General features: G+C 41.3%; 1 protein-coding gene across 1 annotated transcript; it reads left to right on the forward strand.

The window, feature by feature from the left end:
- Positions 1-15342: 15342 nt before the first annotated feature.
- Positions 15343-33024, forward strand: Znf286a (zinc finger protein 286A). The gene is made up of 6 exons (XM_070026988.1): positions 15343-15417; positions 15895-16040; positions 16592-16680; positions 21293-21407; positions 23239-23331; positions 29751-33024. Exons 1-6 carry the CDS (start codon positions 15359-15361, stop codon positions 30974-30976), a joined length of 1728 nt encoding a protein of 575 aa, XP_069883089.1. The 5' UTR covers positions 15343-15358; the 3' UTR covers positions 30977-33024.
- The last annotated feature ends 19004 nt before the right edge of the window (positions 33025-52028 follow it).

Here is a 52028-nt window from a genome sequence, read left to right on the forward strand (position 1 = left end):
ACCCACTCTGATTCAAAATGTTACTGCTTACTCTTTTTTTTTTTTTTTTTTTTTTTTGGGTCCAGTCGTGGGGCCTGAACTCTGGGCCTGGGCGCTGTCCCTCAGCTCTTCAGCTCAAGGCTAGCGCTCTACCACTTGAGCCACAGTGCCACTTCTGGCTTTTTTCTCTTTGCTTATGTGGTTTTGAGGAATCGAACTCAGGGCCTCTGGCATGCAAGGCATGCACTCTACCACTGAGCCACCTTCCCAGCCCTGCTTACTCTTTTTTTTATGCCTAAATATTGGATCTTGAACTCAGGGCCTAGGGGCAGTCCTTTAGCATTCTGGCTCAAGGCTGGTTCTCTATCACTCGAGCCACAGCTCCACTTCTAGATTTTTGGTGGTTAATTAGACTTAGGAGTCTCACAACCTTTTTTACTCAGGCTGGCTTGGAACCACAATCCTCAAAACTCAGCTTCTTGAATGTGTATGAGCCAGAGGTACCCAGTTCAATGGCTTACTCTTGATAAGTACAGCATTCATAAAATGTATGGCACTCACCAAAGGTGAAACCAGTATAGCCAATGGATTTGGGACTTTGAACCTCCCAAACTATGAGTGAAATAAATCTTTTCTCTTTTAAGTTAAGGCCCCTCAGGTATTTAATTGTATCAATACAAAGCTGATTAGTACACATGGCAACTAACTAGAAACCTAGCAATTTCTTTTTTACTCCTTCATTTCCCACAGCTACTCAGCAAATTTCTGTTAACTTTACATCCTTAAAAACATTCAGAACCGGGCACCAGTGGCTCATGCCTGTAATCCTTGCAACTCAGGAGGTGAGATCTGAAGATTTGCGGTTTGAGGCCAGCCAAAGGGCAGAAAAGTCCAGGAGACTCTTATCTCCAATAAACAACTCAGAAAAAGCTGGAAGTGGTGCTAGAAGTGGCTCAAGTGGTAGAGTGCTATCCTTGAGCACAGAGAGGATGAGAGACAGCACCCAGGCCCTGAGTTCAAGCCCCAGGACTGGCAGAAAATAAAAACATTCAAATTCTTTTACTGTCTTCAGATATTATATGATCTATAAACCTAGCTTTTAGGAAAGTTGAGCCTACGGGAACTTGAATATTTTCTCCATGCGAAGGATTTGGGGAAGAACTCCTTACTTCTATTTGAAAATATTCAATCAGCCTTGTCATGAACACATGATTCTTGGTACTTCTCCCTCACATATTTGCCTCCATTGGTCTACGATTTGTTCCAACTGGGACATAACAGCAACTTTAGAAACTGGAAATTCTCTTTAAGAGAAAGAAGTAGAATGTAACTGTAAATTCAAGAGAAAGGATCACACTATTCTCAGCCCTAACTCTGTTACAGAAGACAAGATAACCAATTGTCAAAAGCAACTGAGTCCTTAGATAAGAAATTTTAAGGGCTGGGAAGGTGGCTCAGTGGTAGAGTGTTTGCCTTACATGCACAAGGCCCTGGGTTCGATTCTTCAGTACCACACAAGCCGAAAAGGCTGGAAGTGGCACTGTGGCTCAAGTGGTAGAGTGCTCGCCTTGAGCTGAAGAGCTGAGGGACAGCGCCCAGGCCCAGAGTTCAAGCCCCACAACTGACAGTGTGTGGGTTCAAACCCCAGTACAAGCAAAAAATAAAAACATCATTACTTTAAAAAATACATAAAGAAGGGGCTGAGAAGGTGGCTCAGTGGTTGAGTGCTTGCCTTGCATGCCTGAGGCCCTGGGTTCGATTCCTCAGCACCACATAAGCAAAAAGAAAAATGCTGGAAGTGGCGCTGTGGCTCAAGTGGTAGAGTGCTAGCCTTGAGCTGAAGAGCTGAGGGACAGCGCCCAGGCCCAGAGTTCAGGCCCCATGACTGGACCAAAAAAAAAAAAAACATAAAGAAAAAAAATAAAGAAAAAAATACATTAAAAAAAAAGAAATTTTAAGAATGTTATCTGAATTCTGGGAGAAAAAAATAACCAAGACTTCATTTGTTATTTTACCCTGATAGGAGCAAAAAAAACCTTAAGGAAAAAAAAAGGTATCCATAAAGCCAATCTGAGGTGAAAGGAATCAAGCTTACTTGAGACCAGGTTCCTGCAGTTCTTTACCTTGACATTCCTGTACAAGAATCTGAGAAGAGTCCAGTTCTCACCTCCATTCTTCCTCAGTGAAGTTCACAGCTTTATCCTTGAATGATACAAAGGCCTGAAACACCTGCATGGAGTTCTGAAGAAAAGACTGAAAAAAGGAATAATTAAAATAACATTATGTAATGAACATGAAATAGATCCAACCATGCTCATAGTTTCAAAGGTGAGACTTTACAGACAATCTTAAAATATATACATACTTTTGACATAATTTATTTGAGTAATTTGAAAGGTACTTTATATTAATTGCTCACTGGGCCTATGACTCTAGGGAGTAGGATAGAAAAAACAACAATGCTAATTTGTGTAGGACACTACTTCTAGATTTAATTTAATGAAAAGAAAGAAAAAGAAAGAAAGAAAGAAAGAAAGAAAGAAAGAAAGAAAGAAAGAGAAAGAGGTAAGTCAGGCACCAGTGGCTCACATCTATGATCCTAGCTACTCAAGAGGCTGAGATCGAAGCCAGACAGAGCAGGAAAATCTGTGAAACTCTTATCTCCAATTTACCATCAAAAAGTCAGAAGTGCCACCATATCTCAAGTGGTAGAGCTCTAGCCTTCGAGCAAAGAACTCAGGTGCAATGCCCAGGCCAACTTCAAGTCTGAGGAACTGTATGCTCAAGCACACATGCACATGTATATACATACATACACATGCATATACACACACATACACACAGTGAGGACTGGGAAGGTGGCTCAGTGGTAGAGTGCTTGCCTTGCATGCCTGAGGCCCTATGTTCGATTCCTCAGCACCACATAAGCAAAAAGAAAAAAAGCCAGAAGTGGCGCTGTGGCGCAAGTGGTAAAGCACTAGCCTTGAGCTGAAGAGCTGAGGGATAGCGCCCAGGCCCAGAGTTCAGGCCCCACAACCGGACCCCAAAAAAAACAAAAAACAAAAAAACACAAAAAAACACATACACAGAGTGAGAACAGTGTCTTTTCTTTTTTTTTTTGGGTCCGGTCGTGGGGCCTGAACTCTGGGCCTGAGCGCTGTCCCTCAGCTCTTCAGCTCAAGGCTAGCGCTCTACCACTTGAGCCACAGAGCCACTTCCGGCTTTTTTCTTTTTGCTTATGTGGTGCTGAGGAATCGAACCCAGGGCCTCAGGCATGCAAGGCAAACGCTCTACCACTGAGCCAACTTCCCAGCCCAGAACAGTGTCTTTTCTATTAAAGTCGTTTGCTTCCTTTCTGTTAATCTTGAGAGAATTGTTTTTCTGAAAATTTCCCATTTTGGCCACTGTTAATTACATTTCAATTACTTAAATCCTTTTCCTGAGCACTTTCAAACTGTTAGAAGCTCCTTGACTTTTAATTACTTACTATTAATTAAACCACATCCTTTTGTAGATTATGAACCTGAGCTCAGTGTGAGTAGAGGGGCAGAGCTTGCTGGGTAAGGGATAAAAAGGGAGCAGCCTGCCTGCTCTGTGTGCTTGCTTGCCAGATTTTTGGCTTATGGTACAACCTTCTGCAGACGTAATCTTTGCTTTGTCAAGTTGCTTTTGAGTTGGTGTCCTTATTCCTACATGATACCCCAACATCTTAAGCTATTTCTAACCACACACACACACATACACACACACATACACACACACACACACACACATCAGATTAAGGATGCTTTTTTTCACAACTAAAGCTGCAGTTCACTTGATATTAGTATTATCTTCATTAAACTAAGATACATGGTAATACAGGAAGAAATTAAGAAATAAACCAAGCTTTAAAACTTTATCTATCTAGGAAAGACAGAATGATAATTACTACCTAAAAGAGACTACCTTGAGTTTATGTGGAATGATATATTCATTATTTTAACATACTTTCCTTTTCCTGGTATCAAAGAAAGCATCATCTTTCCTTAATTCAAAGTCATTTGTATCACTCACTTTTTAGATAGTTGTAAAAATGAATTGCCATTTAACAGAGCAGTTTATGAATACAATGAATCTTGACCAATGTCACCCCTTTCATCATTCTTCCCCATCCCTTCCAACTCTATCCCTTTCTTCAATGTTCTTAATTTGTAGGATATGCATTGTAGGATTTGCATTAAATTTTATGACCACATTCTCCCATGTCATTCACTTTCTAGAAATCTTGCTTCTCAAGAATCTACTCATCCTTCAGGACTCACAGCAAAGTTCACTGCTGTCATAAGCCTAGGAGCTACTAAAAAGGACCTATAAAAGCTGTTTGAATAAATAAAGCCTCTCCAGATCTCAGCCAGATATTCTTGCCACTCTCATATAGTACTTTCTTGTTAAGTAGGCTCTCAAGAATATCTGCTAACCTATACCATGGACACTTATTGTCTTTTCTTCCCAAGGGATTCTAAGTAGAAAAAGCAAGAAGTGCCTCACGCATCTTTAACTACCCACACAACATATCTTCAATGAACAAAAAGAAGCTTGATTCTTACCCAACTACATTCTGTGAGTCACCCTCCACAATCTTTGAATTTTTACTAAAAAGACCTCATCTTTCCCATACTCTCTCTACACTGGTAATTGATGAGAGAGGCTGCCAAGTCTTCTGACCATCTTTGAGGCTTCTACACTGAGGAACGGTTATATACAATTTTGCTAGCAGTCTGTTTCACCCACTTGATCCTACTTTTTCAAACTATGGTGGTTAATGGGCTGACAAGCTTTACACTAAGAGACCGAAATTTGCTTCAGGAATTAACATGAGATTTCAGGGAAAACGAAAATTTCTATCTTACCTGAGACTGTCTGTGATGTCTGGTGAAGAGCAGTCATAGTTTTCTCAAGATACCTTTTAAGGGATAGGGCAGGATCCTGTAAAAACCAGCGGGGCTGAACCCCAACCCCAGGCCGGCCAGCTGGAAGGGGGGGGCGGTAATCAAGGCTGAGGCCACTGGAGGGGGTGGGGCAGTAAGCATCTGAGGTCACCATCCCATGGGGCCAGCTGTCAAGGGCTTTTAAGCTGTCAAGAAGTGCTTGAACAGTGGGCAACTTGGGTGATGGGTATGAATGTTGGTTGAAATCATCCCACTGGGGTGGGGGAGGGGCAAAGCCTATATATAGGCTGTGTATCCTGATCAGTGTGGGGTGAAGAGAGACAGCAGGAGGAGAAAGACCGGAAGAGGCACCTCCTGGGCAGAGCAGGGCAGGCCCGTGGAGAGCTCGCCTGTGGAGAGGTGCCTACCAGTACAGAGAGGGCAGGCCTATGGGAAGCAGAGAGGCCTGCAGAGAAGAGGGAAGAAAGGAAAAGGAATAACCTTCTCCTTTGGAGGTTTGGAGCTTCGGAGCTTTGGAGGTCTGGGGTTAGAGGTTTGCAGACCAACTAATAAAGGTCAGGGCTGGGGCTGGGAAGGTGGCTCAGCGGTAGAGTGCTTGCCTTGCATGCATGAGGCCCTAGGTTCAATTCCTCAGCACCACATAAGCAGAAAAAGCTGGAACTGGCTCTGTGGCTCAAGTGGTAGAGCTGAACAGCTGAGGGACAGTGCCCAGGCCCCGAGTTCAGGCCCCATGAATGCCAAAAAAAATAATAAAATAAAACAAAGGTTAGGGCTGCCCATTGGAGGCTTGGAGGTTGAGGCTGCTCTTGGTTCAGGGTAGCTAGCCCAGGACAAAGTAGTCTCAGGCATAAATAGTGTAAATAAAATTCTTTTGTTATCTTTAACCATGCCTCAGTGGACTGTCTTGCTCTCAGGTCATAAGAATCCCAAGATAGCAGAGCTAGAATAAAAAAAAGTTATAAAGAAACCCAGTTAATCTTTATACATCGCAGATACATTGAATTGCAGACATTTGCCTTAGCCATCAAGGGGCCCGGATAATCAGCAGGGCCCAATAATCAGCGTGGCCCCGTAGCCCAGTCCGCTGGAGGGGGTGGGCACCAAGAGGCAAGCCTCACTGCTCCACAGACAGGGCCACCGAAGGGGGCAGGGCATGGAGAGGCTGACATCACCACCACACGGGATGTGCCTCCGGAGGAGCAGGGCATGCCACCCGAAAGGGGGCGGGGGTGTGCTGCTGGAGGGGGTAGGGAGTGGAGCCCCACATATGGCACATGGAAAGCTGCCTATTGGAAGTGATTAGGCAGTGGGCAGCTTGGGGTAGGAGCATGAATGGCAGATGGAGTGAGGGAAGGGTGCAGCCTGTATAGGCTGTGTGTTTGTGGCCCAGAGAAGTGGAGAGAGACAGCAGAAGGGGAAGGCCTACCAGAGCAGAGCACGGAAGGCCTGTGGAGGGCAGAGCAAGCCTCCTCGAGAGGCCATTGGGGACTTTCCTCTAGAGAGGCCTGTGGAGAGGCGCCTCCCAGAGCCGAGCAGTGCAGGTCTGTGGAGAGTGGAGAGGCCTGCAGAGGAGGAGGAAGGAATGAAGAGGTGTAATGTAAATAAATTTGTTCGTTGTCGTTAACCATGCCTCGATGGGTTGTCTCGCTCTTTAGAGGTCATAATGATAGAAAAATAAGCCATGAAACTTCAAAGATAATCTCAAAGGCTGGAACAGAATGACCATTAACTGGATTTGGGATCTGAAAATGAGCTACTTCTGATTAAAAACAAAAAACCAAAACATCACCAAAGTTATGGCTGGAGAGAAGCCCTAGTCTAATTTATGACCTCCGGAGAGCGAGACAACCCAACGAGACACTCTGTGTCAGTGAAAGGTGGACAAAAGAAATTTATTTCTATTTACACAGAAAGGGGGTCCTGAGACTACCTTGTCCTAGGCCAGATACCCAGAACCAAGAGCAGCCTCAACCCCCAAACCTCCAAGCCTCCAACAGGCAGCCCCGACCCTCATTAGCTGGTCTGAAAAACCGCCAAATTAGTTGGTCTGCAAACCTCCAACCTCAGACCTCCAAAGCTCCAAAGGTGCGAGCCTCCGAAGGGGAAGGCTTTTCCCCTTCTTGCCTTCCTCCTTCCCTGCAGGCCCCTCCACAGGCCGGCCCTGCTCCGGCAGGCTTTCCCCTCCACTCCTCCTCCTCTCCTTCCTCCGCACTGTTCTCCTCAGGACTCTGGGTCTTTCTCTTCCTCTCCTCAGGACTCCTGGGCTCTTGTGGACTCCTCTCTCCTCCCTCCGGACTGTTTTGCCCTAACCTCCCCCTAACTGCTTCTCTCCTCAGGACCCCGGGTCTTTCCCTTACTCCCCCCTAACCGCTCTTCCAGCCTCCGGTTTTACCCCCACTACTCTTCCTTCCCCCTCCGCCCCCCCCTCCCCACCTCGGAATGTGCAGCCTAGATATAAGCTCATAGGCTGCGTCTCTCCTCCACTAACGGTTTCATGCTCCTCCCCCAAGCTGCCCCCTGGCCAATCACTTCCTGACAGCTCACCATGTGGGGCTCAACGCCCCGCCCCCTCCAGTAACATGCCCCGCCCCCTTTCTGCGGCGAATCCCGCCCCTTCCGGCAGCAGGTGGAGCCCCTCCAGCTGCGCCCTGTGGGGGCTGTGACGTCAGCCTCTCAAAGCCCGGCTCTGTCCCGTGGCCGGGTCTGTGGAGTGGCAAGGCTCGCCTCATGATGCCCCGCCCCCTCCAGCAGGCCAGGCCACAGGGCCACGCAGACTCTTGGGCCCTGCTGATTATCCGAGCCCCACGGGTCATTATTGATAAATATGTCAATTACCTTGATCTGATCATTACCTGCCATACACATGTTGAAATAACATACTGTCAACTTATTTTTTTCTTAAGACTAGCTATGCCAACTCCTTTTTCAAAATGAATATATTACCTAGTATTATAAAATAAGAAAAAGCAGCTGTAGAGGCACAAGAAGGTAGTGTCCATTTCCAGCAGTTAAAGTTAGAGGCCTTCAGTTACCACATGCTAAGGACTCCAGGACCAAAGTAAGCCTGTGGACGTGTGCCATGGTTTGAATGTTTCCAATACTCATGCTGAAATTTAATTGGCATCATGTCTGTACTGAGGTAATCACCTTCAAGAGGTGATTAGGATATTACAGAAATCAGTTATCACATGAGTATAATAACCAGCAGGGCCAAAGCTCACCCCACGCTGATGATCATCACCCCACAGGCTTGCTGAAGGGGACAGAGCAAGGAGGCTGATGCCACTGCCCGATAGGGCGGGTGTCAAGAAGTGATTGGACAGTGGCCGGCTTGGGGGAGGGGCATGAGTGGCAGTTGAAACCGTTGGAGTGGGGAGAGGGGCGACGCCTATTTATAGGCTGTGTTGGGGGTGGGGTGGGGAAGAGACCAACGTGCCTACTGGAGCAGAGCTGTGCTGCGGAGAGGCCTGCAGAGGAGGAGGAAGGAAGGAAAAGGAAAAACCTTCCCCTTTGGAGGTTTGGACTTTGGGAAGTCTGAGGTTTGGAAGTTTGCAGACCGACTGCTCTTTGGAGGCTTGGAGGTTTGGAGGTCGAGGCTGCTTTTGGTTCTGGGCAGCTAACCCAGGACAAGGTAGTCACAGGACCCTTTTTGGGGAGAGGGGGGTCCGGTTGTGGGGCCTGAACTCTGGGCCTGGGCGCTGTCCCCCAGCTCTTCAGCTCAAGGCTAGCACTTGAGCCACAGCACCACTTCCGGCTTTTTAATTTTTGCATATGTGGTGCTGAGGAATCGAACCCAGGGCCTCAGGCATGCAAGGCAAGCGCTCTACCACTGAGCCACCTTCCCAGCCCCCAGGACCCCTTTTCTGATGTAAATAGTATAAATAAAACTCCTTTGTCACTTTTAACAGTGCCTCCATGGATTGTCCTGCTCTCAGGTCATGAGTTCTTGGTAAAAAGCTAAGTCACCATTTCCTCTTTACCTCCTATAATAACTTGTCCTCCTTTCTGCTATGGGATGGTGCAACAAAAAGGTCCTCACAAAGAGCAGATAATCCTTGGGTTTCCCAGGCTCCAGAACCATTACCCAAATAAATTTCCGTTCATTATAAATTAGTCTGAGATACTGTTAGAGTAGCAGAGGAAACTCTGGTAAGATTCTGGAATTTTTCTTTTTCATTATAATTCCCTTTTCATTCTCTGTGACCCTAGTCACAAAGCAAATAGGGAGTATGAAGTATGATCTTTTGAGCCATGGATTAAAGTTTATTCAGGAGCCACTCAGTCTCCTGGGAGCCCTTAACAAAACAGCAAGCCTCAATACCTTCATCCGAGCTCACTCCAGCGATAATATGATATATATAATATGTACTGTATATATATACAATATATATAGTATATATACTGTGTGTGTATATATATACTTATATATAAGTATACTGTGTATATACATACATACTATATATACAGTATATATATACTTATATATACACAGTATGAGTATATATATATATATATATATATATATACATATATATATATATATATAGTAATAACCCATGGGCCCTGATAGTCTTACTGGAGGGGACGCAGCATCGGGAGGCTGACATAACTGCCCCAAAGGGCATGCTGCTGGAGGGTGAGGAGTCAAGCTCCACATATCAAGAGGCAGTGGGCAGCTAGGGAAGGGGCATGATTGGCAGTTGAGAACTGTTACTGGTGTGTGTGTGGGGGGGGGAGACCCGTTGGGAGTGGGGGAAGGGTGCAGCCTATATATATGCAGCAGGTTCAGAGCAATGGCAGTTAACTTACTTGAGCAAACTTGGAGAAAGGAAAGAGCAGCAGGGGAAGATGTGGGAAGTTAGTGGAAAGAGCAGCAGGGGAAGATGTGGGAAGTTAGTGGAGCAAGCTTGGAAGTTGGAGAACAGGTCGAGAGGGAAAGGAGAGATGAACAAGTTGGCACCAACCCGGCTGCCCCTCAGTAGATGAATGGATCAAGAAAATGTGTGTGTGTGTGTGTGTGTGTGTGTGTGTATATATATAATGGAATTCTATGCCTCCATTAGAAAGAATGAAATTGCCTCATTTGTTAGGAAATGGAAAGACTTGGAAAAAATTATATTAAGTGAAGTAAGCCAGGCCCAAAGAAACATAGGTCCCATGGTTTCCCTTATTTGCAATAACTAGTATATGTCTGAGTCAAGCAGAAAAAGTCAGATAAATTGATGTTAGGGAAATGAACCCTAAGATATGTATTCAAATGTTTTTTTCTTTCATGCGATTGTTTCTAACTCATAAGATTATTTCTTTGTTGCTTTGTATGTCCCTCTCCCACAGTATAACCCCTGCTTTCACTGTATTTGATGTCGGTATAATTTGTGGAGGGGAAGGGGAAAAACAAATCGTTTAAATAGGGATACAGGTGGACCCATTCCAACAATGAGATGTACAAGTCAAAAACGAACTTTACAACTTTGGTGGGGGGGAGGAGAATTGGTTTGGGGGGGCGGATGGGAAGGGGAAACAAAGGAGGAGGCTACAATGCTTGATAAGAAATGTACTCATTGTCTTGCCCATGTAATTGTAACTCCTCTGTACAGTATTTTCACAATAAAAAAAAGAACAAGTTGGCAAGTGGAGAGACTAGGGGAGAGAGGTTGCCTACTGGAAGGAAACTAATTTAAAAGGGAAACAACAAGCTACCAGAAGAAAACTAATTAATAGAGAACAGAAGGGGAAAGAAAAGTCTTGTCCTCTGGAGCCTTGGAGCTTTGGAGGTCGAGGGTGCTCTTGCCCTTTTTACTGTTCATAAAACTCTTGTTATTCTAACCGTGCCTTGATGGACTATCTCGCTCTTCACAGGTCATTATACTTGCCAGGGAGGTAAGGCTGAAGATACACGGGGAGGAAGTGGGGGACATTAGCACAAGGTTTGAAATTTCTATTATGTGCCCATGTTTGGGTGACTGAGAACAGGAAGGGTGCTTTTTCTTCCTGAATTTCAATTCAGTGGGGGAAGTTAGCCACTCTTAATAGCAGCTATTACTGGTTGGGGGAAGTTATCTACCTTTAATAATAGCTACTACTGGTCGGCACTGTGTCGACTGGTTCATACGAAAATTCCGTTTACTTGTAACAGGCACAGCTTCAAAGTAGTCACACTGGGCTGGAGCTGTGATTCTCACCTCTGCACCCTCCGCTCCCCTCCCCCCCCCCCCCCCCGCTCCGCGGACCGACGGTTAACGGTAGCCTCGAGCCCCGCAGCCGCCCGCTACCAAACACAGGGACCCCGAGGTAAGGCAGCTGTTGAACGTTCGCTCTCTTTTCTCACCCTCTCTCATCCTCCTCCCCACGCACCCCGACTCCCGATCAGTCACGACTCATGAATCAAAAGGGGCGGGCCGAGGTTCTAGGCGGAACGCAGAACACCAACCTGCGTCCCCCAGACGGGATTACGATCCCACCAGCGGAGCTAGGGGAGCAAACCCGCCACACCCCCAACTCCGGCAAAGCCTCACTGGGCACACGCCCCCTCCCGGGCGTTTGCTTCGTTCGGAGGTAACGCCCCCACCCCGCCCGCACGCACACTCCGGGCGTACACAGCTCTTCCGGAGGAAGACCGGATACGGAGGCAGGCGCCGAGGCTCCTGGGAAATGTAGTCCCGCTCAGCCAAGTGGCTCCTTCGGACTGAGCGGCTGTCAGACTAAGTCCCCGAATCGACGACCTCAGACTTGCACCTAGTTCTTCGGCTAGCGTTGGAAGGACAGGTTAACGTCGGATGTTCATAAGAAGATGGACGGAGCCATTGGTAGTGTTGAATCGAGAAGACTTGTGAAGAGTCTTAAAGGGAAAGCATGGGATATTTGGGAGCAAGATGGGGTTCAGTGGCGTTTTTTTTGTTTTTCCCTGTTTAGTTGTGCAATCCCTTTGGAGAGTCCAAAATGGCAATTCCGCACTTCTTCCCAGAAACACTGGCAGATACACCTGGCTTTCACATTCTGGCTGCCGTGGCACATCTTGGCTGGGCAGTTTGCAGTGGTTTCCAAATCTCCCTATCTTTGGCCCAAAACAAAACTTCCTTTGGTGTACTTCGGGTTGTTATTTCTAAAGTACTGGGTTCGGACTCATGCAAACTTGGAACCCTTCCTACATCACCTTAGTTTCAAAAGGTACATATCTTCCCAGAAACATGCCATTGTTATATCGTAAGTTCAAGCCTGAATATTGGAACTACATACATACTACAAAAAGGGCTGGTGAGGGCTGGGAAGGTGGCTCAGTGGTAGAGCGCTTGCATGAGGCCCTGGGTTCAATTCCTCAGCACCACATAAGCAGAAAAAAAAAAGCCAGAAGTGGCGCTGTGGCTCAAGTGGTAGCTAGCTAGCCTTGAGCTGAAGAGCTGAGGGACAGCACCCAGGCCCAGAGTTCAGGCCCACGACCGGACCAAAAAAAAAAAAACAAAAAACAAAAAGTGTTGGTGAGTGACACGAGGAGTAGAGGACCTGAGTTCAACTCCTAGTACCACCAAAAAAAAAAAAAAAAAAAAAAAAGAAATAGAAAGTTTAAAACCAGAAAATATAATTGCTAAAACTAAGGAACAAATCATTAGCTAGGTGCCAGTTAGCCTATAGTCCTAGCTAGTCAGGAGGCTGAGATCTGGAAATCACAGTTTGAAGCCAGCCCAGACAGAAAACTCCATGAGCTTCATCTCCAATTAAACACACACACACACACACACACACACACACACACACACACACACACACACACAAAGTAAAGCTATGCCACAAGTACTAGCCTTGAACAGAATAGCTCAAATAGAGCACCCAGACCCTGAGTTCAAGCCCCAGAGCTGGCATTAAAAAATCATGCCAGGCACCAGTGGCTCACACCTGTTACCCTAACTCCTCACGAGGGTGAGATCTGAGGATTGCGGTTCAAAGCCAGCCTGGGCAGGAAAGTCTATGGGACTCTTATCTCCAGTTAACCACCAGAAAACCGGAAGGGGTGCTGTAGCTCAAGTGGTAGAGTGCTAGCCTTGAGCTGAACAGCCGAAGAACAGTGCCCAGGCCCAGAGTTCAAGCCCCATGACCAACAAAAAAACAAAACAAAAAACTTGCCATGAATTGTATATTCAGTGAAACTAGTCTTCAAGAATGGAGAGAAGCTAGGCATCGGTGGCTCACACCTGTAATCACAGGTACTCAGGAAGCTGAGTTCTGAGAATCCCAGTCAGGGCAGGAAAGTCCATAAGACTCTTTTATCCAATTAACCAGCAAAAAAAGTCAGAAGTGAACTGTGAATCAAGTGGTAGAGCACAAGCCTTGAGCAAAAAGGCTCAAGGACAGCACCCAGAACCTGAGTTCAAGTCTCAGGACAAGAACAAAGAAAAAAGAATGGAAAGAAAATCCAGATCTTCTGAAATGAATGAAAATTAAAATGATTTATCGCCATATTTAATTTTAAAGAATAGCCAAAGGAGCAAAGTGCTTTTGGTTTCTCAAGGCTAAGAGCTGTATGATCAAGGTTTGAAGCCAACCCACACAGAAAACTCTGTGGGACTCCCATTAACCAGTAAAATGTCGAGCGTTTTCTTTTTATTAAGATAATAAGGACTGTGAATGTGGCTTAGCAGTAGAATGCTTGCCTAGCATGCATGAAGCCCTGGGTTCGATTCCTCAGTACCACTAAGTAGAAAAGGCCATAAATGGCACTGTGGCTCAAGTGGTAGAGTGCTTAAGTAAAAAGTTGCTCAGGGACATTGCCCAGGCACCACAACCGACAAAATAATAGTAATAATAATAATAAAGTAATAAATAATTCTTAGCTTTCTTTTATATGTTGAGGTATAGTTTTTCTTACAGCAAAAATACTTCCAATGTTTTTCACATATTCAATCTTTATTTTGCCTCATTTATATGAACTTAATAAAATACAAAATTCTACATTCAAAATTTTATACTTTACAACTTTAAATGTAATGCTTTCTATTTGCAGTCAGTGATACTATTGGCAAATCAGATATATTCACCTATTTCTGCCACCAGACAGAGTGAGGTTTAGTGAAGCTTCCCTTTTTTTTTTTTTTTGTCAGTGGTGGGGCTTGCACTCTGGGCCTGGGCATTGTCCCTGCGCTTTTCAGCTCAAGGTGAGGGCTCTACCACTTGATCCACAGCACCACTTCCAGTTTTCGAGTGGTTTATTGGAGATAAGAGTCTCACAGATTTTCCTGCCTGGGCTGGCTTTGAACCGTGATCCTCAGATCTCAGCCTCCTGAGTAGCTAGGATTACAGGCGGCTTCTCTTTAAATATAGGAACTCTTCACTTAGGGTCACTTAGGATCGCAGAATAAGAATTTCTGGACAAGTCACAATGGTAAGAAAACTTGGCAGAGCTTTATTAAGTAAACAAGCAGGCAAGCAGACAAACACCCAAAAAGGAGACACGCAGAAGGGTAGGAGCACAATCTAGCAGAGTGTGGGTGATCTCTTGAGACACACACACACACACACACATATACACACACGGAGACACCCAGCTCCTTGGGCTGTTGGGGGTATTTATAAAGGCAGGGGGTCTGGCTTCAAGTTATGCAAAGTTAGGTGCTTTATCTTTGCTCTAACCCCACCAGGTGTTATTCTGAGTTTCCAGGTAAGAACGCATCTTGTCATAAAGCAGATGCTTACCCTTGAGACAAGGAGGTGTCCTACTATCTGCATTTTGGGGCATCCTATCAGTTGTTAATCCTTTGATGAGAAATGCATCCTTCAGGAAGAAACGCATCCTGTTGTCTCTCCCTCAAGCAAAAGATAGCATTTCTAAGTTCCTAAATACCATTTTTCTGAGTTGCCACCACCAGGCCTCAGTTTCCTTGAGTTATCCTGTTTCATTTTCCCCTAAGTGACTTTGTTCCTTTAATCTTAAGGGAAGCATATGAAGGAATATCATCTGTATTTGCTGTTAGCTGACCATACCTTGTTTTTCCCTAGTCTACCGGGCTTCAGATAGAGACCACAAAATGCCAGGTGCAGTTTTTGAGATTAGGAATCCAATTTTAATTCTGATTCTTTCACTTTTGGAGGGTTTAAAAGCAAAAGATAAGTTTGGGAAGGATAAAAGCCATATATCCTAACCCCCCCCCCCCCATATCTTACAGTAACCTGGGCTGAAGGCTCAGCACTTACAAGCTCTGTGCTTTAGGCAAATATGCAAAGTGTAGGTAAAGCCCACTGACTACTCACAGTTCCCACGTGTTTTAGCCCTCCCTTGTTAAAATGTTGTGGTAAACTCTCGCGAGAGGGAAGTAGTCCTCACAGCCTAGACACGCTTGTTCCCTCCCACCTGTTGAAAAACGGGCGGGGGGGGGGGGCGGGAAAAAGAAGATAAACGCGCAGTGCCTTCTGGGAATCGTAGTTCCTAGTGGGACGCCTTGCCCCGCGGGTTCTCACGCATGCGCGACTACGAACTGGCCCTAGAAGTTCGTAGCCTTTGTCAGGCCAGGAATAGAAGGTAAGTTGGATGCTACCATCCTGCACTTCTTGGCTCGACCTCCACAGTGATCAGGGATCGTTCCCAGCGGAGTCGAGGCTGGAGGGCACAGACCTTGAACTCCATCCCCACATGCACGAGCCCTAATCCCTGCCCTTTGGGATTGGGGTGCAAAGGGGGTGCCAATGAGTGGCAGGGTAGGGGGCGGAATGGAGCTGGGAGTGCCGGGCAGTCGAAGGTCCTGGGTGGGTGTGCGGAACGCCACGGAGTTTGTTCGTGATTTTTTGTGCATCTACGGCAGCCTTAGTACCAACCCTCGGTGGTCCGTCCGTCCCCCACCCCCCATCCCCGGACCTCCCCAAGCGGCAGACACCGGTGTCTGAGGACCCAGCCTCATGGATGCTGCATCCAGGTTTCTAGGCTTGCGCTCCGTAGGATAGAGGCAGGCTCCACAATGAGCAGGAAAACCAAGCTGACCTGACCGAGATCTTCCCGCAGAGACGCTAGAGGGGAGGCTGGAGGGAGCACTCCGAGGCTCCAGGGACTTGCATCCATTGAGGTGGAAACTGAAGAGCAGAATCCGCAGGACATGGAGGAGGTGGTAATCATGAAGACAGATTTGGTCGAAGTCTCGAAGACAAGAGGTAGAAATTGCTCCGGGGTTGAACTTGGGTCATGGAAGGGCAGAATTCCTTCTGGGAGGGGGATAGAGGGGAAGGGCATTGCCCAAGTGGCTGCTTGGCAGAGAGGGCTGTCTGCATCCATTGTCTTGGGTATGGATGGGCTGTTTGTGGAAGATTTGGTGGAGCTGAACCTCCTTTCCACTCCGGAGTGGATGCACAGTGGACCCTTCAAAGCCGCCCCCCAAATATAAGCAGGTGTTAAGTTTCTAAGTTGGGAGCATAGTTGTGACTACTTTTGTCATGTTTTTTTTTCTTCTAAATTATTATCCCATCCTAGTCTCTATCAGTGGGGTCTGAGAATTTAGCTTTGTGTTTGCAAAAATATTTCTTCCACATGCATTGTCTTTACCCTGTGGTTCATTAATAAAATAAAAACAGACATAGAAGCCAGAGTTCTTCAATCTTAACGTTGCTAATGAGCACATGTAGCATGGTGAAGGGATTTTTAGCCTTGTAAGGTCTGAATGGGAACATAAGGCTTGGTCTCATCATTACTACTTTCTTGCCCTTAGCTATGCCTTCCCAGGATTCTCCCCTTTCCCAAGAGAAGAGCCCAGAAGAGGGAGAAGTAGCAGCTCTGCATCTCACAGCCAGATCCCAGGTAAGTGTGTCTCTACTGATGATTGAAATCCCACCGTTTTTCTCAGAGTACAGGTGCACTCCTTTCTTTTTAAAAGGGTTTCTTTGTCCACAGAGCCCATTGGGAGACCTAAGTTCTAATTTTGAGAGACTGATGGACAGACACATTAGGAAATACTTTCTGCTTACCCTTTGTAGCTCTCTTCTCCAGCTAGTATTTCTTATCTTTCTACAGGCAACTAAGCTAATTTTTGTGCTTGGTAATTTGAGAAAAACTTTTTTTGGGGCGTGGGGGTGGTGCCAGTCCTGGGGCTTGAACTCTGGGTCTAGGCATTGTCTCTGAGCTTCTGTGCACAAGGCTAGCACTGTACCATTTGAACTACAGTTCCACTTCTGGGGTTTTGGTGGTTAATTGGAAATAAGTCTCATAGACTTTCAAGCTTCTTTGAACCTTGATTCCCCAGATCTCAGCCTCCTGAGTAGGATTACAGGAGTGAATTACTGTCACCCAGTTTGGGAAAAAATTATTTTAAAGGTAATAAAGTACATATTTAAAAAAAATGTCCCTTTCTCTAGTGGAAACAGGACACAGTTGACTAGAAAAAGCATCTTAAATGCTGAAATGGTCAGAATGATAATAAATACATAGTTCAAATGAATGTTTGGAAAGGAAAGCTTATGAAGCCTTAAATTTTTCAGTTAAGATCCAGGCGTTTGGCTCACAGAATGGTCCAAATGATAGGGCACCTGACTAACAATCTCAAGGCCCTAAGTTTTAACCCCAGTATCACAAAAGAAGATCCAGCCCTCCCAGGAGACAAATGCTGAAGTAAATGTATACTTGCTTTTGTTTTGTGTTCCTCACCCTAATAACACAAATATGGCCAGTGAGAATTACTGAATTTTTCTGGGTGCTGGTGGCTCACACCTGTAAATCTAACTACTTGGGAGGCTGAGATCTGAGGATTGTGATTCAAAGCCAATCCATAAGACCTTTACTTCCAATTAACCACCAGAAAAAATGTAAGTTGAGCTGTGGCTCAAATTGGCAGAGCACTAGCCTTGAGCAAAAAGCTCAGGGACAGTGCTCAGGCCCTGAATTCAAGCCCCATGACTGACCAAAAATAAATAAATAAAAATGAATTTAGATGGAGGTTATATTACTGGTAACTTTTTAAAAACTATTTTTGTGTTGCAACTTTTGTATGTATGGAAATGTTTATGTAAAAAGTTTGATTTTCTTTTAAAAGAAAGTGGAGCTATGGGTCAAAGTAGTAGAGTACTAGCCTTGAGCAAAAAAGCTCAGGGACAGTATTCAGTTCCTGAGTTCAAGCACCACTACCAACCAGAAAAAAAAAAAGAATTAGAAAGGAGCTCTCCATGGTGAGTGTGGCATTCCACAACTCAAAGATTCCTCAATTAACCTTTCTCTTTACTATTATAATCTCTGTATAAATATTAGTAGATCATACACATTGATAGCATTTGTAAATATTAACTTCTTGGGACCCTTTTTATACCTGTCTATCTGTTGGCTTCTCAATTGCTTTACAGGGGTCTCGAAGACTTAACTAATCAAGAAACTTTAAGTTACTTCAGATAAAACTCATCTTAAACTGGCTTATGCAGAAAAAAAATTATTTACCAACATAGCGGAACATGTCTACTCTGGCTAGATAAGGCTTAAGAACAAACTGGGCATGGTGATGCATATCTGTAATCACAGCTACTTTGGAGGTATAGGTAAAAAGAATGTAGTTCCAAGATGGCCAGATAAAAGTCTGAGACAGGCTGGGAATGTAGCATAGTGGTATAGTGTTTGTTTAGCATGTATGAAGTCTTAAGTTCAATTCTTCAGTACATATAAACAAGAAAAAGTATGAGACCTTGGACTGGGGATGTGGTAGAGTGTTTGCCTAGCATGCATGAAGCCCTGGGTTTGATTCCTTAGTACCACATAAATAGAAAAAGCCCGAAGTGGTGCTGTGGCTCAAGTGGTAGAGTGCTAGCCTTGAGCATAAAAAGAAGCTCATGGAGCCGGGCGCTGGTGGCTCACGCCTGTAATCATAGCTACTCAGGAGGCTGAGATCTGAGGATCGCGGTTCAAAGCCAGCCCGGGCAGGAAAGACCATGAGACTCTTATCTCCAATAGACCACCAGAAAACCGGAAGTGGCGCTGTAGCTCAAGTGGTAGAGCGCTCGCCTTGAGCTGAAGAGCTGAGGGACAGCACCCAGACCCAGAGTTCAAGCCCCACGACTGACAAAAAAAAAAAAAAAAGAAGCTCATGGACAGTGCCCAGGGCCTGAGTTCAAGCCCCAGAATTGGCATAAATAAATAAATACATAAATAAATATATATATATGAGAGACCTTAACTGAAAAATGTCTAAAGTGAAAAGGATTGGACATGTGACTCAAGAGGCAAAATACTAACCCAGCAAGTACAGGGCACTGGGTTCAAAATCTAGTATTGACAAAAGAATTTTAGTCCTAGGAAAAGTTACAAATGGTACACAGGTATTTTATATACTATCTTCATCAGATTCTCTAAAAGTTAACATTTTATTTTGCATTATCATTCTGTTACTTCAAAATCAGGATAGTAACATTGGTATAATACTGCAACCTGCTGATCTTACTCAGATTTTCCAGCTGTTTTATTTTTGTTTTTGAAATTTCTGCTTATATCTTATACTTATGGCTTCCTTAGTTGTTGTTCTTGATTTGTGTTTCCCACTCATTTACTCACATGATTTTTAAAAAATAAAATGCAAGCCGGTGCTGGGGGGCTCACGCCTGTAATCCTAGCTACTCAGGAGGCTGAGATCTGAGGATCAAGATTCAAAGCCAGCCTGAACAGGAAAATCCGTGAGACTCTTATCTCCAATAAACTACTTAGAAAACCGGAAGTGGCACTTGGCTCAAGAGGTAGAGAGCTTGCCTTGAGCTGAAGAGCTGAGGGACAGTGCCCAGGCCCAGAGTTCAAGCCCCACAACTGACAAAAAAATAAAATAAAATGCAAATCTTTTAACTTCCTGAAATTTTTAGCCATTTGGCATTGGGTTTTTTATTTTATTTCATTATTATTTTTATATTCTGATTTTAAAATTATTTTTATTTTTCAAGTATGCATGTTTTTCAATTTACTTTGTTACTGTTGCAAATGCCTTGTGAATATGTAAATAGATGTTTCCTAACCAGTTACAGCATTTGGTGTGTATTTCAACAATTTTAGAATATTATTCACATTCCCCATGACATTGTGTAAAGGGGCATGTTCAATATTAATGTGTATCCATCTCCTTATAGTTTTTATAGGAAGGTTTGTCTCTTTTTACACACCAACATTTTTTCTGCGTGGGGTGTGTGTGTGTGTGTTGGTTGTGGGACCTGAACTCAGGGTCTGGGTGCTGTTTCTCAGCTCTTCAGCTCAAGACTAGTGCTCTACCACTTGAGCCACAGCACCACTTCTGGCTTTTTCTGCTTATGTGGTGCTGAGGAATTGAACCCAGGGCCTCATGCATGTAAGGCAAGCACTCTATCACTGAGCCATCTTCCCAGCCCTACACAGCAACATTTGTTAGTTAATGTGTGACCCTAAGCAGTTTATGGAACTGAAATTGACTAATTCAATACTTTAAATCTTGAATTAATTCCATATTTAACTGAGTTTGGGGGTAGGTCACTGCATTTTGTTGTGGTTGTTGTTGGTCATGGGGCTTGAACTCTGGGCCTGGACACTGTCCCTCAGCTCTTCAACTCAAAACTAGTGCTCTAACACTTAAACTACAGGGACACTTCCAGTTTTCTGGTGGTTAATTGGAGATAAGAGTTTCATGGGCTGGCTTTGAACGGTGCTCCTTAGATCTTAGCCTCTTGAGTAGTTAGGATTACAGGCGTGAGCCACCGGCTCCTGGCTACTGCCATTCTTTACTTTACATGACATCTATTCACAAGTTCTATATTGCAGTTTATCTTTTGAATGCTGATTGTTCCTCCAAGCTTCTTATTTTCTCTGCTTTCCCAAACTACATTGTTGACTTATTGCTGAATCTTTTTTTTTTTTTTTTGCCTGTCATGGGGCCTGTCAGGGCCTGGGCACTGTCTCTGAGCTTTTTTTTTTGCTTATGTGGTGCTGAAGAATCGAACCCAGGGCCTCATGCATGCAAGGCAAGCACTCTGCCACTGAGCCACCTTTTTAGCCCCTTGAGCTTTTTTGGCTCAAAGCTAGTGCTCCACCACTTAATCCACAGCCCCACTTCAGTGCTTTTTCGTGTGGTCTTCATGCATGCTAGGTAAGCGCTCTACCACGGAGCCACATTCCCATGGTTCATCTTTTAATGCTTTACTCCCCAATACAATACAGTCAAAGGCTGGTTTCAAGGCAACAACTACAGTTACATTTCACTTGGTTCCTATGTTGAGTCTAACACAGTATGCCTGGCACACCACTGATACTCCATGACTTTACGTAGAATATTTACCATCTAAACACTAGTCAAATCCTTCCCTCTGCCCTTGTTGAGTGTATTATCACACCTTTCCTTTGTACGAGTGCCAGCAGAAATGGGGAATATTCTATTGGAAGGCTATCAAGGAAAAGATAGTGAATAAAGGTGTGCTTTGTATTTTAGGAGAGAGTAACATTCAAGGATGTAGCCATGGACTTTACACCAGAGGAATGGGGGAAGTTGGATCCTACACAAAGGGATGTAATGCTGGAGAACTACAGGAACCTGGTCTCACTTTGTAAGGATGCATTTTATTCTTGTTATGACTCAGGGATATCATTTTCTCATTGAGAAAAATTCTTTTGGGTTTGGGCCTATTTTGTTTAATGCTAGGGACTGAACCTGCCACAAATGCACTCTATGGCTGAACTATACCCACAGCTGAGAAAAATCTTTTTCCCCCCTCCTATTGTCTTGCTTATTACGTATCATGGTGTAAGTGACAACCTAATTCACAGTAGTTCAATGGGGAAAACCAGCTTGACTCAGAAAATCAATATAGCATCAGGAATTTCACCTGTATGTTTATTTTCAGTTGGTTGGTTTGGCTTTTCCCTATATTAGCTTGATGCTGAGGTTCTCTATGTGTAGCAGAGATGGCCATCAGCAGCCCTATAGTTGAATTATTCTTCTAGTTAGAGAGCTAAAAAGGGGGGAAAAATGCTTCCGTCCTGGGAATTGACTAAATAAGGTCACGTGGCCATCGGAGAAACAATCAGACAGTCAGAAGACTCTGGTCTGTTCTGGATATTGTGCACAATATCCAGATGGGGATATGTGCACCCTGGGGATGTGTGCACAATCATGTGCTCATATTTGTATGAGGGTGGAAGATAGCTGCTCATGTACCCAATCCCTGAAGAAAGTGACTGCTAGGAGCAGGAGGTACGAAAAAATATTGGACAAAATAAATCACAGCAGTTATAATTTTATGGTGTCACTGAGGTCCCATTTTTTTCCCATCTTTTTCCTGAAATTTAAATAATCAATTCAAGAGACATGTTCTTCCTTTTTGGCAAACAAAATTGTTTTGTTTTTATAAACCCAGCTTAACTCTTCAGCAAGCTCAGGTTCTTGCTGGAGCTATTTTAGGCTCCATTTATAGTTGGTCATCCTCATTCCAGATCTTTTTTTTTTTTTTTTTTCTAGTAATGAGGTTTGAACTCAATACCTTGTACATACTCACGTGGTACTCTAACACTTAACTTTAACTTGTGTCTTTAACTCCCATTTTCTGCCTAGGGAGCAGAAAATGTTTCTCTTCTCCATTTCTCTCTTCATTTAATCCTACTATACTAAAATCCTTGCTAAAACATTTTTTAAATAATAAAATAATTTACAAACCATTTGTCTTTCTTTTGATCATCTATACTTTTTGCACAGAAGACAACATCATCATCCCACCTTTTTTTCTAATTTTTTATTGAGATTAATTTCACAGTATTGTGAGATTGTGATACTTAAAGTCACAAACACATTTTAACCTTCATGAGGCAAATTGCCACTATCATGGTCTATGAAGTTTGTGAATCCTGTGAGCTTTGACAACTCAACTACTTCGTCCACATTGGGTAATATGTACACTTCTTTCCTTTTGTTTAGTGTAAGCTGTTCCCTCTTTCCCTCTCATTCCCTCCTTCCCATTGCTGTCCTTGAGTTGCTTAGTTCATTTTCATCAATGTTTAGTGCAGCTGATCATCCCACCTTCTTTTAACCTTGAAGTTAGCCTAAATCTGAGATGAGTCAGTAATGAATTTCATTAAAAAATTCATGGAGAAATACATTAAGCAGTAGGAATTTTATGTTCTTAACAGTGTATAAATGGTGGATAGGCTCCCTAATTTTAAGTTCAAACTTTCTCTTACTTTAGTGATACTGAATTTGATGATGGACTTGAGAATCATTTTAGCAGTTCCCATTCTCTAAATGTTTCCAGTCATGTTTTTTTTTAATATAGGAAAAAATGAATCGACTTGTAATATTTTTAATCTAAAAAATAATAAAATAAATGGCATGCTTTTTTACTTTCTTCCTTTCTAACTTTCTCTCCTTTTGTTTTTAATGAGCAGGGCTTCCTATTTCCAAACCTGAGAACTACAATTTGGACAATTCCAAAGAACCATTGAAGCTTGAAAAAAAAGTTTCCAAATGTAGCTATTCAGGTAAGTCAGACAGATTGGAGTCTTCAGAAACGTGTGTGTGTATGTGTGTGTGTGTGTGTGTGTGTGTGTGTGTCTTTATTTTGAGGGTTATTTTAAAGTGCTATAAATAATTAAGGGCAGAAAAAGTAATGTATATCTATCACCAAGATTAAACACATACTAATGTTTTACTTCATTTGCCTCTTTTGTTCTTGAAGTCCTTTTTTGGTATTTTTTGCATTGTAAAATACAGAGAAACATCACAACTTTCCTGTGAATTTTCACGTTTATGTAAATAGTTCCAAATATAAAAAATAACTTTACCAGTCCCCTTAGAATCACCTTGGACCTTCTTTCAGTTGCCTTTCTCCTCCCAAGGGTAAACTTATCCTAACTGGTAACACCACAGGTTAGTTTTTTTTGTTCTTAAACTTTATCTAAATAGAATTATATTGTATATACTCTTATCTTTGGCTTTCTTCACTAAATTTTAGCTGTGAGGTATATCCAGGTTGTGAAATGTTGTTATAGTTCATTCATTCTCATTGTATAGTCTTTCATTATTTCAGCATTCCAGTTTCTTTCTTCCTTTTTTTTGGTTGGTTGAGGGGCTTGAATTCAGGGGCTGGGTGCTGTCTTTGAATTTTTGTGCTCAAGGCTAGTGCTCTACCACTTTGAGCCACAGTGCTACTTCTGGTTTTCTAGTTGTTAATTGGAGATAAGAGTCTCATGGACTTTCCTGTCTGGGCTGGCTTCCAACCGCAGTCCTCAAATCTCAGCCTCCCAAGTATCTAAGATCACATGCATGAGCTACCACCTAGCTTCTAGTTTCTTTTTCTAAGCATTTGGGTAGTTTCCAATTTAGAGTACCAAGTGCTATTATGTACATTCTGTTCATATTGAGGTTTTGAACTCAGGACCTCTCACTAGGCTAGTACTTTATCAGACCTGCTTTTGCTGTTTTTTTTTTTTTTTTGGGGGGGGGTCCGGTCATGGGGCCTGAACTCTGGGCCTGGGCGCTGTCCCTCAGCTCTTCAGCTCAAGGCTAGCACTCTACCACTTGAGCCACAGTGCCACTTCTGGATTTTTTTTTCTTTTTGCTTATGTGGTGGTGAGGAATCGAACCCAGGGCCTCAGGCATGCAAGGCAAGTGCTCTACCACTGAGCCACCTTCCCAGCCCCTTGCTGGTTATTTTTGAAATAGAGTCTTGTCAATTTTTCTGCCTAGGCAGAATCACATTCCTTTATCACTCAGCTTCCAAGTAGCTAGTATTATAGGTGTGAGTCTCCAGCACCCAGCTTTCAAATATATTCTTCACATATCTTTTCATGAACACGTATATGTGTTTCTGTTGGATATATACTTACAGGTAAAAAAACGGGGTCATAGGTTAGATGCATGTTTTCGATAGATAATGCCAAAGAGGTTTTCAAAGTTATTGTACCAATTACATATCATCTGCAGAGGATGTGAATTCTAGTTGGTTTACATGATTATCAACATTCACATTGTCTTATCTTCATTTTAGCTATGTTTATAGGTATGTAATATTTTTTGCTGTTTGAAAAATAAACAAATTAGAGATTCAGTTAAAGTGCTTTCATTATTTCATTCTCTAGAAATAACACCCGTGTCTTCAAGTTAGAGTGAATCATTTTGGTGTTTGCATGTCCAGTTGTGTATGTGTGTGCATATATGTATGTATATTTTATTATCCTTTTTCTTTCATCTTTTTCATCTTTCTGTTTTATTAATTTATGTTAATATGTAATGAATCTCTATACTAACTAATGGAGTAAGTCCCTCGTGAATAAGCTGAATGGCTTACTTTTACGTTTTTGTCATTAGCAAGAGTTGCAGTGGTCATTTGTTTATTGGCTTCTCTTCATATTGACATTTGGGGCTAAGGTAAATAACTGAAGGAGGATTACTGAGTCTTAAAATATCACACATTAGGGCTGGGAAAGTGGCTCAGTGGTAGAGTGCTTGCCTTGCATGCATGAGGCCCCGGGTTTGATTCCTCAGCACCACATAAGCAAAAAGAAAAAAAAAGCCGGAAGTGGCACTGTGGCTCAAGTGGTAGAGCGCTAGCCTTGAGCTGAAGAGCTGAGGGACAGCACCCAAGCCCAGAGTTCAGGCCCTACAACCCCCCGCCCCCCAAAAAAAATCACACATTAGTTGTACTAGGAATTGTCAAGACCCCACCCAGTTTGGCCAACAGTTATCAAACTTTCTCACTTTTGTCCATTTGGTAGATACAAAATGCTACTTCATGTGTTTTATTTATATTTTACTGATATGATGATTTAATGATGTGAGTTTGAATATTTTATGATTATTTTCTCCAGCTTTTCTTGGTTGGAGCTTTGTGTGTGTTTTATTTTTTTAATTTGTTATTTTTTATTTGCATATTTTAGATTCTAATATATGATAAAGGTAGATTTACAAATCATTGAGGAAAAAAATGGTTCTTCTAGTCTTTGGCTTACTTTATTTTATGGTGTCTTAGGAAGATTTATTTTTTTAATATTTTAGGATCAGTTTTATTGATTTTTGTTTGTTTTTATAGTGCTGAGGATCAAGATGCTGTGTATACTAGACAGTGCTCTGCCCCTGAGCTATATCCTAAGCTGTTATTGAGTTCTCTAATAGTTCTTTTGTGAATTTTTTTGTGCCAGTGTCAGAAAAATAATAAATACAGTAGACCTGTGGTATCTGTGGGTCTATAGTTCCAAGGAGATCACAAAGAAAAACAATGAATAGAGTTGAGGTCCTATAATGCTGCTCAAATATCACTTAAACTAAGCATCCTAATTTTTTTTTTTGGGGGGGGGGTTTGGTCATGAGGCCTGAACTCTGGGCCTGGGCGCTGTCCCTCAGCTCTTCAGCTCAAGGCTAGCGCTCTACCACTTGAGCCACAGCGCCACTTCCGGCTTTTTTTTTCTTTTTGCTTATGTGGTGCTGAGGAATTGAACCCAGGGCCTCAGGTATGCAAGGCAAGCGCTCTACCACTGAGCCACCTTCCCAGCCCACATCCTAATTTTTACCTTGCTTTTTAGGCACAATTTGCTTTTGGAGAGGCTAGGTCTCACAAAATAAGGACAGCAGATCATACTCTATTAGCTCTAGCTCAAGGGCTGACCAGGGTCTCATGTAAAATACTAGGCATTAAATAATTAACTTTATGGCCCACATGCTCTCTCTGCATTCATTCAGTTTGACATGGTAGTATGAATGCAGCTATATACAATATGTAAATGAATGGATATAACTATGTTTCAATAAACCTTTTTTAGAAAAATTGTGAGCAGATTGTGACTGCTAACCAACATTGTAACTAATAGCTGTTGTTCAGTATGTTTTGTTTTTCTCAAAACCCCAAAGTGGCAATGTGTGAAATCTCCCTATTTTCAGTTGATGGCAACTAATTTTTAAAAAATATATAATTAATGAAGGCCAAACAAACATAGTCTGAGTCCACATTTTACTGTTTGTAGCTCTGCTTTCTTCGTGGGGAGTTTGATCATTCTCCGACCAAATATCTGTCACCTATCTAGAAGAATCTCATAGTTTCATTTCCATGCTAGACCTCACCAGAGCTCCTGTTCTGTCTCTATTTGCTTATGTCAAAGACACCTCTTTAAACAAAGTATTTCAAACTAGCAATTGTTTTAAAACTGCTATCTTATCAGAGTGATACATACCAGAATTCTATAATCAGTCTTTACATTTCCCCTCTTTAATCTTTATCCAACTCATTCACTTGCCTAATGATATTCTAAATATTACTTCACTGTTAATATTCCTTCCTGCCCCTTGTATTTGCCTGGACTACTGACAGTCTTCCTGATTTCACTTTCATCCCTAAATATTCTTTTCTATATACCTGATGATAGTGATGTTTCAAAATTAAATTGGAACATGTGAGCTCTTTGCTTAAAATATTAAGGTGGGTTTTCACTGCCCTTAGAATAATAGCCAGAATTCTGGAGGCCTACAAATTCTTACAGTACTTCATTCCTGGTGTCATTTTGTCCCTATCTTATATTACAACAGTTCTGCTGAATATTTTTGGTGTCAGAGGACCTAGCTTTAAAAATGACTAAATATCCTAAAGAGCTTTTGTTTATGTAGGTTCTATCTAATAATGCTTACTGTGTTAGAAATTAAAGCTGGGAGACTTTTAAGCTAGTAGTAAATTACTTAAAAATAACAATTATGGCCGGGCACTGGTGACTCATACCTATAATCTTAGCTACTCAGGAGGCAGAGATCTGTGGATCATGGTTCAAAACCAGCCTGGGCAGGAAAATCCGTGAGACTCTTATCTCCAATAAACCACTAGAAAACTGGAAGTGGCACTGTGGCTCAAATGCTAGATTACTTACCTTGAGCTGAAGCATGCAGGGACAGCCCCCAAACCCAGAGTTCAAGCCCCACGACTGACAAAAAAATAAATAAATAAAAAATAAAAAAATATATACTATGGGTTAACACAATAGAATTTTTAAGAAAATTTTTTGTAAAGCAAAAAATGTAATTAATAATAGCAGTGTCTTATACTTTTGTAATTCTCTTTACTATATAACATATTATAATAGAAAATACCCATATTTTCAATCTACTTCTGAATGTAGTTTATAATGATTGTTTCAGTTGAAGTATATGAAGGAAATCCATCATTATGCAAATACATAACTAGAAAAAGAAATATTGCACCCTTTTCACATAATTATGGCCATTCTTTGGTATGACTCCCATATTGGGTAAGGATACTTCCCTAAAGAACTGGGACAATGCAAAATTCTGAAACTATATCTGTAATTCTAAAATCTGAATTGTTCCTTTAGAAAATACTGGTTCACTAAGTTATACTAATATTCCAAATGTTGATACTTTGTATTGTATTTTCAAAAATATAACTTTTACTTTTGTATGTATATGTTTGTGTCTCCCCTTGCTTTTTTCCCATCTCAAAACTAGTAAACTATGCATACTCAGTTATACCTTGCTTTTTCACATATACTTAATAGAAGCATAATATTATGGTTTTGTGTGTGCTGATAATAGGGACTTGAACTCAGGACCTGGGCACTGTCCCCTTGTTTGTTTTTTTTTGTTGTTGTTTTTAATGAGTGTCATTAATTGGGGAAAAGAGTCTTACAGACTTTTCTTGCCCAGGCTAGCTTTAAATCACAATCCTCAGATCTCAGTCTCCTAAGTAGGTAGGATTACAGGTATGAGCCATTGGTGCTCAGTGAACCTGGGTATCATTTTTTATTTATTTTTTTTTTTTGTCAATCATGGGGCTTGAACTCTGGGCTTGGGCACTGTCCTTGCACTCTTCAGCTCAAGGTGCGTGCTCTACCGCTTGAGCCACAGCGCCACTTCTGGTTTTCTAGTGTTTTATTGGAGATAAGAGTCTCATGGACTTTCCTGCCTGGGCTGGCTTTGAACCTCAATCCTCAGATCTCAGCTAGGATTACAGGTGTGAGCCACCGGCACCAGGCTATATGTCATTTTATTCCAATGTATATCTTTCTCACTTAAAGAAGGTACATAGTGTACCATTGTATATATACACTAGTTTATTCAGGTTTTTTACTATTTAAAGTTATTAGATATGCTACCAGTCTTTTGCTATCTCAGTGAATAGCTTTAGAGAATAGCTTTCTGTTATATATTAGTTCATATATTTGCCTTTATGTGTGTGTGAAATAATAGGTTTTTTTTTAAGGAACATATTATTTAAAAAAATGTTAGGAAGACTAAGGTAGGAGTAGAATGCATATCTGCATGTAAATAGAAGACAGGCTAGTGGCTCAACCTGTCATCCTAGCTACTCTGGAAGCTAAGATCAGAGGCTCACCATTTGAAGCCAGGAAACTCCATGAGACTCTTATCTCCAATACTCAAAAGAGCCAGAGTAGCGCTGTGGCTCAAGTGGTAGAATGCTCACCTTGAGCGAAAGAAGCTCAGGGACAGCACCCAGGCCCAGAGTTCAAGCCCCAGGCCTAGCAAAATAAATAAGTAAGTAAATAAATAAATAAATAAATGAGATTAGAATCTCAGTATTTATAATTGTACTCTACACTAAGATGGAAAATGTATGCATATTTGTTACAACATATTATATAACATGTTTTCTTATATCCTGATCTTTGTACTCATTGCCTGCTCATCCACTGGTCATTGCTGCATCCCTTCATACCTAGTCACCTTTCCTTTTTTCTAACTCTTCTTCATTAGAGTATATCCCTTTTCTGTGCATATGCTTTTATGTCCCTCCATTTGCTTCCCTTTTGCAAGTCATTTAGTAAAGATCAAATCTACTTATGCCTTGAAGGCATACTTTTCACCTTCAATTACTCCTACCAATTATCTAACTGCCTTTGTGTTGAGCTTAGAAAAGAAAATTTGCATTTCCACTGTCTTTCAGACTTGGAGAGTAGACCGGAGAGCAAGGATTCAACTTCAATACAAGATTTATTTAAAAACGAATCACATCATGTTACAGTGAAAGACAGACTGACAAGTGTCCATGACTCTACCTTGGAAACAGCGCTTGAATGTAAAAATTGGCTAGAGAATCAGCAAGGAAATCAAGAGAGACACTTGAGAGAAATGTTCACGCATCTGAATGCCCTCCCCGATGAAAGAGGTCATGAGCAGGATGTATATTGGAAAAGTTGCAATCAGAAATCTCTCCTTATGACTCAAAACCGAGTTCCCAAAGGATCTTATGCTTTCCATACAGTTGGAAAACAACTAAAACAGAAATCAAACCTAATGAACAAGGAGAGAACACATAAAGAGAAAAAACCTCATAAATGTAATGATTGTGGTGAACTCTTCACTTACCATTCAGTTCTTATTCGACACCAGAGAGTCCATACTGGCGAGAAACCCTATACCTGCAATGATTGTGGGAAATCTTTTAGCCACAGAGCTAATTTAACTAAACACCAGAGAACTCATACTAGAATTCTCTTTGAGTGTAATGAATGCAAGAAAACCTTCACAGAAAGCTCATCCCTTGCAATACATCAGAGAATTCACATTGGAGAAAGACCTTATGAATGTAGTGAGTGTGGAAAAGGTTTCAATAGAAGCACACATCTTGCACAGCATCAGTTGATTCATACAGGAGTGAAACCTTATGAATGTAATGAGTGTGATAAAGCTTTCATCCATTCATCAGCACTGATTAAACATCAAAGAACTCATACCGGAGAGAAACCCTATAAATGTCAAGAGTGTGGGAAAGCCTTTAGCCATTGCTCATCTCTTACAAAGCATCAGCGAGTTCATACTGGAGAAAAGCCATATGAGTGTAGTGAATGTGGAAAAACTTTTAGTCAGAGCACACACCTTGTTCAGCATCAGAGAATCCATACTGGAGAAAAACCCTATGAATGTAATGAATGTGGGAAAACTTTTAGCAGGAGCTCAAACTTTGCTAAACATCAGAGAATTCATATTGGAAAGAAACCTTATAAATGTAGTGAATGTGGGAAAGCCTTTATTCATTCATCAGCTCTTATTCAACACCAGAGAACTCATACTGGAGAGAAACCCTTTAGGTGTAATGAATGTGGAAAAAGCTTTAAATGCAGTTCATCCCTCATCAGACATCAAAGAATTCATACTGGAGAGCAACCCTGAGAAATTAATAAATGTGAATAAATGTAAGTTGGCTTTATCACTGTGTTAAATGTTTGGTGGAATATCCATATGTCTTTGAGGACCAATTTTATTTCATCTAATTTCACCTGCCTAAATTCCATAGACATCTAATTTCATTTGCCTAGTACATAATTTTGAGCTATAGAAAAAATATTCCTTATGCCCATTGAAAATTATGAAACTTCTATCCAGAGATCTTGCAGATTTTATCTTCAAACTTCCAAATATCCATTTATAGAAGTTTAGGAAATTCTGTGGGAGGATAGCTGTAGACATTGTGAAATCCCCTTTCTTGGTCCTGCAAACTGTGTTGTAGCCTCTCATTTGTAAGAAAATTCTCATTTTGTAACAAGCTAATGACTCACCTTTATCATGAGAAAAATGCAACTTATTATGCTGAATCCAAACTAGAGACCTAAGTATACAGGTAGTATCATTTCCCTAGAGTGTCATTTCTTTTACTAGTCATAGAAACTTTAAGACTAAAAAAAGAGAAAGTGGATTTGATTCCCCATCACTCCCAAAGGGTGCTGTCTAATATGATGAACATAACTAAAATGTTGCATAAGGCTCTAAATTGTGATTACAGGAACTTTGGGTCATAGATTGTTATCCTGTTGAGATTCATTTTTGTAATTCTCTTCGATTTACCCTGAAGTACAAATTGGCTCAAAACCTTAACTGTAATTATTAATCAAGACACTCTTTTTATTTTCCTTGGCATTGCTTGAATCCTTGGTTTTATACATTTAAATGATTAGGAAAACCTTGTTTTTCTACATTATTCAGCTTCTTGTAAACTGCTTTTGCCATGTAGAAAAAGAACCCTAGGGATATAGAGCACCTAAAAGTTAGGATCCCAGTCAAGAAAAGTACCAAAGTAACTGTGAGGCCCTACTTTTCATGTTTGTAAAAGCTCACAGGACAAAACTCAAGTGACTTACTTGAGGATAAGCAGCTTCCTTTCATAAAGAATTTGCCATTTCTTTGGCCTTCCTGTTTACCTGCACTTTGTTGTTCTTGCTCACTTGTATGTTGGTTGGTCATTATTCCAGACTTATTAAGAAAGCATGAAATTATAATGGACCTATTAGTGTAAATTATATGGATGGCTAAGGACTGTGGGTGGGATTGATTCAAAACACAGAAGCAGGAATTCAAATGTCAATTTTAAAACTATTTCGTACTATTACTTGTCATATGGAAAGTATACTATAGAAAATTATAGAAATAGCACAGATGTCTTCTTTCCTGTTCTCTGAATCCTACCTTCCCTCTTATACTCTTATCCCCTGTATCTTATCCCTGTTACTTATTATTCACACCTAATAGACCTAGCTTGAGAGCTCCCTTGTGCTCACAAGCATTTATTCTCTCTATGTATGCACAAATCTGTAATACCCATTTCAAATACATTATTTAACAAGGTGGAGAAGTATCAGTCAGTAGGAGACACTTGAAAATGAGTGTATCAAGCTGGTCCCTGGTGGCTCAGGCCTATAGATAGAGCTACTCAGGAGGCCAAAATTTGAGTATTGTGGTTTGGAGCCAGCCTGGACAAGGAAGTCCATGAGACTCTTATGTCCAATAAACTACTAAAAAAAAGCTGAAAGTGGAACTGTGGCTAAAGTGGTAGAGTGTAAGCCCCAGGACTGATATAAAGCTGTGACTGTTCTATTCTCTGGTGTCCTATGCTTCTGTTTCTACCAGGAGCTGTTCTTCAGCGTTTCCATAGGATCCATTTGATTTTGTTTTTGTTTGTTTTCTGTCCACATGTCACGGAGGACGGGGAGCTATCTGGTGGTTCTAGCACCTCAAGTTCGCAATCTCATTGCAGTTTAAATAGCAGGGGATGGACTTATTCTCTAAGCTCTGGAAATAAAACTGGGAACTCTAGTCCTTTGCACTTCAGTATTTATCCTTTTTATGCCTGATGTTCAGCCTGATTTCTTGTTTGTATCCCAATGTGAATGTTGCAAGTGTTAATGCTCTGCCTTTTAAATGTTTATGGTATTTATAAATTAAAAAAGATTGCTCTTATAGTCAACTATCAATAAAGATGTTCTTTGTATATATATTATCAAAAACTTGTTACCTGTATCTAACTTCCAATTTGAACTTATTTTAAGTTGTGAAGAAAATCAGGCATAAATTATTTATCATTCAGGAAACCAATAACATTTTATTTATACTTTTTTATTGTAAAGGTGATGAATGGGGGTTAAAATTTAAAAATAAGGTAATGAGTACATTTCTTTTTAAACACGGCTTAACTTCTGGAAAGATGGGATGGGGAATTCAATATAGCTATGAGAAAAGGAGTAAAGAAAGATAGATTTGGTACTGGGAAGGTGGCTCAGTGGTAGAGTGCTTGCCTCACATGCATGAGGCCCTGGGTTCGATTCCTTAGCACCACATAAACAGAAAAAGCCAGAAGTAGCGCTGTGGCTCCAGTGGTAGAGCACTAGCCTTGAGCTGAAGAGCTCAGGACAGCACCCAGGCCCAGAGTTCAAGCCCCCACCATCAACAATACAAATAAAGTAAGACTGTATGTATGTATGTATGTATATATGTGTGTGTGTGTGTGTGTGTGTGTGAAAGATAGATCTATCATGTAGTACTGAATCCTTAGGCCATGTTACAGCACTATTCACTTAAAAGTGATGAGAGAGGTAAGAAGTTCATATAAAAAGCACAGTTAAATGGATTGGGAATGTGGCTTAGTGGTAGAGTGCTTGTCTAGCATGTATAAAGCCCTGGTTTGATTCCTCAGTGCCACATAAACAGAAAAAGCTGGAAGTAGCACTGTGGCTCAAGTGATAAAGTTCTAGCCTTGAGGAAAAGAAGTTCAGGGACAGTGCCCAGGCTTTAAGTTCAAGCCCCAGGACTGGCAAAACAAAAACAAAAAAAACAAAAAACCAGAGCCAGGCCCAGGTGACTCATGCTACTCAGGAGGCTGAGGTCTGAGGATTGTGGTTCAAAGCCAGTCTGGGCAGGAAAGGCCATGAGACTCTTATCTCCAATAAACCACTCAGAAAACCGGAAGTGGTGCTGTGGTACAGTGCTCACCTTGAGCAAAAGAAGCTGAGGTACAGCACCCAGGCCCAGAGTTCAATCCCCATGACCAAAAAAAAAAAAAAGCATAGTTAAAATGGTTAAAATTATTTCATATTGGATTTGGGAGAAAACAATGTAATGTCACCCAAAAGTATAAAAATGATTGTATCTGGGTATTAGTGGGTAACGCTTATAATCTAACTCAGGAGGCTGAGATCTGAAGATCAATGTTCAAAGTCAGCCTGGGCAGGAAAATCCATGCAACTGTTATCTCCAATTAATCACAAAAAAAATTGCAAAAGAAGGCTAAATAATCAAAATCACTGGAAATTTTATTTCAGGTATCCATTAAATGTCATTTATGGTTTTTATTTTCTTAAATATATTTTCACTTTGTTTCCATGTTACTTGTTTTTTTCTTGAAACACTGAGTCTCATTAGGTACCCTGGACTGGCCTCAAAATGACCCTCCTAATCAGCCTATACGTTTGAAGCTCTATGTCCCTACTTTCTCCCTTTCCTTCCTTACCTCATTCTTCCTTGATTCCCATAACTAGGCCCAGCATCACATGAATTGTCCTTCACTGTGTTTTATTGGAAACATAGAAAGCTAAATCCTTGTGGCAGAACTCATAATGCATTATGCATTCCAATTAAAATGCTCAACAAAAAGGCATTTTCACTGAATTGTGTTTCTTATATTTTTTTACAATGTAACATTTTTGACTGATTTTATCTATAAATCATCCTTAGATATTCTGAATATATGTATATATCATAAATATGTATATATTATATATATACATATATATTATATTATGTATATATGTATATATATATCACATTTCCTTCTCATCTCTCCTAGTTGCCTATAAGCTTGTTGTGGGCAGAATTGTTGTCCTATTAGAATAGTTCACATACCTGGAGAATATAAAGGATGAACCTAGAGATTCAACCATTGCTAAATCAAGGACTGTTAACACCATCTCTACTCTCTTTTCTTCTGTTTATGTTTATGACTGTTAACACCATCTCTACTCTCTTTTCTTCTGTTTATGTCTGCTTTGGTGACACATATATTCATGGTGCCAAGGAGAAGACTTCTTTCCAAATAGCTCCCACAAAATCCCAAAGCTGTTTCTCAGCATTGTTTGGCCTTACCAATAACCACCACTTACTTCTTCCAAAATGGGGTTCTCACATTGGCTGGGCCTAAGAGAGGGAGGAGTCCATCCTACTCACTCTACTTATACTACCAGTGAGTAAGATGAACTTCCTTATATCCAAATTTGATGATCAGGAGAAACACTGCAGTTGGAATATAGACCTCATCTAGTTCCTCAAAGGGGAGCTGTTTGCCAAAGATCAAGCAGTGGACACATGGACAGAAGGCCAAAACCTAGGAAATGTTCACTACATCAACTTCATAAGGTTTCTGTAAGAATGCATGAAATGTTTTGTAAACATTGTTTTATTTTAATAGTTTTCTATTGTTCAAAGCTAGGCTGGGGTGTGTAAGTTTGTGTGTATGTGTTTACTTATACATGTATATAGTATTAGCAGATACCTCTCATCTCAAAGATATATATATATATATATATATATATATATATATATATATATGCATACATGTCTCACAAGAATGTGAATTCTTAAGGCTAATTTATGCTAACTGTACACTGCAGATTGGCAGGGAATCTAACATATAAAAATGTAAGAGAAGGGCTGGGAAGGTGGCTCAGTGGTAGAGCACTTGCCTTGCATGCTCGAGGCCCTGGGTTCAATTCCTCAGCACCACATAAGCAAAAAGAAAAAAGCCGGAAGTGGCGCTGTGGCTCATAGTGGTAGAGCGCTAGCCTTGAGCTGAAGAGATGAGGGACAGCGCCCAGGCCCAGAGTTCAGGCCCCATGACTGGACCCCAAAAAAAAAATGTAAGAGAAGGGTGATGATATGTGTGATACTCTCCCACTCTATCCCCAAAGTGAGATCAGAGTAAGATCTCCCAGGTTTACCCCCACCATTTGCCTAGCTCATGAAATGCATAAACTACTACAGGGTCATTGTCTGTCTGGGATGTCTTCCAAGAACACTCGCCTTGATGTTCACCTATATGACCTATTCATTGTGGATGACTTGGAGGTCCTTATAGTAAATCAGAGGCCAACTGATGACACAGTTACCAGCTCAAATACAGCTTTTGTTATGCTGGAAGGAAAGGAGGGAGCCAGAGAGTCTTGTGCTGACACACTTCTTCCACCCAATTTTATTCTGGAAAACAGGATGCACTCCCTGGGTGGGGGCCAAGAAGTACCATCTCCTCTCTATCTACAGAAGAGAGGACTCAATCTCCCATTCTCCACATATCATAGGATCGGTGGATCAATAAACAGCATCTCTTGCTTCTAAAAAAATTGGGATGTGACACATTTGTGGGTTGAACCCAGGGTCTTGCTCATGCAAGGGAACCACTCTGCCACTTGAGTCACACTCCCAGTCTAAATATTTTTTTCCTTGATACATGATCATTGTACATACACAATAGGTACCAGGTAAAAATCCAATGCAAGTTTAAAATGTTTGATCAAATCAAGGTAACTGGCCTCTCCGTCTCCTCAAACATTTGTCATTTGTTTTGGAAACTTTCAAAACTCTTTTCTAATAGTACATTGTTACCTCTTTAAAATAATCTTCAGCTGATCACAGTGGCTGGCTCATCCCTATAATACCAGCACTTGAATTCCAGGCTAGATGTAGGCCCTCTCTCAAAGAAACATCTGCTCTGAGGCAAGATTAGTTCTTCCATCCCAGATTCTCCAGTGTACCCTGGCATATGCATGGAAACTCACAGAAAAACCGCTATTTCACCATTAGACATGAACTGCTTTCAGAGTAAGGTTTTCTCTGCTATGATCTCACAGCATTATGGGCAGATTTTATCCTCTTTGTTTCATGAGTCCTCAATACATTTACATGCACCACCCAAATTTCTGTCCAAGGACAATTCAAGCCTTCCATTGATGTAACTTTTAAAAGTTGTGGTATGTGCCAATAAAAAGCTAGTAGGAAGGAGAGTGAACTCAATGGATTGCAATTTAGAAGCAGGTTACAGGTAGAGTCTTGATGAGGCTATAACTTTTTCTCTATCAAAGGCAGCCACATGACACTGAATGTATAGCTGTACAGAAGAAAGGGAGTACTATCCAGTGTTCCAGAGCACTACCTTTTGGAATGTGACCAAGCATAGAAGCATCTTCCTAAATGTCTTAGATATCCATGTATTTATAATCCCAAAATGCATATAGATATCAATGCCAGGCATAAAGGCCAAATTTGTAGTAGTCAGGTTCTCTGTTTCTGCAGTAGGATGATGGGCCAGATCATTTGCTTGTCGAAGAAAATGCTAGACATACTATGACCACCAGTAATAATTAGATCAAATAGAATTGGAAGGAATGATGCTAAAGTAGCTCTGCTACAGGTCGTGGAGGTGAGAACTTCCTAAAGCAGCTGCAGGAGATAACATGTGCGATCTCTATGGTAAGATGATAAGGGCAAAGGACTTCCCTGTCAACAAGTGGTTATAATAATGCTGCTTCAACCTGCCAGCCCTTGCTCTGCTCAACATGAATGTACAGAGTTCTGAATGCCTTGAGGAAATCTTGACAAACAGTACCAAAGATAACACAGAATCTTGGATGTGAGGGCGACTAGCTTCGACATATGTCACTTCATTGATTGCCAGGGTTGATTTGGCTGATCTGGCTGGCTAGGTGGGCGTTCCCTTCCTTCCTCACCGCTCCATGTGCGTTCCTCCCGAAGCTGCGTGCTTGGAGGACAGCAATCCCCAATAGAGGAGGACCAGTCTTCAGTCAAGGGTATACAAGTATTTGTGCTCCCCTGCTAGAACCTCCAAACAAGCTCTCAAGATAACACTGAACCATCCCAAAATGAGCAGATCATTTGGGATGACCAAACAGCAAGGTAGAAGAGCTCAAGCCTTGTGGGAAAGTTACAGTGGCCTTGGTGTTACTCATAATAATCTGATAAACCCTGGGGATTTGTTTTTTCTTCCTTGTGACTGAAATGTGGCTTGACCTCTGAGCCACAGACTTTCATCTGCTCAAGGCTAGTGCTCCACCACTTGAGCCACACCTCTAGTTCTGTTTTTGTTTTGTTGTTGTTGTTGTTGTTCTTATGAGTGATAGGAGACAAGAGTCTTCCAGATTTATCTGATCCCGGCTGGCTGTCATGAATTTTCTTAATCCCAAAGCTGGATTGTGCACTGTGACTATGCATGCGAAGCCAGTGTTAGCCTGAAGTTGAAATAATTTGAATCCAGCTCTGCTGAGACCTGAGTGAACCTGGTATAGCTGCTAGGTATGAGTTCTGTCCAGCACCAGGCAGAGAATCCCTGCCAACACTGTTGATTGCTCTGTGCCCAGGTGGTTCTTAGAATACAGTTGCTCTCCTGAGCTTTTGCCCTTTGTTGGCTACCCAACCCTTGGTTGGGTTCTGAAATCTGAGCAGGCTCAGCTACCAGTTGAGGAGTCCTTTCTGATTCCCTTTAAGAACCAGTGATCTACTAGTTCTCGAGGGCCTCCTGGATACAATGCAGGAACAGGATTCTCCTCTCTGGAAGGCCAGGCAGGACCGTCCCTAAGTCTACCTAGACCAGGTGAGTCTAGTAAGGCTTCTGCAGAGTACTGTGGGTTTATAGTGTTTTGTCCACTGAGATTCATTCACCTCCCATATCCTGAGATATACAAGTCACCTCTCAATGGCTGTCCTTATGTTAATGAGTAGAGCACTCAGAATTTGGGGGCCTTAAAACAAGTCCCCAAATTCTGAATCATCTACTTTGTCATTTGCATCCTGAGCTCCCATACACTCCTCAGTTTTCTAATAAGTTGGGAGGGAAAATCAGTTCTGTGGCTATGGACAGGGAGAGGGGAGAGGACAATCCTAGGTGATAGGATGAACACAGGAGCTGCTTGTGACAGAAGCTGTCTATCTTTGTTGGGATGTCTGTCCTTGTGTTAATGAGTAGAGCCTTAAAACCAATGTTTGAAGGCCCCCAAATTCTGAGTGCTTTAAAATAGGAAACAGTCTGCAGCTCCAACCCAAGCTCTCCCATGAGGAAAGGAATTTGAAGTTAAATACAAGGAAAGCTGCCCTGGCCATAGATAAGCCCACCCTTCCCACAAGTCTTCAGTCCAGTTCAGGGATTTGTTGTTTTGTTTTTTATCAGAGTGGGGGCTCTATTGATTGAGACTGAGTTACTCAGGATATCTGAAATCAGGGAACAACTGTACCCTAGGGAGCCTGGAGACATACTCTGCCATAGGATCTGTATGGGAGATTTCCACAAGAGGGGCTGTGCAGAGGGGGAGGGTCTGATGTTGACCCACTGAGATATTTACATAGTGAGGAGCTAGGGTGGTGACAGGTGCTGTGGTTGGCTGCCTCACCCTCTCTGGAGTGAGTGTGCTACATTTCCTGAGCATAACTAAAAAAAAAAAAGTAGAACTTTGGGCCCATGGCTGGTGGAATGTCTCAGGGTATGTGTGGAATGTTACCAGATGGGTTGAGAGGACTGAGCCACAGATCAGTAGCCAAAGATCCTGATTATTTTAGTTTTCTTCTTCCACTCCAGATTCTTTTTGTTGTTGGTGGTGGTTGTGGAGCATGAACTCTGTGTCTTGGCATTGTCCCTGAGCCTCTTTGTGCTCAAGGCTAGTGCTCTCCCACTTGAGCCACAGTACCACTTCTGGTTTTTGAGTGGTTAATTGGATAGAAGAGTCTCATGGAAACTTTTCTACTCAGGCTGGCTTGGAATCATGATCCTCAGATCTCAGCCTCCTGCATGGCTATGATTACAGGCATGAGCCACCAGCGCCTGGCACAGTCCAGATTTTTGTGCTCTGTTTGTTTTCCTACTCTCCAACAAATTTAGGGGACACAGTTAGGCTTGGACACTTCCTGACCCTGAATACACAAACAGAGAGGGTATTAGTGAGAAGGTAAGCCTGCCCAGCTTAGTCTGCAAAACTAGTTATGGTCAGTATAAGATCCCAGTACACAAAGAAGACAAGATGCTAAAATGAGAAGCACCCTGAAGTGGACCTTTCACCTGCCCACATATAGCACCAACTTGCACATGAGGAACTACAAGAGAATCGCAAGAGAAATTCCAATTAATTTTCTTCTGTCTGAGTGGTGCTAAAGATCAGACTTGGTGCCCTAAGCATAGATGTCTGGCTACTGAGCTATAACCCAAGTCCAGTGATGATAAACTACATATCATCTCTCCCACCACTATTCAGTCCTGTTTGAACATTGAGAATACTTCAACTGAAATAATACAGGTGATGGAAACCCCCAAGCAATGACTTGGCTGCAGGTGCACAAATCCCACTTTAGAAACACTGGAAATATGAAAATACAAGGCAACATGACCCTTCCAATTCCACAATAATGGACTCTAAAGACAGCGAAATGGATAAAATTTCAGAGAACTTAAAAGAATGAATATAAGGATGGCCAATTAATTTGAAGAGGACACAAATAAATACCTGAATGAATCCCATAGGAATTCAAATTGAAAGGTAATGAAATAAGAAAACCAATGCAGTATATAAAAGAGGAATTCAAGAAAGACACAGAAATCCTGAAAAAAAGATTAACAAGCAGTTCTGAAAGTGAAAAGTTCAATAAATCAAATAAAACTCGATTATAATTCTTGACAATAGACTAGATCAAATTGAAGACAGATTACCATAGCTCAAAGGCAAGGTAGATGATAAGAAAAAAGAAAGTACAAATAGACGTCTGGACTGCCATTAAAAGATCAAACCTATGAAGTCTGGGCAAAGAAGGAGAAGAAATGCAAGCTAAAGACATAGAGAATATATAATAGCAGAAAAAGTCCCAAATCTTGAAATGAGATGACCATCTGGATGAAGAAGACTTTTAGAACCCCAAACATACAAGACCAAAAAACAGCTATGTATCATATTTTACTTAAAATATTAAATATACGAACAAGGAAAAAGCATTGGAAACTGCAAATAAAGGCAAATCCATCAGAGTAACAGATCCCCAACATAAGCCCTACAAGCAAAGAGTGTATTGAATGATATAGTTCAAGCCCTGAAAGAGAAACAGCTGCCAAAGTCGATTACCATAGCCAGCAGAGCTATCCTTCATAATTAAAGGAAGTAAGAATCTTTCATGATAAAATCTAAAGCAATTCATGTCTACTAAATGAGCACTGCAGAAAATATTTGAAGAAATCCAACCCACACAGGAAAAAGATAAACCCAATTGTAAAACATAGGAAAAAAGCTCACTAGATGAGTGGCTAAGCAAACATAACAAATACAACAAAATGGCAGGAATTATTGCACACAATTCAATAATAACTCTGAATGTCAATGGTACCAATTCTCCAATAAAAATACACAAACTGGTGGATTGAATTCAAAACACAAGACCTAGCTGGGTACAGGTGGCTCATGCCTATAATCCTAGCTACTCAGGAGGTTGAGATCTGAGGACTGTGGTTCAAAGCCAACCCAATAAGGAAAGTCCATGAGATTTTTTTTGTCAGTCACAGGGCTTGAACTCAGGGCCTAGGGGCTGTTCCTGAGCTCTTTTTGAGCAAAGCTAGTGCTCTATCACTTTGAGTCAGAGTGCCACTTCTGGGTTTTTTCCCTAGTGGTTAACTGGAGATGAGTCTCACAAACTTTTTTACCCAGGCTGACTTTAGACCACGATCCTCAGATCTCAGCTCCTGAGTAGCTAAGATTACAGGCATGAACTCCCTAGCTTCCAGCACTGAGATTCTTATCTCCAATTAATCACTTAAAAACCAGAAGTGGGGCTGTGGCTCAAAGTGGTAGAGTACTCGCCTTGAGCACAAAAGCTCAGGGACAGTGCCTAGGCTCTGAGTTCAAGCTCCACAACCAACTGAAAAAAAAAAAAGACCTGAAAATTTGTTGCTGACAAGAAAATTTCCTCCCTGGCAAAGAGACAAACCCAAGCTTAAGGGGAAAGAACAGGAAAAGACATTCCAACTGAGAAACTAGAGCCAAAAATCTAACAGGAGTATCTATACTCATACCTGTCAAAACAGACTTCAAACATAGGGAAAACACTTCAAGATACAGGTATAGACAATGACTTTCTGACTAGGACTCCAATTGTTTAGGAAATAATCTCAAAATCTGACAAATGGGATTGTATTAAAAAGTTTCTACATAGCCAAGGCAATACTTACCACAATGGAGAGAAAGCTTACAAAAGAAGAGAAAATCTATTTGACAGCTTAAAATCCAGTATATATAAAGAGCTCCAAAAATTAAACAATAAAAAGAACAAATAATCAAATTAATCAGAGGGCAAATGAATTTAAACAGACAGTTCTCCGAAGGAAAAGCAAAAAATGTTCACTAAATACACAAAGAAATATTCAACAGGGCAGGGGGAGGATGGGAAGGGATGGGAAGGGAAAACAAAGGAGGAGACTACAATGCTTGATAAGAAATGTACTCATTGTCTTGCCCATGTAATTGTAACCCTTCTATACAGTATTTTCACAATAAAAAAAAGAACATAAAAAAAGAAATATTCAACATCCTTAACCAAAAAGGAGAGGCAAATAGAAAAGACAAAGACATTCTATATCAACAAGTCAGAATAGCTATTATCAAGAAAACAAATAGCAACAACACAGGCTGGTCAGAATGCAGCATATGTTGTTGAAGAATGATGGTGGGTTGGTGGCAGAAGGAATCCTTATCCACTGTTGGTGGGCATGTAATTTAGTCCCACTATGGAGATCAGTATGGAGTTTCTTCACAAACTAAAAATAGAGCTACACTGTGATAGTACTATATCACTCCTGGGTATACATATCCATAGCATGCATGTCAGCATACAATTGAGATAGCTGCATACCCATTTTTAAAGCAGCATTTTTCATAAATTATAGCATTAGCCTGGGTTCCCATTAACCCATGGGTAAAGAAAATAGAGTTTTATTCAGCCATAAAGAAGAATGAAATGCTGCCTTTTGCAGGCAAATGAGTGCAACTAAAAAGCATAATGATAAGTAAAATAAATCAGATGCAGAAAGACAAAAACTGAATGTTTTTTTTCTCATATGTGAAATTTAGCCGTTCAAAAACTATGATAGATATGTGAAAGGGGAACTGTTTGGAAGAAACCAGCCAGAGGGGAGAGGGAAGAGGAAAAGGTAGTGATGATGTGATATAAGTGCATTATATGCATGCATGAAAACAGGATAATGAGACTAATTAAGACTGGTTAAAAAGGGGAGGAGAGAGCTGGGCATCAGGGGTACACACCTGTAACCCTTGCAATTCAGGAGACAGAGATCTGAAAATCACAGTTCAAAGCTGGCTCAGGCAGGGAAAGTCCATGAGACTACCAAAAAAGCCAGACGTGGAGCTATGGTTCCACTAGCCTTGTGCTAAAGAAGTTCAGGGACAGTGACAGGCCCTGAGTTCGAGGACCCAGGACTGGCAGAAAAAAAAAAGTGGGGGAAGGAGGAAAAGACTGAGGCAGTGAATGTGACCAAAGTACATTATTTACATATATGGAAATATCATAATGAAACAACACTGTACAATTAATATACACTAATGAAAACAGATAAGCTGAATGATGATGGCTCATACCAGTAATCCTAGCTACTCAGGAGCCGGAGATCTGAGGATCACAGTTCAAAACCTGCCTGGGCAGAAAAATAGATGAAACTCTTATCTTCAATTAACCACCAAAAAAGCTGGAAGTGGAGCTGTAGCTCAAATGGTATAGTGCTAGCCTTGAGCAAAAAAGCTCCGGGACACTGCATAGGCCCTGAGTTCAAGCCTCAGGACCAACACACACACACACACACACACACACACACACACACACACACACACACACACACACACACACACACACACACACACACACACACAAATATTCTACTCAATAAATTCTAAGTTTGGATTATAATTCAATTTGGGTGAGGGAGCAGGAGTTATGGAGATTAAACCAAAAGCCTTACACATGCTAGGCAAGTGCTCTATCACGGAATTGCATTCCCAGCACCACATTATTTTTGCATCATTAAAAAACACGTACAATGGAACCATTGTATAATGTTTATATTGTGAAGTATTTCTATTAGAATGATTCATAGCTGGTTGCTGGTGGCTCATGCCTAGAATCCTATCTATTTAGAAGTCTGAAAATCAGAGAATCTTGGTTCAAAACCAACTCTGGCAGATAATTCTGCAAGATCCTTTTTTTAAAAAAAAATCAGTAGTGGGGTTTGAACTCAGGGGCTAGGTGCTATCCTTGAACTCTTTTTTTTTTTTGGGGGGGGTCCGGTTGTGGGGCCTGAACTCTGGGCCTGGGCCCTGTCCCTCAGCTCTTCAGCCCAAGGCTAGCGCTCTATCACTTGAGCCACAGCACCACTTCTGGCTTTTTTCTTTTTGCTTATGTGGTGCTGAGGAATCGAACCCAGGGCCTCATGCATGCAAAGCAAGCACTCTACCACTGAGCCACCTTCCCAGCCCCTGTCCTTGAACTCTTTTGCTCAAGGCTAGCACTCTGCCACTTTAAGCCACAGTGTCACTTCTGGTTTTCTGGTAGTTAATTGGACAAAAGAGTCTCCCGGACTTTCCTGCCTGGTTGGCTTCAAATTGTAATCCTCAGATCTCAGCCTTCTGAGTATCTAGGATTACCAGTGTGGGTTACCAGTGCCCAGCTTTGTGAGATTTTTTTTTTTTTTTTTGGTCGTGGGGCTTGAACTCTGGCTTTTTCTGAGTAGTTTATTAGAGATAAGAGTCTCACAGACTTTCCTGCCCAAGCTAGCTTTGAACTAGGATCCTCGGAGCTCAGCCTCCCAAGTAGCTAGGATTACAGGCAGGAGTCACCCAGCATGAGCTTTGACTCTTCTGACTCACGTTTGACTCAGTCACCTAAAACTATATGAATACAATCTTTGTACATTAAGAACACTGTGATACATTTTTCCTTATCTTTTCTTTTGAAGTATTGTGGTTTAACTCATGGTCTCACACTTGCTAGGCAGGTGCTCTACCACTTAAGCCATACCACCAACCTCCATACTGTGCTTCTTGAAAGTATATTTAGCTCTGTCTATGGACTCCCAAGTTGGAGACCCAGATGAGCTTTGGTGACTGCAGCTGCCATATCTTTCCAGAAGATGTCAGCAGTGACAACTTCTTCAGGCAGCTAGTGTGTGTTGTAATATTTCAGTTTAGTTGGGTGCAGGTGGCACATGTCTGTAATCCTAGCTACTCTGGAGGCTGAGATCTGAGGATCACACTGCAAAGCCATCCTGAGCAGGAAAGTCCTCGAGACTCTTATCTCCAATTAACCACCAGAAAACTGGAAATGGCTCTGTGGCTCAAATTGCTAGAGTGCTAGCCTTGGGCAAAAGAGCTCAAGGACAGCGCCCAGGTCTGAAATGCAAGCCCCACAACCAAATTTCAGTTTTTCTGATGTGAAAAATATATCCATGTTTTAGATTCAATTAAAATAGCTGTCATCATTTTTTTCTGCCAATGTTGGGGTTTGAATTCAAGGACTGGGCATGTCTGAGCGTCTTTTGCTCAAGGCTAGCACTCTACCACTTGAGCCACAGCACCACTTCCGACCTTTTTCATTTATGTGGTACTAGGCAAGCACTCTGCCACTAAGCCACATGCCCAGCCCATGGTAAACATCATTTTCAATATATAATCTATGTTTGTATGTACAAATAAGAAAAATATAGGTACAGCTAGGCACTGGTGGCTCACGCCTGTAATCCTACCTACTCAGGAGGCTGAGATCTGAGGATTGCAGTTTGATGCCAACGCATGCAGGGAAGTCATGAGACCCCTAATTTCCAGTAAACCACCAAAAAACTGGAAGTGACACTGTGGCTTAAAATGGTAGAGTGCTAGCTTTGAGTAAAAAAGCTCAGACACAGTGTCCAGGTCCTGAGTTCCAGCCTTATGATTGACAAAATAAAATAAAATTAAAAAAATCTCATGATCCTTTGTATTTCTGTGAGATCAAGATAAGGTCTCCTCTTCCACTTCTAATTTTAGAGTTTTTTCTTTTTCCTTACTTTAGCAAAAATTCTATTCCAACTGACAAAAAAGCACATCTATTTACCTAAGGATTCTTTTTCTTTTCAAATTCTTTATTGTGATTAAGTGGTTACATAATTTCCCAAATTTCACAGTATTGTGGGATAGTGATGCTCAGTTAAAGTCACAAACACATTCTAATTTTCATGGGGCAAACTGTCTATTGTGGTCTATAACATTTTTGAGTTCTATGAGCTTTGCAATACAGTTATTTCTTCCACATTGGGTGATATGTACATTTCTTTTGTTTTGCATAGCATCAGCTGTTCCCTCTTTCCCACTTGTTCCCTCCCTCCCATCGCTGCCATTGAGTTGCTTAGTTCTTTTTGATCAATGTCCAGTGCAGCTGATGTGTCCTACTGTTGTATGTTTTTCTCTCTAGTTCTGTGTCAACCTCCTGGTTTTTCTCCAGTGTGCACATATATACCAAATATATGTGATCAGCAGCATGGGGTTATTTAGTAGTGATTCGATCAGATAAGTGGAAGTCCTTAGTTTCTTAAGTCTTGTTAATTTTGTCATATCACCTTACATTTTGGATTTAACATCCACTTATCAAGGAGACCATGTGCCATTTGTCTCTTTGCTCTTGGCTTACCTCGCTCTACATGATTTCTTTTAGCTCCATCCATTTCTCTGCAAATGCCATTATTTTATCCTTTTTAATGGCTGCATAATATCCCATTGTGTATAGATACCACAATTTTTGGATCCATTCATCTGTGGTGGGACATCTGGGTTGTTTCCATATCCTGGCTATTGTGAACAATGGTGTTATAAACATGGAGGTGCATGTGTCCTTGTATACTGGTTCCTGTTGTTCAGGATAGTTGCCTAGAAGTGGTATGACTGGGTTATAAGGGAGGTCAATATTTAGCTTTCTGAGGACCCTCCAGACTGCTTTCCATAGTGGTTGTATAAGTGTACATTCCCACCAGCAGTGTAATTACCTAAGAATTCTTCTATCTACCAAAAATGTTATTCTTTGATTACAATCTGATATGACTATATTTTAGGTAAATAAATTTCTAATAACTAGTAAGTCTTTTTTAAAAAAATGGAACTGAAATGTCTCCAAGAAGTGCAATTTTAGAAATTAATAACTGTATTACAGTCCATGTTTAATTATCTGGATTCATTTTTGGAGTTTAAATCAATTTCAAATTATATAAATTAAGTAAAGAATGTAATGTATAATGTAATGTATTTATTAATCAAAACAATTACACTTTTTGATTTGTGCTGTGTTCAAGTATATATACACATATACCTATATGTATATCTATATGTATATGTATATCTACATATAGATATATATGGTGGTGGTGGTGGTAGTAATTCATGGGGCTGGGCACTGACCCTGAGCTTTTTTGTTTAAGGCTAGTGCTCTACTTCCATAGCTCCACTTCCAGCTTTTTGTGGTTAATTGGAGATATGAGTATGATAGACATTTTTGCCTGGACTGACTTCAAACATCAAGCCTCAGATCTCAACCTCCTGAGTAGTTAGGATTACAGGCTTGGGTGACCAGTGCGCAGCTTGTGTTCCTATATTTTGTTTAGGTTTGTTTCTTTTAACTGCATTTTTTGGTCTTTTTTTCTTTTTTGGTACTGGGGATCGAACCCAGGACGTTGCACTTGCTAGGCAAGAGCTTTGCCACTGAGCTATATCCCAGACTGTGTTCCTATATTTTAAATACAAAACTCCAAGTGGCTGCTAGAAGAATAGAACAGAAGCTTAAGTTCTGTTTCATTAGCTTTACAATCACTGTGCTGTCATTGTTTATTTTATTATTACTATTTTTTAGAAGTATTGGGAATTGAATTCAAAGCCTTGAGCTTGCTAGGTAGATGCTATACCCCTAGCTCTTTGTTTTGCTTTAGTTATTTTCAAGTAGGGTCTCATATTTTTGCCTGAGAACATCCTCAGACTGTATCCACCTACCTATGATCTCCCATATAGCTGGAACCAGGTGCGTTCTACCACCTCTAGCTTATTGATTGAGATGAAGTCTTGCTACCTTTTGCTTAGGCTGCTTTATGATTCTCCCCAGCTCTACCCCCAAGTAGCTAAGATTATGAGTTTAAGTTCCCATTGAACAATAACTTTTGAAAGTATTTATGAATTAGGCAAACACTGGAATTGAGTGAGGAAGTTTTTCATCTTCGACATTATTTAGAATTGCTAGTACAGTGATAATGAAAAACAGACTGACTTTTAGTGAGTTTTATTATCATTTTTAACCATCTAGAGTGATACAGTCCTTATTATCTGTTATTGGGGCAGACTATTCTCAATATTTGATTTGTTTTTCTGAGGCTGGGACCCAACCCAAGGTTTTATGCATACTGGGCAAGCCCTCTGCTACTGAGACACGGCCTTAGCATCCCATCCATGTGTGGTATGATCCTCTTTTTCTCCTGGTTTGCTTTTCATGACTGGGTCTCAATTTCCCTCTTTCTGTTGTAATGTGAGGCTAAAGCTTCCCAACTCTTGAGGAGCCCAAAGAACTAGGCTTTGGCTAGTATACTAACTAAAGGGATGAAAGGAAGATCAAGGAGATTTAATCACCTTGTCCACTTGGGAAAGAACTGATCACTGGGTTCAATGACCCCCTTCCCTCAACTCTGCCTTCTAGGGGCTAACAGAAACCTTAACTTTATAGAATAGAAAAACAAAAGAAGGTTGAGGTCTGCCTCATTGATGACATAGGTAATTCTGGCCAGTACTGGTTGGGCAGGGAGGGGTTCTGGAGAAGTACTTGCTGCTGTCCTTACTTGAGGGAGTGATCTGGTTCTCATGAGATTATTCCAGCTCTAGGTGCAGACCTAGCATCATGGGTAATCGCCTTTATTTAGTGTGTCATCTCATCACAGGGTGATGGTCCTATGAGGTTTGTTTACCTGGGGGGTGATTTCAGTCCCTGGTTATAAAGATGCTGATGTATCAGCATTGCTATTCCTGGGACCCAAGATAACTGGGAAGAGAGTGAAAAACACAAGAAAGAGTTTGAGACAAAGAGGCAAGACAGAGCCAGAGCGGGCCAAAATGGCACCAGGCCCGTCACCAGTGACTTGTGCCTCCTTCATTTGTTGTTTATTCTTTTTTTTTTTTTTCCTGTGCTAGTCCTGTGGCTTGAACTCAGGGAACCAGCTGTCCTGAAGCTTTATTTTTTTTTCATTCATTTACCCACTCTGTCCCTGAGCTTTTTTACTCAAGGCTGGAGCTCTGACTTGGGCCACAGTAAGCCACACAGCTCCATGTCTGGCTTTTTTGGGTAGCTACTCAGAGATAAAAGTTTCACAGACTTTCCTGCCTCCTGAGCAGCTAAGATTATAGGCGTGAGCCACTGATGCACAACTATTTATTCTTTTTATCATGACATTGGGAACATATTTTTCAGTTGCTTTTGAAGAAACGACGTGTGGGAGGTAAACTTTTAAAACATAGACACATCTATCTATGTTTTCACAGCTTTAAAAAATTGTAATTTTAAATTAATTTACAGTAAAGCTGACTTTTTGGTGTATGGTTTTGCGAATTTTAATGAGTATTGCTTCATGTAGTCTCCACAGGATACAGAACAGCTTCATCTTCTCAAAGGAAAAAAAAGCCCTTCCTTGTACTTTTTAGTGACCAAACTGTCTTCTCCATCTCTGCAAGAGCCTGAAGCTTTTTTTTTTTTTTCGTTTGCTTCTTTCACTCAGCCTTTGAGAATCACCCAAGTAATGTCATGTATCAATATTCAATTGCTTTATTTATTTATTTATCTATTGCCAGTCCTGGGGCTTGAACTCAGGGCCTGGGCACTGTCCCTGAGCTTCTTTTTTTCTCAAGGCTAGCACTCCAGCACTTGAGTCACAGTGCCACTTGCAGCTTTTTCTGTTTATGTGGTACTGAGGAATTGAACCCAGAGCTTCATGCATGCTAGGCAAGCACTCTACCACTAAGCCACATACCCAGACCCTCAACTGCTTTATATAGAACAGGATTGTATTATATAGATATGCTCCAGTAGGTTTATTTACTCACTCATTTGAAGAGTGCCAGATTGGATTTTTTTTTTTTGTTTAGAGTGCTGTTTTTTTTCTTCCTTAAATTTCCGGTTGTTATAAATCTATGTCTGCTGCAAAATGAATAGCTTCCATAGGCTCCCACCACCAGGAACTTTCCCTTCACTTGAGGCTTGAAGTAATGGAGCTAGCCAACCATGGACTGAAAAGTCTCATTCTTCCCTTAAGTTGTTGATGTATTTCATTGAAGCAATGAAAAGTCTGACTCACACAAACTTTACAGAGTGTCTCTGAAGTTGAGGTAAAATTAGTCAGAGACACAGGCAAAGTTTCAGGCCATCACTGGCCTCATTAAATCTTCTCTCAAGCAAGGTAGGCAATAAATAAACAAAGCAACTGCTCCCTTCATGTTGTTCTAAGTCTCCCATCTCCTCCTTTGGCCAAGGTGACTTTCTTCTGTGTGTCATTCTCCTGCATGACATCTTCTTGCTGGTTCCATCTACAGGACAAAATCTAAGTTCCTCAAGCTGATCCCTCAAAGCTTTTAGTCTTTTCTCTGACTCCTCTCCACCTTGATTTCCCAGCAATGGGCTGTGTTCCGGGCTTGATGCAGTTCTTGGGTTTCTGCAATATATGCTGTGCTCTTTCACCTCTGCATTCCATTCAGCCTGCTAGAAACACACTTCTTCCTTTTCCTAACACACTCCTCCCTTCCCTCCCAAGCATGGCTAAGTACTCAGCCTGTAACTTTTGCCTAGTTCTCTTGTAGAATTGTGTTCTCTTTTTGGTGGTATGTATGTGTGTATGTGTGTATGTGTGTATGTGTGTATGTATGTATGTATGTATGTATGTATGTATGTATGTATGTATGTATGTATGTATGTGGTTTCTTGAGAGAGGATCTTGCCATGTATCCAGGCTATTTCTCTTGCCTCAGTCTTCCAAGTGCTATGATTTTAGGAATGTGCCACAATGCCAGACTCTTCAGCTTTTATATGTATCTGAGTCTCTCTCCCTAATTAACTTGTGAGTCCCTTGAGACAAGAAGCATTTCCCCCCTAAAATTACCCACATTAAAGCCACATACCATAGCTCATACCTGTATCCTTCTTACTCAGGAGGCTACAGGAGGCTAAAATCTGAAGACTGCAGTTCAAATCCAGTCTAGGTAGAAAGGTCTGCGAGACTCTAAATTCAATTACAGGAATAAAGCCGGAAAGGAGGTATGGCTCAAATGTTCAAGCCTCAGCCATGAGCAAAAATACTTGAGCAAGCATACAAGGCTCTGAGTTCAAGTCCCAGTACCAGCACAAAAAATAATTGCCCACATTGAACACAGAAGTCTTTCCAGACATGTCTCTCACTTCTCTTACTCTTTAAGAAATTTTATTTTAAATTCCTGATTCCTTAAAAAAATTATTGTTATTACAAAGGTGATGTACAGAGGAGTTACAGTTACACAAGTCAGGTAAAGAGTACATTTCTTTTTGGACAGTGTCACCACTTTCCCAGTTTTTCCCTCCCATCCCCACCCACAAGTTGTCTAGTTCATTTTCAACAATGTCCAATGAGTACTACTGCTCATTTGTTCACCCTTTATCCCTCCATTTCTGTGCCTTCCAAAGATATACATGAACAAACAGCAAAAGAAAAGTAAACAAGAACATCAAAAAAGAAAAAATATTGATTGCATTTTCAACAAAAATTTGCTTCTATATTGAACCTGGCAGAATGTTCCCGGTACAATATACAAAACAATAAATGATATAGTAATCAATTTGT

Source organism: Dipodomys merriami, unplaced genomic scaffold (assembly GCF_024711535.1).
Source record: "Dipodomys merriami isolate MVZ:Mamm:240054 unplaced genomic scaffold, mDipMer1.0.p SCAF_19, whole genome shotgun sequence".
NCBI lineage: Eukaryota > Metazoa > Chordata > Mammalia > Rodentia > Heteromyidae > Dipodomys > Dipodomys merriami.

Coding starts and splice junctions, on each gene's coding strand:
- Znf286a (XM_070026988.1), top strand. CDS start 15,359: ATGCGCGACTACGAACTGGCCCTAGAAGTTCGTAGCCTTTGTCAGGCC. Junction 16,681..21,292: donor ATCTCACAGCCAGATCCCAG/GTAAGTGTGTCT, acceptor TTTGTATTTTAG/GAGAGAGTAACATTCAAGGA. Junction 21,408..23,238: donor CAGGAACCTGGTCTCACTTT/GTAAGGATGCAT, acceptor TTTAATGAGCAG/GGCTTCCTATTTCCAAACCT.